The 72,089-nt window shown below is 40.3% G+C and overlaps 2 protein-coding genes across 5 annotated transcripts; one reads left to right on the forward strand and one right to left on the reverse strand.

Annotated features, from left to right (window-relative positions):
* The first annotated feature begins 9,699 nt into the window (after positions 1–9,699).
* On the forward strand, positions 9,700–39,839 carry LOC149015892 (uncharacterized). 4 transcript variants are annotated; one of them, XM_089156340.1, is made up of 5 exons: positions 9,700–10,057; positions 10,961–11,010; positions 11,100–11,274; positions 13,161–13,224; positions 39,321–39,839. In XM_089156340.1, exons 2-5 carry the CDS (start codon positions 10,974–10,976, stop codon positions 39,498–39,500), a joined length of 456 nt encoding a protein of 151 aa, XP_089012466.1. In that variant the 5' UTR covers positions 9,700–10,057; positions 10,961–10,973; the 3' UTR covers positions 39,501–39,839. The 4 variants fall into 4 exon arrangements, with proteins under 4 accessions (XP_089012466.1, XP_089012465.1, XP_089012469.1 ...); XM_089156339.1 differs by having other exon boundaries at positions 10,902–11,010; positions 39,321–39,831; XM_089156343.1 differs by having other exon boundaries at positions 11,136–11,274; positions 39,321–39,828.
* Positions 39,840–42,435: 2,596 nt separating this feature from the next.
* Positions 42,436–43,709, reverse strand: LOC149015893 (pathogenesis-related protein 5-like). Its single transcript, XM_089155537.1, has 3 exons — positions 43,176–43,709; positions 42,755–43,019; positions 42,436–42,644 (listed from the first exon to the last, which is right to left on the reverse strand). Exons 1-3 carry the CDS (start codon positions 43,663–43,665, stop codon positions 42,479–42,481), a joined length of 921 nt encoding a protein of 306 aa, XP_089011663.1. The 5' UTR covers positions 43,666–43,709; the 3' UTR covers positions 42,436–42,478.
* Positions 43,710–72,089: the final 28,380 nt, after the last annotated feature.

Below are 72,089 nucleotides of genomic sequence, written 5' to 3' on the forward strand. Positions count from 1 at the left end.
TATCTTGATAAAGAGTAGGGGTGTCAATTTGCAACTTGGATCGTTGAAATGGACCGAATCAGTCCATTATAACCCAAACCAAACTTTAACCGGCTGTGATTGGGATGAGGAGTGCTAGTCGAAATAGTTTCGGGCTGGTCGGGCCAGCCCATGTCTGGCCTACAAGCCCCAACTGATTGGCCCGAACCAATCCAAGGTTTAAAGTATCGGTATCGAGTATCGTATTAGTTAGGTGATTTTAAGAGACGTATCGTCCTGTATCGAGTATTGTATCGCTTTGGCTAATGTATTTTAGTGTAATTCAATGGAGAGACGTATCGAGATGTATCGTATGGGTTGGGTCAAATATGGATACGTATTGGCTAGTATCATATGGTATCGTGAGATACTTTAAACCTTAAACTAGCCTGAAACGAACTATAGCCCATTAAGCCTGTTAGAATGGGTAAAATGTAAAATGGTGTATATAATTTGGCATTGAGGCGAATGCAATCCTTGTTGTTCCTTTTGATTGGAGACTTTCAGCTTCAATGCTTGAGGAGCGAGATCTCTACTTTCACAATATAAAGTTAGTATCACATACTGTAATTTTTTTTTTTTTTTTTGATAATAGAAAATATTCATAAAATTAGAAACACTTACAACCATAGATATTGTTACCTTCTTCCCTTGTCGTGGAGAAGGATATATCTGCTTGTTCAAAAAAAGATTGGAGCATTGGGGATGGAAAAAACATAAAATATTACGGATTGGGTTACCTTAGCAACCTTCATTAACATAGTTATGTGATTTAGAGGCCATGTCCCAAATTTTGGTTTTGGTAGAAGATTTGGTAGCTCTTGTAAATTACTCCATATTTCTCCTATTTCAAACTCCTGAGCTGTTGCTATATCTATTCCAGCTTGAATCCCAAAAAAGTATTGCCTCTAAGATGTCTGTTGTCTGCATACTTCCAAAATCAATGGACTGTATATGTCCATTTCTATATATCCCGATGCTCCATGCTCCAATCCCTAACTACTGGTGAGGTACCCCTGCACATATATATTAAAACATTTTTATTAGTTCTTGGTATACTTGAGCACCAGTTTTTTTCTAAATCTATTCCATCATTTAGTTGTGAAAGTGGGTTGTGGGTAATGGCTTCCTCCTCTTATAACTTTAGAGCTACAATCCAAATTTGATCATGTCTTCTAGTTGCATAGTACTATAATAAGAAAAGAAAAGAATATTTTGCCAGTGTTTCTTCACAGTTGATTACAAATGCAATATTAAGTGTTTATTCATTGTTGATCTAAAGGTTCCAATGATTGCTTCTTAAATGATAAAATCATAGATACCTAGGAGGCATCTACATTCTATCAGATGTGTCAATTCTATGGTTTATGTGTCATTCTATTTCCTCTTGTACTAAAAGATACTATTTGTCCAGAAATCATTGAGATTACAAAGAGTATATTTGTTCGTCAATAGAGTTTAGATTTAAATCTCTTGTTTTGTTTTACTCTTTTTTTTTTTTTGGTAGAAATTGTTTTGTTACTTGAGCGGCAGTGGGTGGTGTTGGGAGAGGAAGAACACATTGAAGGCTGAAGAATATATTACATATTCCAAATTCTATAGTGCTTGAGAAACCATGACTTGGAGTTTTTTTTTTTTTGGTAATGAAGTCCATTTTATTGAGACTGAGCCGAAGTTACAGAGTTACATAAATTCTGCAACCAAGGAGTGGATACAGGCCATTGAGTCGTAGTCGAAACCAACAAAGCCCTCCTTGCTAAGTGGTCAGCAGCATAGTTAACCAACCTAGGGATATGACAGAAGGAACATTCCTCCATAGTAGATCTAAGGTGTAAGATATCAGAGAGGATGGGCCTAATTTCATGGGGGTGGAATTAATGACTCATTCGTGAGCAAATTAATCACCACTTGACAATCTGATTCTACTATGACTTGGTCGATTCCTTCTGCAAGTGTGTAGAGTAATCCGGAATGAATGGCCAAGGCTTCACTCATCAAAGCTGATGATGCCTGTTCCAGTTCAGAGACTGCGAAAATAGGATGGCCCAATGTGTCCCGAAGTAGAAAGCCCAAACCAACTCTTCCTGTACTTTCAATATATGAAGCATCTGAATTTAATTTGAAGTAGCCTTGAGCTGGGCAAGACCAAGATTGTTTGTATTCTAATATATTCAAGTGCCTCCTGTTGTTCAAGAGAGTTGTGGCTTGTTTTGAATCAAGGTACTCTTGTGCCTTACCCATTGCATGGGTTGCAACTTCAATGGGCTGCCACAGTTGTTGTTTGAATAGCAAAGCATTACGGGCTGTCCATAAAGCCCAGCACATATATAAGGCCTTGGTAATCATCTCTCTGTGTTGGGCCTTTGCCTGGGCTGTAGTTATAAGAAGATGTTCAAACCAATGCCTTACTTCAACTAGAGTAACACTTGGATTTCTATAACCCAGGGAGTGTGCTAACCATGCAGCTCGAGCAAAGTTGCAGTGAAAGAGAATATGAGCTATAGTTTCCTCGCCATCACCACATCGACTACATATAGGATCCACCTTGAAAGATCTTTTACGCATAGCCTCACCAGTCGCCAGTCCTCCTGCCAAAACTCTCCAAGAGAAATATTTAACTTTAGGTGTTGCTTGGGCTTTCCATATGCCTTTCCAAACTATCATTGGAATTGTAGAGCTGCTGTGAGTATTTGAAGATGAGGGCCGATTCCTTCTCTTTTCGTCCTGCTCTTTGCATAACACCAAATAGACTGTTTTAACCGAGCATCTACCATCATAGGCTCTTATCCAGTATATATAATCTGAGGAAGGAAACAGTGATAGTTTAATTTTGTTGATGGCTTCTCTATCAGATAATTGGAAATACTGGTGCAACAAGTCTTCTTTCCATCGTCTAGACTCATCATCAATTAGCTCTGCAACAGAATTAATGAGACAGTGTGGTGGTTTTGAAAATTCCACTTTGTAGTCATGTGTTGTAGGAATCCATTTATCATTCTAGACATCTATTTCTTGGCCTGTCTCTACTCTCCAGATGAGGTGACGTTTTAGGATTTGTTGGCCTTCCATAATACTTTTCCATGCCCATGAGTCTTGAGGTTTCACCATTGCTTCTAAGAAAGAGTGACTTGGGAAATAGATGGCTTTGTAAAAGCTAGCCCATAGGGAGTTAGGATTCTTCCATAACCGATGTGCCACCTTTGTAAGAAGTGTTTGATTTTGAATGAATGTATCTTTGAAACCCAATCCTCCTTCATGTTTCGGCCGACAAATCCGGTCCCATGAAACCCAATGAGTTTTTGATTTATCACCCAGTTCTCCCCAGAAGAAATTAGCTGAGACTTTCTTAATCTGGTTATGATAAAGTTTGGGAAGTTTGAAGTGAGAACATGCATATTGGGGTAGGGAAAAGATAACTGACCTAAGAAGAACATCTTTCCCTGCATGAGAGAGTAACTTCACTTTCCATGCTTCCAATCGGCGGATCACTCTATCCATCACCTCTTTAAAAGTTTGTTTTTTCGATGTCCCTATTTCAGTGGGTAAACCCAAGTATCTCGTGGGTCTTGTTGAGTATGAGATTTTTAATACTCTTGAAAACCATCTCCTGAATTTCACGTGTGTGTTGGGACTGAAGAACAAGGAAGACTTCATAAGATTGATGGCCTGCCCACTGGCTTTGCAATATAAGTCTAAGCATGCCTTCAAATTACACACAGCATCTAGCTTTACTTCAGAAAAGAGTAAGCAGTTGAGCTAAGGTAGGAGCCCTTGACTTCACCTTTATACCCTTTAGCAATTGAGCTTCCTCTGCCGTTTGAATGATAGTGCTAAGCCCTTGTGCACACAAAATAAATAAGGCTGGTGAGAGGGGATCTCCTTGCCTGATGCCTCTGGTGGGAAGAATTTGTTGTGTGATGTGGCCATTGATGAGAAGTTTGTAGGAGACTGAAGTGACACAACTCATAATAAGTGTTACCCATCTTGGTGAGAAGCCCATTTGCAAGAGCATAGCTTTAAGATATTTCCACTCGACTCGATCGTAAGCTTTCTTCATATCTAATTTCATTGCCACGAACTTCTTCTTGCCTTTTTTTTTCTTCTTAATGTAGTGGAAGACTTCGTGTGCCAAGAAGACATTATTAGAGATAAGCCGAGTAGGAATGAATGCTGATTGGAATGGAGAGATGAGTTGATCCAATAGTGGTTGCAATCTGGCAACAAATATCTTGGAGAGGAGCTTAACTGCAACATTACCTAAACTAATAGGCCTATATTGCTCAGCAGCTTCGAGACAATCATTCTTGGGTAAAAAATAGATATAAGAAGTATTTAATTCTGCATTCATAATACCCGTAAGAAAAAAATCTGAAATGAAAGCTATGAGATCAACATGAACAGAATCCCAAAGTGTTTGAAAGAATAGAGGAGGCAAACCGTCAGGGCCAGGAGCTTTGAGGGGACCCATTGAGAAAAGTGCCAATTTGATCTCCTCTGTAGAAGGGACCGTAAGCAGCTTGTCATTCATTTCATCGTGACTTGCTGGTTGGATTGTTTGGAGTACTTCATGTAAAGCCATCGGATCAATTGGTTCTGTGGTGAAAGCTGTTGTGAAGTGGTCAACCAAGATAGATTCAATACCCTTAGTTGAAGTGGTCCAATTCCCTTCTTTGTCTTTCAATTTCAAAATTCTGTTTGATTGTCTGCGCTGTAGAGTACTTGCATGAAAATAAGAAGTGTTAGCATCCCCTCCTTGAAGCCAATTAGTTCTTGATTTCTGCAACCATAATTCTTCTTCCCTTTTCAGTTCTTCCTCTAATAATTCAGATAACTGCTGGACTTCATCCATAGAGTAAGACCCATCAGCTGCAATTTGGATTTGTTCAAGACGGGTTTTGAGCTTCTTTATCTTAGTTTGAATGTGGCCGAACGTTTCTCTATTCCATATTTTCAACGTCTCTTGGCAATTTTCCATTCTTGTGAGTAGTTTAGAAGTTGGATTACCATTACAAGCCCGTTGCCATGCCTATATAGCCACACCCTTACCCTCTGGATGCCTAAACCAAACACTTTCAAATCTGAACGGGCGTCTACCTCTACACTTTCCTCCTATCGTGTCAAGAAGTATGGGACAATGGTCTGATCCGAGAAATAATCTGCTGAAAACTGCTGTTTCCGGGTATATGAAGGACCATTCACTGTTTGCCAAAGCTCTATCCAGACGAACTTTTACATTTGCAGCCCCTTTACTTTTGTTGGTCCATGTGTAGATGGTCCCATTGCAGCCTAGATCGATAAGACCTGCCCCATTAATCCAGTTCTGAAATCCCAGGCAGTCTTGTGATAAATCCACCTTACCTCTTTTTTTTTCTTTCCACAATAAGTGAGAATTAAAATCTCCAATTAGTCCCCATGGCTCAGCTCTTCCGTCACCAATATGACCCAATTTTTGCCATACTAAATTTCTTTTACTGTTGATCGGATCACCATATACAAAGGTGAGAAAATAGGGCTCTTCTTTTAGCACTTTGATTTTGGTGTCAAGAAATCTATTGGTAGCTTCTAAGATATCTATATGGATATGAGGTTTCCAAAATATTGACAGACCACCACTTTTCCCCACAGGATCAACATGAAAGCTGCCTTGCATACGCATAATTTGTTGCCATTTAGTCATCTTTGATGCCTTAGTACGTGTTTCCATGAGATACAAAATGTCTGGGTCATCAGACTTCATGAAGTGTTTCAGAGCTCTGCTTGTGGAGGGTGAGCTCAACCCTTGAACATTCCAACTTAGGATGCGGAGGGCAGCCCATGGAGGATGTCCATGTCGTCCTCCACGGTGCCCAGGGTTAAAAAATGGTTTGGATTATTTGATTGGGAAGGGTTGGATGTATTAGGAACAACATTAGGGGTTGCCCATTGCCGTTTAGCTCGTGGTTGTTTTCGAGGTGGTGGTTTAGGTTTGCAAGGTTTAGGGGATGGAGGTGGGGAAGTGATGGGGTTGATAGGAGCGGATGGTATCTGGGTGGGGTGATCAGCTGTGGGAAGTGTTTGGGAGTGGTATTGTGGAGTTGTAGGTGAGGATGTGTTAAGTGGGTTGAGAGAATGAAGAGTCTCAGGGGGTGAAAGAGTTGGTTGACTTTGTGTGTAGTAATGTTGAATGGGTAGGGCCTGAATGAAAGTGGGAGATGGGGGTGCTGAGATGGAGACTCCTGTAAGCTGGGCGAGTAAGGGTAGTAGTGCTTGAGTTAGGTCAGGACGCTGAGTAAGATGGTGTTGGATGGATATTAGGGTGGGGTCCACGGAGCTGTGTGTTGTGTGCGGTTGAAAAGAGGGAGGGTTTGTTGAATTGAGCAGATTTTGAGCAAACCGGTACGTTGGTTGAGCAGCTGGATAATAGTTTCCGTTCTGATCTGAGGGAACAAGCACTGTGGTTGCAGAATTTGATGGTCCAGAAGTAACGGTGAGATGGAATGTAGGGTTATGGAATGTTGGGGGGTGGAGTCCGATCCAGTGATTGGAATTTGGGGGATTAAAGCAGTGGAGGGGACTGCATCTGACATAGGAACAGTGACAGTACTGCCATGATAAGCTACAGACTGCAAAGGGGGTGTGGGTGTACTAACCTGCAGAGACAAGTTTTGATGTTTGGGCAGAGTTGCAGATGGTCGTTGCAAATTGGCAATGCTGGCTGTATGGGTATCTTCTCTGGCACCGATGACCCCAGTAGCCATTAGATGAGTAGCTTGCTCAATCAGACGATTGGTTGGCGGTATGCCTCGCACACTAGAGTCGAAATGGCAGCGTTGAAATTCATCACATATAACATTCGACAGGCAACCATGTTCCGATTGATGACGTTCCTTAGCGTGGAAAAGAGCAGAGCAACGGGACTCTTCATGACCCAGGTGACCGCAAAAACTACAGAACGTAGGAAGACGTTCATACTTGAGAACCACCCTATGCTGTTCACCACTACGTCTGATCATAGGAATAGAAGTGCGTATTTGTGACAAATAATGGATTGCTGTCCGGACTCTCAGGTAGTTTACCGATTCTCCAAACTGGACGCCTTGAACTTTCATTCCTCGACTAGGTTTTCCCAACTTTAATGCCATTTGCAAACCGATCTTAAGCTGCATAAGTTCAAACGGAATACCATGGAGTTGAATCCAAACTTCAATCGTGTCGAACGACCAGTCCTGAGTATCCTTCCATCGTTCTAGAACAATCAAGTTACCACCGATGGACCAAGGACCCTCTGCAAGGACGTTTTTAACGTCCATCTCTTGTTCAAAGTGGAAGATATATAGATTTTTAGTTTTTGGAATTACCTGAACTTTGCCTTTGGTGTTCCATCCGCACACTAATCCGTCGGTGACAGCCTAAGTGCGGTAACGCTTTATCTCATAGATTTTTCCAACGAGTGTGGTTACTAGAGTGAAAAGAACTTGATCTTCCGATTCATCGTCGACGTAGAAGCCGTCAGGTGGGTTTGGTGGATGTGAAAAAGGTTGAGTTGAAGTACCAGCCATTCTGTAACTACTGCAGGATAGATGTAGAAGCTATGGAATAGAAAAGGGTGGTTGAGAGAAAGCACGCCAGAGGCGGAAGAGACACTCCACAAAGGAGGAGAAAAGCACGCCGGAGGCGGAGTCGGTTTCAGAAATCACGCCGGAGGCGGAAGAGAACAGCCAGTGTTACACTTACACCCTTGCTGCAAACCAAACCTGGGATCTTGTTTCCCAAGAAAATTAAATTTGAATGTTGACTTTTAATTTAGTCAAAACCATTAACTCAAAAGTCCCAAACTGTTTTTAACCCGAATCCAAATCGCACCAAAATAAAATCAGCCCAAAATCATTATTTTCCTAATGGGCCGTGTTTGGGTTGGGTGTTTGTCAGCCCAAAACTGTTTAAGTCCAAACCGCGCCATTGTCAACCTGAAATCGCTCCAAACCGCACCATTGACACCCCTAATAAAGAGTAATAAAGTGATGCGTCCAAAATTTGCTCAACCCTTAGATCACTGATGAATGACCTACAAAACAAGGTTAGACATGCCCCGACCGTGGGGGTCGGGAGGCCACCTCCGAAGGCTAAGTCATTTAAGGAATTGATCACAAAGCTCGGCTAGTTGCCAGAGTAGAAATTTGAATACTATTATTGGGAATAAGATTCAGTTACCTTCTTTGTACGTAGGTTAGGGTTTATATAGTTTTTACCTTCCAATCTCGACCGTTAGATTCGTTCGTGCCTTATCTTGGTGGCCGTCAGATCTTTACAGTTAAGCTTCCTTTGCGGAGTAGTGGATGACTTCCCTTATTCACACGATCTCTTACCCTAGGTGCATGGCAATTACCATGTCCTACACGATCGCCAACTTCCATAAGCGATAACAACCGCTTATTGATTCGTTATCCATCCCGAATTTTCATGGGTTTGTGCCTGCCTTCTAGATGTGCGAGGTTCCTTCCTTATCACACTATCGTTTAATCTAGTTCATTCGAACCCCGTCATGGTCGGGCCGTTCTCGACCGGAGTTAAGGATTGAACTGAGGATGGGCCCGGTTCGGTCATGATTTTCCTGTATCATAAAGAAAAGGAGGAAAAAAGAGGAACATATGATATTGTTGACGTAGAAATATGGTATTTATATGAATATCTTTAAATATTTAGGTTAGTAAGATGCTCGATTATTTAAAAGAGTTTAAATATAATTTTAATTAAATTAAACTAAAATAGGGTCGCGCTAGGCTGGGCCTAGTTAGTTCAAGTGCTAAACTTGAACCCGATCCAACCCTATTAAGGCTTATTAATTTGTAACCAAGCCTACCCTTTGAGTTGAAAATATGGGGCTAGAATTGGGCTGGGCTTAGGCCGTTTAGGCCAATAGGTTTTTAGACACCCTATCATCAATAGCATCAACAATCATGAACTGGACATCACCTCCGTAGTTTCTTCCAAGAAAGCCACATCCACCAATCCTTGCCTCATCAAGCTATCATAATTTATACAAAAGTTAATTTACATTCCTTTACTAGACATTCAACAGGGAGATCCACCATTGAATGCTGACAAGGTGAACTTCTCGTGACTAAATGGTGATGAGCGTTTGAGGCAATGTTGTGGTAGAGGAATTTCAGGAAAGGGATTCATATATAATAATTTTTTTATTTTTGAATAATTGAGGTTTGCCAAAGACAACTTACAAGCACTTTGATACATCCTCAAGAAGGTAACTATTATATATAAAAGTTTAAATATAAGCCAGTAGTTTATGGAATTTGAACTAACCCCTAATTGGAGGTGTTGCTTCTTTACAACTGAACCACCGATAAAGGTTCATATAATAATGCTACTTGGGAAAGTGCGTGGATATCAATCTTATCCATCCACATGGGATTGGTTTTGTCAATGTAGAACCAGCATATGATCAATGTGAAACAGATAATTTTAGCCGTTGGATTATAATCAAGGTTTCATAATTCGCATCAAGATAATTAAAAATATTTTTTGGGGGTAAACATTCGCGTCAAGATACTAAAAGCACGGTTTAAGTGACGTTCGCATGACAGAACGCTACCATCTAAAATAAGATTTTACGTTTTTTTTCCCTTTTTTTGGACATAAAGATTTTATGTTTTCGAGACATATAAATGCTTCCGCAGCATTCTCTCTTTCCTACTGCGGAGCGAGGCAGTGGGGAGAGCAAGAGAAGAAGAAAAACGAATTTCGTTTATCCTTCTCTCGCTTGTTCTTCTCTTTCCTCTTTGCTTTTTAGAAGGTTTAGGGTTTCATCGTTGCCAAATTTGATGTTTGATAGAGTTCTAAAGCTGCAAATTTGTAGGAATTTGAAGTTCTCTTGCGTTAGATTTTGATTTAGTTGCAGAGCGGGCAATATTTGCTCTGAATTCCTTCGGTTTTGGGTACATTGATGCTTGTTGAGTGGTTCTAGATCTGAGTCTTCTTTTCTCGACGTAACATTGTGTGGTGTCTACTCGTATAGTCGTATCTACATTTTCCGAAAGTAAAGGTATGTTAACTGCATTGTTTTCATTCTCTCTCTTGAATGATTTTTTTTTCTGTTTAATGTGGTTCTTGTTACTTTTCGGTATTCAATTCGTTCGTACTCACTTTTTATTCTGGGACTTGATTTGGCTTCGTTTCCTTGTTAAGACGTTTATCTGGAACTGCGACGAATTTTGAGCTCGAGTTGGTGCAATTTTGATATTGATAATCTTTTCGGGGGGTTGATCGGTTCAGTTGAGGCATCGAGTAATCATAGAAGTTGAATTTATTACATATTTCATGAGTGCATAAATAATAGTGATTTTTGACTTAGACTTGTGATTTGTAGAAATTGATTCAGGCTATTACTCTTTTTTTTCTTCTTCTTCTTTTGGTGAATTAAATAATTAGTTCGAGCCAAATTAGCGAGAAACTAAGAGGCAACAAGTAGCATTAAAAATGGAAAAGGAGAAGAAAAAACAAGGAACAAATGGTGAAGTTTTCTATTCCTTATGATGAAGGTATTACGAGACAAATATTAATAGCTTAAAAATATTCTGGGAGATTAGAATGTTGCTTCAGTTTGAGCCCAAAAGCAGGATGCAAGCCAAATTAGTGAGAAAATTAGAGGCAACAAGTAACCTTAAACAAGGAAAAGGAATTGAAAATATGGACCAAATGGTGAGGCACAAATTAAGTCTTCGATACCTTAGAATGAAGGTACAACAGGGAAATAGTAACAAGTTACAGTTTTTTCTGGGGTGATCAGAATGTTGCTAGTTCCTTATGCTTTAGCTTCAGTTCAGATTTTTTTTTAGTTTCTCTTTTATCTTGTTTATTGTGATTTCTTCTTTGGTTTTGTGTCTTAGTCTTTTTTGTGCGGTGGCGTGCATCAGAGGCTTTACCATATCACAATCTCTCTTTCTAGATTGCTAGTGACAATGAAGGACTCAAGGAGTTTGATGGACATAACAGAAGGTTTTTATTATTTAAGTTTGATTATTTCTTATTGTTTCTGAAGTGTCTTGGAGAGACTAATCAATTCTAGAATATCTTTCTTTTGTTAGCTGTTCTGGTGATGCTGATATTATCTTGTTATTCAGTGGGGTCAAGAGCGTATGAGAAAAATCTGGTGGAACAGATGAGGGAATTGGAGAAACTAAGAACAGCTGTCATGGTGGAGAAATGTTTGAGTAAGAATGAAGGGGTCATGTGTCCCAAACCAAGTAGACGCCATATGAGGTCTGTCTATTATCATAGTTATTATCAGTAATTCATTAAGGTTAACTATATTGCCTGACTGAGGACTTTCTGTTTTCTGTAAGAATTAAGTTGCCTGATTTATGGGATCCACTTATCTATGTTTTCCTTACGTTTTCTGTTGTGGAAGATTAAGTCATTTGCTATTTATGAGGTGGAATGGCTAGGATGGGTTTTAAAGCTTTATCTTTAGTGGTTGTAGCGAACAAGTGTGTGCTTAATTCTTTGATGGTTGCTGCGAAACTGGTGCCCAGTTGCATGATGCTCAGACAGCCCCTGTGCATACTTGGATATGTGCATGTACACGTGCTCTGACTTGTGTGAGGCTGCTCTGGTGGGTCTCACTATGTTGTTAACATTGTTAGTTCCACTCAAATCCTGAATTAGTATATCTGATACTTCAGATGTCTGGGTATCTGTGAGGTGTTGGCTATATTTTGACCAGTGATCATGGGTCACGGGTTTGTCGTCTGGAAATAGCTTCCTGTGAGAGAATGGTAGGATCACATACTTTATGGCCCCACCATAGTTTGCAGTGATGGGAGCCTTGTGCACTGGGTGTGCTCTTTGTAATGTGTTTACTTTACAAAGTGTCTCTTGTTTAGTTGGATGTGGGTCTTTTCAAAGTCATATCTGTTCTGGATACTCTAAAGGAATCCTGTTAATCTGGACAAGTTCTGTGTATATATGTGATATCAACGGTTACCATCTCAAGAAATAAATCTATTCTATCTGGGTGAATACCCATCTCCATCTGGTCTTGGATATCACTGTTGCCAACTGAAGAATGGTCCCTATTTTCAAGCTGAAGAGGCTGGTGATATATCTCAATAAGTTGTGTGCCACATATGCTGATTGTCTTGGTTTCTTTTATCAGGACTCTACGTTAGGATTGGCTCTATGTCGAGAAATTGCTATATAATTTATACAGAACTGTAATGTAACTTCTTAGCCTAGGCCTGACTAATACATCTGGATCAAGTTAAGACAGCCTAGCAGGTCTTCTAGAAGGGCCAAAAGAGGCCAGAACACTGTTCACATGAACTGTGTCACTGCCCCTATATTGGTCTTGCTGGTATATTATCTGAAGATTCTGTGGAGCCCAAGATTTTTGCTGTAGCCTGTTGCTTTTGGATTATTGCCTCGTCTGGAGAAGCGGATCTGAGATTGCTTGGTCGATGAACCTGTGAGAATTTTGCTTTATTTGTTCTGATCAATCTTATCTTCTCTGGGGCTGGCAATACCCTAGATTGTTTGTTATTCCTTATTACGTAAGGCTGGCAATGGGTATCTTTCTACCCATTTTACTTGTCTTACACTGCCGTAGATTAAGGGGAATGGCAAGGATTTAATGACAAAATCCCCTAAACCCCTTCAATGTAAGAAAAACATGACTCCAGCCCAGCATATCTCATACCACCTCTACCTGTAAGTAAGTATAGTTTGTAATCTTGCCAAGTGTCATACTGAACTTTGTTGCATTGTTAATGTTTTATGTAATAACTTTTCAGTGTTCAGAAGAAGACTAGCATGAAAATATATACAAGTTGAATATACCATTCCTTTCCTCGGTAAAATGCTGTACTGAGGATGAGGACTGTCAACTGGATTGTTGTTTTCTGACAGAACTGGTCGTTGATTGCTTAGGGCTGTAGTCAATTTTAAGCGAAACAGAGAACTTCCTTTTTTATTTTACTTTGTGAGAGTTCATTATTATCTTCTTTTGGTTTTCGGGTAACCTTTTTAATAAAACTGTCGCATTTTCATCCTTCTGCTGTTTCTTTTTTTTCCTTTTATTATTATTATTATTTTTTTGGGTGGATTCTTTTATTATTACCATGTCCTAAACCAGTAATCATGGACTTCAGGCATTTTGGAGAGCAGACCGACCTTAAAGTTGGTGGAGAGCTGTCAGATATCATCATAAGCAAGGTTTGGTGAACTGCTGCCTTGTTTGTAATCTATATTGTACTCAATTCTTATGAATAGTACATGTTTTATAGTTTTATCAACTAGTCTATACTGTTATGAACTAGTCCTTTTCCCCCATACATGATTGCTTCCACTAATTTTCTGATTATGGTTAATTGAAGTTTTGAAGTGCTTGGTTTTGTTATATATGTAGTATCAATTAACAGAGGAATAAAAATATGAGAGAACTAGAGAAAGAACAGGAGGAATTGAGTAAGAGATGTGGGAGACGTCACTTGCATTGTGAGGAAATCCAATAAACTACTTATTTATTTATAGGGGAAAAAAAATAATACAGGAATTACAATTGAAATAAAACACCATGAAAGGAGTCCTATGTGGACTCACCAAACTCTCTGGAAGCTATCTCGAGATTTAGCTCCTAGTTTCCTAGTAATGCCCCTCCACTCTAACATGTATATTGCTGCAACTATATGTGGGGACTATACAAAAACTTGAATGCATTCAACAAACAGATAGAAGTTTAAGAACTAAAAGTTAACTTAATAATATTTATTCATGAGAATTGAAACAAGGAATTAAATATTAGGCATTGCAAGTTTGCCTGGGAAACCTCGTTTATAAAGAGAGAGATATTCTTCCTCAGATGTGTAGAATATGAAAGCTGTTACATTAATCTGAACAAATATGTTCATTGTTGTATACAAGTACCTGCTCCTAATCAAGGAAAAAATTTTGGTCGAAATGGAAATTTGACCTTGCAAAAGGTCAACATTTCCAGGTTTCGGTCGAAATTTTGACCGAAAATGGACATTTTTTATTTGACTCTTGGAACCTCAATTTCGGGCCTCATATGCACTCAAATTAATTTGGATTGCATACTACCTATTTCAAGCATAATAAACACTATAGAACTACTAGTTTACTAAAAAACCACTGAAAATGTAACATCCAACTTTCCAAGTATATAGTACATAAGAGAAGAAGCGAGAATGTTACAAATTACAAGTCTATTCTATTCAATGTCTCCCTCTTCCGTCTGCACCCCATACAAATGACAATACAACTCCCATGATGTTCGCCCCATATAGTTTTGGACATAGTCAACAACTGCATCTTTGTACGTGGCCTCATCTACATGCATAAGATTTCCTAATGGTGGGAAGTTGTGAATCTCCAAACAAGGAACTGGTGATGGTGGGCCTTGTGGCTATGGAATAGTGTGGAAGATCCGCTCAACAAATAAAAGAGCACCTTGGTTGTCAGGAGAAGGATAAGGTCCATACTAATAAGGTCCCAGTGGCTGACTTTGATAAGTGACAGTGGGAGGGACACCATAAGCTCCATAGGTTGCTCCATAACCATAAGGCTCCACTAGTGGTTGACTGACCTGACCCTGAATCTGATAGCTAGGAGGGACAGTGACACCATATGGTCCATAACCATAAGTCGACTCGGTAGAACCAATACTCTCCATAGCAGTTTCATATGAGGACTCTGTAGGCCTATGCCATCCGGATCCTCTGGAGGTGGAGGAGTCTCTAGCATCATCAATGCTCATCAATCTCATATATCCTACCAAGCTCTCGGCATCGGGTGGACGGTAGGACCCATATGATGGCGTGTCCTCTGTGATACAACCATGCTGTCTCCCCTTCCCCTTCTTCGAATATGTAGAGGAAACATTTTGGCCTCGAGATGCAGTTCCAGTATGGTCTGAATCCTGTGTTGCGTGGGTGAATTGGCTCTCGCCTGTGAATCTTGGTGGTCGTCCTCCCCACCCTTGACTCTCACGTCGTGGTGGTGGTGGTGGTCTGTCCCTAGGATCAACTGAATCCTGTCACGAGATCCAACACCCTCCTCATCCCCTCCATCATCACCGCCATCGTCATCATCACCGCCATTGTCATCATCACCACTATCGTCGTCATCACCGGAGGCCTGAGTCACCTCATCCTCAATGTTGGACTAGACAATCAAATCCCCACTCTGGGTGGATGCACTAGGGTGTGGCATGAAGGGACGGGCAGGCTCTGCATGTGCCCTCCCCTCCTGGGCCATGAAGTCCCCCACATCAGCCCCCATCTCCTCTGCAATCTGACTATTGGGAAGACCTCCCTCCTCATCCAGCAATCCGTCTCCACTATCCCTGATCCAGTCAACTACTGGGTTATCATCATCATCCATCTCAAATATGTCAGCCAACTCGATATTGGTGCTCTCTCTATCCATCCCCTGTCTAATATGATCCTCTCTCAGTCTCATATTATAGTGTAGGTAGACAAGGTCCTTTAGACGCTTCACACCCAATCGGTTGTGCCTCTTCGAGTGAATGAGGCTGAAGGTGCTCCAGTTTCGCTCACAACCAGTGGCAGAACATGTCTGAGAGAGCACTTTGCTTGCAATCACACTCAAGTGGTGTGAGTCACTTCCAAATTGCAACCACCACTCAACTGCAACAAACATAGACTCCAAGTCATTTTAATACTTAAATAACTAAATTAAAGTTAGAATATAATAATTAAATATATAATGAAATAAATGAATGAACTTACCCGCAGGGGTGGATTACCGTCCCGATACGGCCACAGAACGACTGAAGCTCCTAGTGGCATCCCTAAATGCCTTTATTTAATGTATAAAGAGAAAAAACAATAGCTAGTTACTAGGTTAATGACTAGTATAAAACTATAAATTGTGAATATCAAATGGTTCAAATCACTATCTCACCTCCATAAGGATGACTGCTTGTTTAGATGGATCCAGTTCAAACTTCTCCACTACAGTTTGGACGGCATCCATCAAATCTTGCCTCATCCCAAGATTGTCCTTGTAATGGTACTTGGGATTTAAATAGTATGTTGTGTAAGAAAAAAGTATGTCATAAAAGGGAATAGTTAATGCTTAATAGTGTGATAACATAATGAAAATTAAATTAAATACTAAACTTAACAACTCACAAACCTTATGCAATGGATGCTACAACATAGACTGCCATTTAAGTTTGATGATTTGGAGGACTTTATTGTTGCCGTGTGGGTGGACCTGAGCAATTTGCTGCTTCATCCTCTCTACTGCTGCAAATATGTGTGGTAGAGTAGGTTTTCTCTGCTGATCTATCATCCTCAACACATGCACCACTGGCTCAATCATCTTCACCACTATCCTCACATTGTGCTAAAAAGTCTCATCGAGTATGGTCAACTGTGCTCTCCTTCCTCCCACTGATGAAGAACCCTCCCAATTAAACCACTCCTTTGATGCAAACATGCTCCTAAGGCCAGTCTTCTTACTCTCAAAGCTCTGCAGTGCTATCCAATTATTAGCAAATTTGGTTATGCCTGGCCTCACTAACTCACCTTGACACTTGTCCCTCATCATCCTTAATGCATAGTGTGGTTATACATGAAGGTGCTAACTTGTCGGGTTTGCTCCATGGTCTTCTTCACAAGCTTGACCTTTCCGATGTCCTTCAACATGAAGTCAAGTGAGCAGCATATGGAGTCTAAAAGAGCTTATATCTTTCCATCCATCAAGGCATTAATACAAAGTTATAAAATGTACATGTAATGTAAATATATGTATTTACAAATGAAAAATAATACCATATGTTTAGATACCTGGAGTTCTCTTGCATCTTCAACCCAGCTTTCTTGTAGTTGGAGCCATTATCAGTCACAATTTGAATCACATTTTCCACTCCAACCTCATTCACCACTTGCTTTAATAATTTGTAAATGTATTTTGCATCCTTCTTCTCACCGGATGCATCTACTGACTTGAGGAACACTGTCCTCCCATCACAATTCAACATGAAATTGTCGATGGACTGTCTAGTGGGACCAGTCCAACCATCAGCCGTCACAGTCACTCCATAATGAGCCCACATGGGCTTTAATCCCTTAATTTAAGCTCTTGCTAGCAATCTCGCCAAGGCGAAAAAACGGGATGATCTCGGTCGAGATATGTGGAAATTTTGATGGGCCAACTCGAGGGCCCATCTTGGTGGGTTTTAATGTCCAAGTTAGGCTCATACGTGGTAGTTAGTCTAATTTAGACCTTCTAAACACATTGGCAGCCTTATATTTGTGAGAAAACAACCCTAAGTATGAGTTCTAAGTCGACCCTAAGTTTGAGATCGAAATGCTGCAGGATTAGGACAACAATGTTATACAACATGAGATATAGAACCTTTAACACATAAATGAAAAGCAAGTGTATCACATACATCAAATAACTTAAATATCGTTAGAATTCCATCCATATGAGTATCACAATCTTGACTCTCAAGAATAGAAGAATAATAAAATTATACAACTATTAGAAGTCCTATATAAGTCATAACTCATAAGTTTATAAGACAATCATGGAATGAGATAAAAATTCAATGAAGCCCATGCTTCAACACCAACTCTAGCAATAGCTCCACCTCCAGCTCTAGCACCAGGTCCATCAACTCTAGTAGTACCATGGTCACAACCATGTTGTTTACCGGTGGCTACACGTTGGCCCTCCAACTCCATGAGGTGGTCTACCATATATATTCCTAATCACAAGATTAGGGACAGTAGGACGCATGGGTGTATCACAGTAGCCACCGGTTAAGTGTCGATTGAACCAACGCTTGCTTCCATTGAGGGCTCTACTGTAGTAGTTGCATGTGATCCTTTGGCGTTGTGGATCTGTGGGGACTCTGCATTGCCAAGCAACATCATTGTCCTCTATGCGTGTACATAGAAATAAAAAGCCATCATATTCAATTTCAATAAATGGTAAACTACTAAAGTGAAACAATTAAATTAGTTGTACACTTGTACAGGTCTAAAGTTTGAATATTGAAACTTGATGTTTGGCTAATTGGTTGGCATCACTCAGCATTCCACATCATCTTATTTTGAGCGGTGGCTACATATGACTTCCAAGTCGAGGCGTCACTATAGTATGTCTCATATGAGTGTATGTGGTCTGATATGTCTCTATGTCAGAATGCTATAGGAATAGCACTCTGGGTAGTCTTCAATCATGGGTGGGTACCATGAAAACTACTGCTGAATATATGGGTAGGGGTTCCTGAACCAGTCAGTCAATAGCCCACCTTTAGGTGCAGGGTTTTGAGGAAGAGAAGGCCCTCCATATGAAGAGTACCCATTGTAATCGGACCTAGTGGTGTCATCCCCATATGTGTGTGTACTCCGATGACTGCCAACTTTGTTGCTGAGTACCACCGTGATTGTGATCTATGCTCATGCTCCCCATATTCAATACCAAATCCTGCATGCTCGCATCATCACTCATCTGCCGTTTGCCCGATTTGGTCTTCCTACTATAAGTTCGGGTAGCAGGGGTATTTTGCTCCATATTCTATGTTGTATGGGTGAATTGGGACTCTCTAGTGTATCTAATCGACCCTAGTGGAGGTGACCTGACTTCCACCAGCAACTAAACACCAACCTGACTGCCTCCATGACTTGAAGGCTGACGCGAAGGGATGGTATTATTGCCATCATCATCTGATCTCCCACTAGACTCATGATCATCAATTGTAGCAGGTCGACTAGGTGGCTCCACAAATGATATGGCTGGTCCTGTGGTTGCAGCTACATGCACTGCAGCCTCATCAGAAGACGTGAGCATCCATAGCATCTGGGCCTATGGTAGCAGCAATATTAGCATCCGGCTGCTCTCCTGGCTGATCCGTCATTGGTGTACGCAAATCACTAACTTAGTGATATATGACATTATCCTCATCATCCTTTGTGGGTGGCTCTTGGAATATATCTGACAACTAGATCAAGTCTCAAGTGTCATCATCCATATCATCCCATATATGCCCTACTCTCAACCTTATGTTATAATGAACATACTCCAAATCCTCGATTCTCTTTACTCCCCAATCTGTTGCATATGTTACTATGGATGAGTTAGAAGGTGCTCCAGTTCCTTTCGCAACCAGAGGATGAGCAAGTCTGTGAGAGGATCTTGATTGCTGTCCCTCAGATTTGGGGAACGAGCTCCATATAACACCCACCAGTTAGCTGCATCTCCAAATAAAAGAATACAATAGTAAGTAAAACATAACACTTAATAGTACTTGGTTACTTACCAGATCTGTATCTGTTTTATGCCTAGATGAAACTGCAGCAGGCTTGCCAAAACTTCCAAAGGCATCCCTAAACTCCCTGATTTGTACACCAATTTTTCAAGTTTTGACAAAAACTTAATACAAGTCTAATTTCTATATATGCAAGAATAAGGTGAAGAAACCATGAAATAAGTTCTCACCTCTCCATTGATGTCCCTTGCATGGGAGCATTTGGAACTAGCTTCACCACCTCTTTCACCATAGTCATCAACTTGACATTAAGCCCTAGACTATTCTTGTACTGGTATTTTTGGTTGAGGTAGTAAGCTTGTATTGCGGAAATTAAAAATTTGGTTATATTCTTAGTTGTTTACTTGTGTATAAGAATGTAGTCGACAATGTACAAATTATATAACAAAAACTTAAAGTGACTCACTAGCCAAGTGCAAAGGATGCATCAAGTGCTTTCCCATCTGTCATTAATGATCCTCGAGTAGGCTTTGTAGGATTTGGGGGCAACAACTTTGACCAATTCCTTTATTTGTTGGAGGGTAGCAAATATATGGGCCAATGTGAGCTTCTTCTCTGCATCCACCATCCTCAAAACAAACACAATAAGTTCCAAAATGCCCATTGTCCTACTAAGCACCCCCCAAAAGGAATCATCCACAATGGCTTTTTGGGCTTCTCTTCCTTCAGATGAGCTAGATCCATTCCAAGTAAACCACTCCTCACTTGCAAACATGTGCCAATGACCCACCACTTTCTTCTGAAAGCTTTTCAAAGCCATATAATTGGTGGCATATCTAGTCAATCTAGGTCTCACTAGATCACCATTACACTCTTGCCTCATCATCTTCAAGACATATCCATGGTTATAAATAAAATTACTAACCTTTCTTGCCTTTGCAACCACACCACTGATTGACTTTCTCTTCCCTAAGTCCTTCAACATGAGGTCAATGGAATGTGCTGCACATAGTGTTCAGAAGAGGTGGATCCTGCTGCTTTTCTTGTTCATCAACATTTCCCTAGCCTTCTTGAAGTTGGCACTGATGTCTGTGACAACTTGGATCACATTGCTTGCAACTACCTTGAGGACCACCTGCCTTACAACGTTGTAGGGGTGGTGAGAATCTTTCACTTTATCTGAGGCATCCATTGGCTTTAGAAACATTGTCTTTCCATTATAGTTCAGCATGAAATTAATGATGGACTGTCTAGTAGGACTAATCCATCCATTGGCTATAACAGTGACTCCATATGTCACTCATCATTCCCTCAATGTTCCAATGAAGTCCTCCCATTCCTTCACCCTTGGTAATTATTTATGCATCGAATCCCATGGGGTTGGGTCTTTAACCCTTCTACCTACCCTAGCTACTGCATTAATCATCCCCTGGTAGTATAGAGTGCTGGCTGCATTGGTTGCAATGTTGTTGTAGAGTATTAATTTGCTGACTGCCTCCTTAGCTTGCTCCTTCTTGCTTCCTTCTTTACCTCCACCAAACATTTTGGGGATGCTTCTTTGGTTGCGCCACCAGCATTCACAGCCTTGAGGCGATACTTATATTTGGATTTCTTCTTGTCGGTGGTCAATGCCTTCCCATGTTGCTAAGCAATGTCTTGTTCCCCAACCCAGTGCTACTTGCCAGTGCCACTCTCACTACTAGCCATCAAGTTGAAACACATACATACACATTCCCACATAACAATAGAATAATTTATTCATAATTAAAAACAGGTAAAAATAATTTCTAAAACAAAAACACACTTTGTTTTAAAAACATGTACATAGCATGCTCATACAAACATCTTTGCATTTTTATAACAAACTACATAACATAAACATCATTTAGGGGGAAAAAAGAGATAATTTTTATCAAAAGATTATTTATCATAATTATTTATTTAATTAATTAAGTTGAAATAAAAAAAAAAATGCAAGTGTGCCCCTCCCCAATTTTTTTTTGACTACATAAGGTTGTAGCCCTTCCAATGTTGTAGTCTAACATATAGTAGAATCACATTCATAACCTAAGTATTTTTCAATATATATATTTTTTATTTTTAATTTCTTAGAAATCATATTTTTTAAATACAAAAATTTAAAATAAGAAATTAATAACAGAAAACTAAAATTTGAGGAAATCAAAATTTGGGGAAAAATGTCGCTTTGGTTGAAGATCAACTTGAAACGGCTTGATTGATACTCCTTTGGTGTTGTAGATGTGATAAGAGTGGTTGCAATTGAAAATCCAGCGAAATGTGGGAAAAAAGGGTATTCCAGCGAGATGAGGCAAGAGAGAGCGAGAGAGTGGCAAAAGAGGTCTAGAGAAGACTTCTTTCGTATAAGATAAGGTTTAAAAAGATCTAAGTTGGACCAAAATTGGACCAAATCTTGGTCCACGCAAGATATAAGGGCGAAATCTTGAGATCTCGCGAGATCTTGCACGAGATATGGGATCTTTGAGATCTCGCAAGAGATCTTGTCTCGCTTCTCAGAAAAAGCGAGATCTCGCTGAGATCTCAAACCATGCTTTCACTTGAGAGGATCCTAAAGACAGGCCTAGACCTTGAGTTACATCAACAGGTGGTGAAATCTTATTTGGGAGCAGCCACTTCCATGCTGTCCTATGTGGAAAGGGGGGGGGGGGGTTTGGATTTATTTTGCGCTATATTAGGGGTGGGAGGGAAGGAAGAAAGGGGGAAAGAATTATATAAGGAAAAAGGAGATGAGCTGGGCACGTAGGTGATGGGAAGACCCTCGGGTATTCAAGGTTTCGTAATAGTGGTAGCCGTGGTCATGTTTTGAGATCTCATTTTTTTGAGAAGGTGAGACGAGATTTCTTGCGAGATCTCAAAATTCCCACAACTTGCTCAAGTCTCGCCACAATATCTCGGTTAGATAAAGATTTGGTCCAACCACCCCCTTTTTAACAAATCTCGAGCGAGAGAGGTCATCACTGTCTCACTCACTCACTCACTCTCTCTCTCTCTCTCTCTCTCCAAATCTTGCCATATCTTGTTGAAATTCTCAATTTTTACTTGATTTCTTTCTAATTTTAGCTGGATTTTCACTTGCATTCCATTCTTAGCACGTATACAACACTACAGAAAGGTCAATCAAGTGACACTTGGCTGGTGGCTACTGTGATACACCCATGTGCCTAGCTATCCCTAATCTTGTGAGGGAATATATAGTAGACCACCTCATGGAGTTGGAGGTGTCACATCCACCCAGCCGGTACCCTACCTGGCAATACCCGAGTGTGTGATCCACAGCCCCGAAGATCAAGTATCGAGGTAATCAACCTCCCACATAGACAATAACATAATCATGAACATAAATAATCAATGTACAAAGTATAACTAAGAGAATCAAATAAGGAAGGAATAAATCATATATCATCAGAGTACGAAAGACAATCAAAATATCTAAATCATAAAGTAAAGTGAGGCGGAAATCTCACTCTACTAACAGCGGAAAAGTAGTTCTAAAAAGAAAAGGGAAAAGGAATGAAAACTAATCCCAGTAGCAAGTACAATAAGTAACTAAATTGTTCTTAATCTTATAGACGACATCTCTATAAGTATAAATCTAAAAAATGGCGCAAGGGCGCTTCCACTCTATGTTCGGACTAAGCATCGTACACAGCATAACCACCCGCGGAATCTTCAGCGTAATTGTCGTAACCGCAATCACCTTCCTGGAGATATGTCTCTTCTCCTTGCGCTTCTTCATACGAGTAGTCATGATACTCTGAACCTGTAGAGCAATCTAACAATACATAACACAAAAGGAATGAGTTTCAAAAGAAACCCAGTAAGGCAGTTAATCCACAATAACACAAATAGCAGGATTCCAAAGTAAAGTAAGATGCAATATGATATGAAACATATGATGCAATATGATTCTAACTCTATGTATGCTGGTCTCTATTGGTAGACATGCTTTAAGTCATAGCACCGTACTTCTTTAGGAAGGTCTCATCACACAACGCCTTTTGGTAGTGGGTCCGGCATCCCTCGGGACATTCCATGGCTGGGGTTTAGGTCACCGCTTTCTCACATCACCATTGGTCTAAGTACTGGCGCATGTCAAGGTTAAAGCCTAGCCAAATGCAAGTCATCTACTTTGTCATATCAACTCAGATCCAAATACGTCCATTCCTCGCCCCTGGCGATCCTTTCCGGTATCCTTCACACTAGAGTCCTTATAGTCCTTGACTACGGACTCATCAACCCTATCGGTTATCCACATATGGTAAACGGGAAGCTCTCACGTCCTCTCACGGGTTGGTTACCGGTCTTGAGCGCCCATGAATCCCCATTGCTACCATGGGTCGTTCGGTCTCAATACCCCTCCGATTAGGGTCTGACATAACGGGACGTCCTAGCCAAACACTACTAGACAGCCCTAGATATGTCAACGAACAGTTTAGGAAGGCGTCCAAAGGGCATCTCCGGAAACATCCCATAATATTTCTGTAGGAGTCCAAGGACAGAAGTGTCAAAAGGACACCTCCCCTTTTCAAACCATACCTAATCATTCACAAACATAATTCATTCATATCACAAATATGGTAACTTCTTATATATGGAAAGAAATCAATAATCACATCCAACTTGTATGTATTTGGTAAGTAAATCATATATGAACTAATTAGCATAAACAAGTAATGCTACTGTAATCAAAGTAGTTGCATCAGTATTCAGCCAATATAAGAATCTATTTATAGAAGTAAATATGGAAACTAAATCATGCAGTCTATGTAATTAAGGTAATAACTATCCTTACCTTAATTACTTTGCAAAGGATCTTGGAGATCAAGTAAGATCTTGTCTAAACTTGGAAAAAAAGTCCTAAACAAGTATATATAACATATTAGGAAAGATACCTAGAAGGAAAGAGATCAAATCATCCAAAACAGACCAAATATGAGGTTGCTGTCCTCATTGGTCGATTGATTGGTCTACTGCCTCAGTCGACCAAGTAGGACAATGACTTACAAAATCAGAGTTTTCTGATTACAAATCCGAATTTGGTGATTCAAAAGGGCACCAAACAAAAGGGAATATGCAAGGATAATATGTTGGTATATAGAGGACTTCAAAACCCTAATAATACCAAGTCTTCAAGTTATAAATTAGGAAACAAAAACTTACCATAATTAGATCAATCATGGTTCTTGAAGAAATCATATCAAATTCATGGACGAGAAACTATAGGATGATGGATTACTAATCCGATAAAGAATTCATGAAAAACATGCATAGATCTTCTAGAAAAATAGATCTAAGAATGAAGAACATCAATCTAAATAAGGAAAGAGAATGAATATATGGTTTTCCTTAAAAAACGAGTGATGATCTTGATGAAGATCATCCACCAAGCTTTAGATCCTTAGGAAAAGAGAGGGAATGAGTAGAGTGATGGTTGCAACAGAGATGCAACATCATCTCTACTGTCCTCAAATAGAAAAGGAAAGAAAAGTAATGGAGAATCAAAGATGAAGCATAGAAGATGATGATCACATACCTTTTTGTGTAAATGCAAAAAATTTGATGAAGATCCGTCAAGAAAATCACCAAGGATGCAGAGGGGATGACTTGAGGAGAGCTCTAGTTCATTCCAAAGAGTTTAGAGGCACAAAAGACGAATTAGATTCGAAGTTGGGCTTAAATAAAGAAGCCAAGACCTAATTCAACAAAACAGGACCCTTTTGTCGATTGGTTGGTCGACTGGCCCAGTCGACCAAGCAAGACAACAATTCCAAAATAGGGAATTGAAGGCTCAGATCAAATTCAAACTTGAAGGGGTTTTGTACACACACCAAATGACTTACCTAGTATGTAGAAATGCCTTCAAACCAAGTCAGAGAATACTCCAAGTCCGTCAACTAGTTCCTTCTTCATCAGGGTGCAGTTTCCATAAATGGAACACTGTCATCAACACTCATGGATTCTAAGCTAAACACCAAGTCTTCCACTGGGATGGCCCATAGTTGACTTCTTGTCTTACTTCGGGTTGTCGGACCTACAAACAATAGAGTTTCCGGGTCAAGGTTAGGGCTGGGTTTCACAGGAGGGCCAATGTGCAGCTGCTGGTATGCGATGTGGTTGTGGTCGTGGTCATGATGCTGTTGGAGTTGGTGGACTTGGTATTGGAGCTTGAGTTGGGACTTGTTTGGATTCTTATCTCATTCCATCCTTGCCTTATGACCTTAATGAGTTATGACTTATAACGGTTGTATAATTTTATTATTCTATTATTGAGAGTCAAGATTGTGATACTCATATCGATGGAATTCTAATGATATTTAAGTTATCTGATGTATTTAACATACTTGCTTTTCATTTATATGTCTTAAAAGTTCTATATTTCATTTTATATAATCTTGCTGTCCCTAATTTTGCAGCATTTCGGTTTCAAACTTGAGGTCGATTTATAATTCATACTTAGGATTGTTCTCTCACAAATCTAAGGTCATCAGTGTGTTCAGAAAGGCCTAAATTAAGCTAACTACCAAGTTTGAGCCCAACATGGACCTTAAAAGCTTGAGATGGCCCCATAAAAATTCCCATATCTCGACCAAGATCTCGCCATCTCAATTGAGATCTTGGTTTTTTGGTCTGGCGAGAGCGAGTTCTCCAAGACTCCAACCATGGCCATGGTGATGGTGTTGTCTATAGTTGAGTCTGGTCTCTGATTGATAATACCATCTAGAGTCCAAATGCAATTAACTCTAGTTATATACATCCTGTTTTATTGATTGCTTTACATTTTAGTATTTTACTCCGTGAATTGCTTGAATCATCACTGAACAACGGAGGGACTTATCATTGAGAATACATGGTCTTGGCAGTGAATGAGCTTTGTGATGGGTTTGGAGGATCACAGATTCACAAAGGTGTATGTAGGCTGTAGGTGGATCCATATGAATTTTGGCCTGGGGGGGGGGGTGGATTTTCCAGCCCAAGCATAGACTTTGCGAGTTTACGACCAACCTTGCCAACTGAGAAGAACCCTTAAGTCTCACCACCAATCTCCCCAAACACAATGAACAAGATAAATTTCACCAGAGATTGCCATTCCAAAAATACGTAAACAGCAGCATAACAATGGCTGATTTCATTGAACAAAGAACTAACACTTATATCAGATGATTACAACCCCTTTCTACTGAATGATTCACTAACAACCAAGTGAAAAACCAGCACAATCACAAAACAATAACAAACTCCTACCAAAAGCCTTACCTGGGAGACCCCCCTCTCCCAGCAAGCTCCGCTTGCTCCCTACTCCATAACTTTTCGCATAACCTCAATTCCCTGCCATTCCCCCTTCACATAACAGAACATTCCTAACAACCTCTTACATCTCTCTCCAATCCTCTCTTGCCACATGGATTATCTCCTCTGCTTCTCTGCCAACAGCAGGGTAGTGGTTGCTGTCCAATAGAAGTTGGCTACCTGTCCCTGCTGGCTTTTGAGACTGATCCTGTTAGGACCCTAGGATGAGAGGCTTTGTGGAATGAGGGTTAGTTAGGGTTATTTGAAATAATAAATAGAGGGAAAGAGGGAAGGAAGATCATCGAATTTTGGAGAGTCTTGTGGGCAGCCATAGGCTGAGGGAACACCGTGAGGTGTGGGGGGTGACTGGCACCATAGAAACCAGTGTTATCTTGTTATTTCTTGCATTCTTGTATGAATTTTTAGGAAATATTATTAGGGTTTCATCAATTGGCATCAGAGCTGTAACGATCCAGGGAGGTGATGACACTGCCTTCGTTTTCTAGTGAAGGAGTTCATAGATGGATTTTAGAGGTTCTTCTCTTCTGCTGGGAGAACCAGATCAAGGAAGAGCAGTGGTTGGGGGTAGCGATCCAACATCTGGAAGGAGAGGCACTTGATTGGATCTATCACATGAATTGGACGGCATTTTCTTGGACGGGATTCAAAGAAACCCTGAGGTGTGAGTTTAGCGACGGGAGACAACCGACATCAAATTTGGAGATAGACAACAACCAGGTTGAGAAGTATCGAATGAAGGATGAAGTACTGCCAGCTACGGAAGTCACGCATCACCAAACGTGGAGCAAAAAGATGAAGATAGGATTGAGTGAAGATACCTACCGGACCAGAGTGGAGGAGCAATATTCTGCTATAAAATCGAGATGTAGTGAAGTGAAGAAGCATAGAAGGAGGCCAAGTACAATTGATGGCAAGTTGTAGGTGGCCAAAAATTCTATTCACAGGAAAGGAAGAAGGTGGAGTTTTAGGGTTTTTGAGGTTGGTTCGGCTCAACCCAAACCGGTCAATCAGTTTGGTTCAAACATTAAGGGCCAAGGAGCTTCTAATTCGGGCCCAATTCAGGTATGCTTAGAATCAGATTTAGAGCCCAAGAGATCCAAGTTCAAAGATTGGGCCGTACGTTTTCCTAAGAAACCCCCTTGGGCCCAGCCCATTCCATTAATCCCCAGCCCATCGTATTTCATTAACTCAATATCCAACCCATATTTGATAACCCATGATTTTAAGTGTTCATGTCTAGCCCATTTAATAGAATTATTTTGGGCCCATTACAGTTTCATAACCCAAAACCTAATCCCTACAATCAAACCAACGATCAGCCCATTACTCTTCATCCATGGGTTTAAGTATTTGGACCTTACTCCTTGTCATCATCACTCATGGGCCTGGCCCATTTCGTATACCCAAAATCCAAGCCTTTTCAGCATTACTTTAAACCCAAATAACTCAAACAGCCCAAAACCCAAACCCAAACCAAGCCTGAACCAAGAACTTGCCCGAAAATGGTCCAACAGAACCAACAAGTTGGGGAACCATCGTCTTCAACCTCTGAACTTCAGAATAGAAAGGGAGGCGGTAAGGTTGGGGCTGCAGCGACTAAGGAAAATCCATCGTCTTCCAACAGCTGCACGCAGGCTCCTTGAGATGCAGCGGTGCGATGGGGATTAATTTCGTTGCAGGCAAAAAAAAAAAAAAAAAACGCTCAAAGTCTGATTTTGAGCAGTGGGTGTGTTATTCAGCCTGGGAGGATGATTTTGATTTACTACGGTTATACGACACCATCACACGACTAAACTTCAACAATTCCATCACCTTGAGGACAAGGTGATTTTCGAGGGGCCGGTAGTGTTAGGATCCTAGGATGAGATGCCTTGTGGAATGAGGGTTAAATAGGGTTATTTGAAATAATAAATAGAGGGAAAGAGGAAAGGAAGATCATTGAATTTTGGAGAGTCTTTTGGGCAGCCGTAGGCTGAGGGAACACCGTGAGGTGTGGGGGGTGACTGGCACCATAGAAACCAGTGTTATCTTGTTATTTCTTGCATTCTTGTATGAATTTTTGGGAAATATTATTTTAGGGTTTCATCAATTATTTATGGCAAGTTCCATCCTAGTGCTGCACCTTCAAAACAAAGAGTTGCAGTTCTGGGTTTCTCTTCATCCCTGAGTTTGTACAGATCAAAGTACCTTTCAGCCCGTGCGATCCATCCCATCGGATCTTCCCCCGTGAAAATTGGCATCTCAAGATGTCTAGGAAGGAAGTCTCTCGGTTTCTCTGGTTCGATCGTACGCTTGCTGTAAACTGAAACTCCATCGGTTCTAGTCACCTCCGGCATTAAGGTATGCATCTCTGCTGATTTTCCTTGCGATAGCATGAACCTTAATTCATCTCTGAATTCGTCATTGGCCTTTTCTCCTTTCTCTATGTTTTGTGCTAGGAGTTCCACTTGACCTTGAATCTCTTTCACGATACTTTCCAATTCCTCTACCCTCTGCTCCATTCGACTCTTGACCATTCCCCTGAAATCGATGGCTCTGATGCTAATTTGTTAGGTACCTGAATGAGGCTACTTAACAAGGTGGAATAACTCAAGAAGAAAAAATGGACTTTGAATAAAAGTTGAATAAGAAACAATACATACTACCAGCAGTAGGTGATTCCTACGGCTACCCAAGAGCAATGGCTCTCACATAAACTTCTTTATATGCTGCAAACGTTCCACTTTGCTTGTGATTAATCAATGCTTCTTGGGGAGTCTTCAGTTGTGCTGAGTTAAATCGATAGATCATCGATTCTTTCAAGTTTCTCTATGATGACAATGGCTGCTGCAGTTCTCGGAAGCGTATCCATCCTAGTGCTGCACCTTCAAAACAAAGAGTTGCAGTTCTGAGTTTCTCTTCATCGCTGAGTTTGTACAGATCAAAGTACCTTTCATCCCGTGCGATCCATCCCATCGGATTTTCCCCCGTGAAAATTGGCATCTCAAGATGTCTAGGAAGGAAGTCTCTTGGTTTCTCTGGTTCGATCGTACGCTTGCTGTAATCTGGAACTCCATCGGTTCTAGTCACCTCCGGCGTTAAGGTATGCATCTCTGCTGATTTTCCTTGCGATAGCATGAACCTTAATTCATCTCTGAACTCGTCATTGGCCTTTTCTCCTTTCTCTATGTTTTGTGCTAGGAGTCCCACTTGACCTTGAATCTCTTTCACAATACTTTCCAATTCCTCTACCTTCTGCTCCATTCGACTCTTGACCATTCCCCTGGAATCCCCAGCCCATCGTAACTCAATATCCAACCCATATTTGTTAACCCATGATTTTAATTGTTCATGTCTAGCCCTTTTAATAGAATTATTTTGGGCGCATTATAGTTTCATAACCCAAAACCTAATCCCTACAATCAAACCAACGATCAGCCCATTACTATTCACCCATGGGTTTAAGTATTTGGACCTTACTCCTTTTCATCATCACTCATGGGCCTGGCCCATTTCGTATACCCAAAATCCAAGCCTTTTCAGCATTACTTTAAACCGAAATAACTCAAACGGGTCAAAACCCAAACCCAAACCAAGCCTGAACCAAGAACTTGCCCAAAAATGGTCCAACCGAACCAACAAGTTGGGGAACCATCGTCTTCAACCTCTGAACTTCAGAATAGAAAGGGAGGCGGCAAGGTTGGGGCTGCAGCGACTGAGGAAAATCCATCGTCTTCCAACAGCTGCATGTAGGCTCCTTGAGATGCAGCGGTGCGATGGGGATTAATTTCGTTGCAGGCCAAAAAAAAAAAAAAACGCTCCAAGTCTGATTTTGAGCCGTGGGTGTGTTATTCAGCCTGGGAGGATGATTTTGATTTACTACGGTTATGTGGCACCATCACACGACTAAACTTCAACAATTCCATCACCTTGAGGACAAGGTGATTTTCGAGGGGCCGGTAGTGTTAGGACCCTAGGATGAGAGGCCTTGTGGAATGAGGGTTAGTTAGGGTTATTTGAAATAATAAATAGAGGGAAAGAGGGAAGGAAGATCATCGAATTTTTGGAGAGTCTTGTGGGCAGCCGTAGGTTGAGGGAACACCGTGAGGTGTGGGGGGTGACTGGCACCATAGAAACCAGTGTTATCTTGTTATTTCTTGCATTCTTGTATGAATTTTGGGAAATATTATTAGGGTTTCATCAGATCCCCTGTAGCTGCTGAGGATGATTCTGTGTTTCTCCCTCTATTCTTGTGTTGTACACCTGAGTTATGAGGGGCTTATCACCAACCAACACATAGGGTTGTCCAACAGCCAATAACTGGAGTTAAGACTCCAAGCCTTAAGCACCATCAATGGAGCTGACTCCACTAGCTGTCAGAGACATAAAAGGAAACAAATAAGCTCTAAAGGCAGTTTGATAGATCAATAGTAACCAGTCCAAGTAACTTTCCAACTGTGGGGCTTTAAATAGGTTACTCAGCTCACAAACGAAAAGTTACAAAGGGAAATAAAAATGATGCATCTCCTATTTTGAAAAGAACCTCTAATCTCAAACTTGGTTATTTATGGAAAACAAACACCTAAAACAAAGCCAAGTAATTGACTCAAATAAGATTTCTACCTAATAGGAAGCCCATTAATTAATTATTTAAAAGACTTAATTACCCTGGCTTAAAATAAAGTTGTTCTATTTTGGTACTTGGACCTCATATCTCTGGGGCCCATGAACGTATTACAGTTCGAAACCCATGGGATCAAAGGCTCGTAACTAGTGAAACCCAACCTGACCTTAGGCTTATCCTAAGGAAAATATACCCAAGTAGGTGATGAATCTGCATCAACTGTTCCTTGCATTTCTTACCATGAATTTTAAATAATTCTTACAAAAACATGCAACATCAGTTTTTCTACAACAATTTGGGATGAGCGAATCTATAGGAGGGGTCCAATGGCGGGTGTCAACCTCAATATATAAAATATGTATGACAGTTTCTTCTGAGGGACCAACCGTTAAAACTGGTCTATAGACTCGCAAAGAGCCATCTTTTTTTGTTCTTCTACTATGAATTCAAAGTAGTAAAGTAGTAGTCGGCTAACTACTAAAGGTCTTGTTAGGAATTAAGCTTTAAACAACCAAAACAATGTTTGAACTTGAGAAAAGAAAAGAGAGAAGAAGAAGGAAGAAAAGTGAGAAGAGAGAACCACAAAAGAAGCCTGCGATTCTAGCTAAAGTAAAACTAGAATTGCAAGCTTCCTTTATTTATAGAATTAAAGTGCTTAGCATATAACTTGAGAGAAAAGAAACTTTTCTTCTAAAAAAGAAATAAAGAGTATTACTTATGGACATACTTTTTAGTATTCTAACTCCTAAAATCTATCCAAAATAGAAAGTACAGAAAATGGAAAGTTATGAAATTAGTAACTAGCAAAAATTAGAAACTATACTTTATAGAAACTCTCAAAACTTGTGTAACAAGATTCCTACACTAGAAATAGAAAGTAGAGTAGCATATCCAAAAAAGGAAGCAAGCATCAAGGCATAATACTGTTCATGTGAACAGTAAAACAACACATTACTTTAACACTTCCCTTCAAGCTGGAGCATACAAATCTCCTATGCCCAGCTTGCAACAAATAGACTGGAAATTGGGTCGAAATAAAGCTTTAGTGAAGAGATCAGCAAGCTGGTCAGTAGAGAGCTAACAAAGGAAGTTTCTATAAGTTTTTTCTTGATTGTGTCACACACAAAATGACAGTCAACCTCTATATGCTTCGACTTCTCATGGAACATTGGATTACTAGCAATGTAAGTGGCAACCTGATTGTCATAAAACATTTTCATAGGAGCAGAAGTTGTGAATCCCATCTCTTCTAATAAGGAATGAAGCCACATTAATTCAACAATAGTGTGGGCCATGGCCCTATAATCAGCTTTAGCACTAGACTGGGCAATAGTGGATTGCTTCTTACTCCTCCAAGTCACAAGATTTCTACCAAGGAAGGTACAATAACCTATAGTAAACCGGCGATTAGTGACGGATTCAGCCCAATCCACATCAGAAAAGGCGACCAAGTCCATACTTTGATATGGTCGATAGATGAGCCTTTTCCTTGGCACACTCTTGAGATATTGAAGAACTTGCATTGTTGCATCCAAATGAGCTTTCCTTGAGCTTTCCGAGGAGATTGCATAAACTGATTCAACATACCAATATAATAAGAAATATCATGACGAGTAACATTAAGATAAAATGTTTCCCAATAAGACTCCTATAAAGATGGACATTATCCAACAAATTACGATCATCTCGTCCTAACTTTAATTGAGGGTCCATGAGAATTTTGCTAAGCTTGGAAGCAAGCATGCCAGTCTCAGTCAAAAGATCTAAAACATATTTTCTTTGTTACAATCTAACTCTTTGTTTATTGTAGACTACTTCAATCCCTAAGAAATGCTGTTGATCACCCAAGTCTTTGGTTTGGAAACACTTCTGTAGGTGTGCCTTGACTATATGAATGGCTTCAACGTTATTGCCTGAAAGAATAATATGATCAACATAAACTGCCAAAATGATAACACAACCACTTTGTAGTCTAAGAAAGATAGAGCGATCATAATAACACTTGTACAAATTCAAAGGACTCCGAGTCTTGCTAAATTTCTTAAACCAAGCTCGTGGCGACTGTTTAAGGCCATAAATGACTTTATGAAGTTTGCAAACACAAATACTGTCCTCCTCCTGTCTCCTGAGCAACATACCTTGGAGGTTTCTCCATATAAACTTCTTCACGAAGATCACCATATAAGAAAGCATTTTTTTATTTTTTATGTCAAGTTGAAATAGAGGTCAATCATAATTTACAGCTAAAAAAATCAAAATACGAACAAAATTAAGTCTAGCCATAGGAGAAAAAGTTTTTAAATAGTCATATCCATATGTTTAAGTATAGCCCTTAGCCACTAAGCAGTCCTTTAACCTTTCAACGATACTGTTAGAATGATACTTAATAGTATACACTCATCGATAGCAGACCATGTCTTTTCCAGGAGGTAGGTCTACCAAGGACCATGTATTACGAGATTGTAAAGCATCCATTTCTACATCCATGGCAGCCTTCCAGCCACGGTCTTTAAGGGCCTAGGTATGAAGGGTTGGAATATGAATAGCAGATAAAGAAAGTGAAAGGCAACAAACGTGAGGAGGTAGATGAGAAATAGATACAAAATTGGAAACAAGGTAAGCAATGTCAGAGCGTAAAGTACAAGTACGAGTACCTTTCCTCAAAGCAATTGGTAAGTCATCTGAAGTCGGCGTAGGATCTCCACTAGAAGAATCCGCTGGTGGAGAGGATGAAGTGGGAACATCTGTAGAACCACTTCAGTCTTCACTAGGGCAGAGTCGCTAGTATTTACAGGAGGAGTAGTACTATCAACTTACGTCTCTGTTGGTAAACCTGTAGAGGGACACTGCAAGTGAAAGGAACCATAAAAGGAATGGAAGGAATAGGGGGAACAACATCTAAAATATGATTTTGAATAGATATAGATGGACTAGGGTAATAAGGTGTATCTTCAAAAAAGGTCACGTCCGCACTAACAAATTGTTTAATGAACAAGATCATAACAACGAAAACCTTTTTGAGTACGTGAGTACCCAAGAAAAATACATTTGACAGAATAGGGGGAATGTTTATCTAAAGGATGTGGTATATGAACAAAACAAACACAACCAAAAATATTGGGTGAAACTAAAAACGGTTCTCCATTTGGAAAAACAACTAAAAAAAGAGATTTTTCAGAAGGTAAAGTCATAGGCATTCGGTTAATTAAATGACAAGCAGTCAAAACGGCATCACACCAATAATTTTTGGGAACATTCATCTGAATCAGAAGAACTCGCGCAGCCTCCAAAAGGTGATAATTTTTGTGTTTAGCAACTGGTTTGATAAATCATTCCAAGGGAATCACAAAGGGTAGATATATCATGTTGTATATATTTTAAAGCATTATCAGACCAAAAACTTTTAATAGGAAGAGAAAATTGAGTCCGAATTTCATGAATAAAATTTTTAAATGTAGTTAAGAATTCTGTTCAATCCTTTAAAAGTTACAACCATGTAAGACGAGATAAATCATCCACAAAAGTGACATAATATTGAAAACTATGTATATTACTAACTTTACAAGGACCCCAAATATCGGAATGAACTAGAGAAAACAAAGACTCACTACGAGGGACCGAGCGTGGAGGATAGGTGGCACAATGATGCTTCCCTAACTCACACGCTTCACAATTTAATGTAGACACTGAGTTAAAATAAAGAAATAAAAGCTTTAATTTAACTAAAGACAGATGACCTAAACAACAGTGCCATTGGAGAGCATCTACACCATCGTCAGAGAGAGCCGCAACAAGGGCAACATGGTTGAGATAGTAAAGTTTGTTCCTTTCACACCCTCCACCAATCGTCTTCCTCGCGTGAAGGTCTTTGAAAACATAAGTGGGAGTAAAGGTCGCAAAGCAGTTTAATGCTTTAGTTAACTGACCAACAAATAATAAATTAAACAGAAAGTTTGCAACATGAAGGACATATGACAAAGTAAGAGAAATTGTAGGAGAAACACTTCCAGAGCCTAGAATAGGTGTGAAAGTCCCATTAGCTATGACAACGGAGTATTAGTTGTAGATTTAGAAAAAGAGTGAAAAAGTGACGACTTACCAATCATGTGAGAGGAGGCCCTTGAGTCAATGATCTAAGGGGTAGGAGTAGAAGTGAGAAGTGCTGTGTTACCTGTATGAAAAAGTGTTGCCACAAAAGTACCAGTGGAGTGGAAGCGCTAGTCTTAATATTTTGCAATCAGCAAAAGATTTGGCTAATATCATCTCTTAGAGTTTTAGACAAGTCTCTTGAAGAAGATACATAACCACTATTGTTGTTTGCTACAGTATCAGTACCACCATCGGAAACGGTATTGATTGACAAGTTGCTTTGCCCACTCTGGCTTTCCATGTTTGGCCCGACAGGCTTCTATTAAGTGTCATGTTTTACTACAGTAAGTACATAACCATGATGTCTTGTCAAAGGATTGAATACCATGATCTCCAAAAGATCTACTAATTCCTCCACGACCATATCCCCTTCCACGAAAGGTAGTAAAGGCTGAATTTTCTCCTTTAGAACTTTTTTCTGGAGAACTTCCTTTCAGTTTGATGGAAGTAATTTGAACATTGACATGATCTCCTTGAGGTCCTTTAGATTCAGCCGTAGTCATGGTTGAGTCACTTGTAATTGAAGACATTAAACTGATGTAGGTATCACTCGAATCAGCATTCCAGAACTTGAAGTAGAATGTAAAAAAATTCCTGCAAACTTAGGTCTGAACAAAGGGAAGAGGATTTCAGGATGCAGAAAAAAAAAGATAATGCAGGTAGGAAGCAAATCTGGATTTAATCCGTTCTGGAATGTGTAAAGGTAAGGTAATAAGTAGGAAGAGTAGTTCATATGAAAAACCTGATCAAACAATACATTAGACACAGCATTAGGAGGCTGCACACCAAGGAAATCTGAAAAAAAAAAAAAAGAAAAACAAAAAGAAAAAGAAGAAAAAAGGGAACTTCAAAAGAAAACACTGAGAACAATATTGTTTTGATTCAAAAAGCTCTGATGCCATGTTAGAAATTAAGCTTTAAACAACCAAAACAATGTTTGAACTTGAGAAAAGAAAAGAGAGAAGAAGGAAGAAAAGAGAGAAGAGAGAACCACAAAAGAAGCCTGCGATTCTAGCTAAAGTAAAACTAGAATTGCAAGCTTCCTTTATTTATAGAATTCAAGTGTTAGCATACAACTTGAGTGACAAGAAACTTGTCCTCTAAAAAAGAAATAAAGAGTACAATTTATGGACAGAATTTTCTAGTATTCTAACTCCTATAAATCTGTCCAAAATAGGAAATACAGAAAAAGGAAAGTTTTGAAATTAGTAACTAGCAGAAAATAGAAACTATACTTTATACAACTCCCAAAACTTGTGTAGCAAGATTCCTACACTAGAAATAAAAAGTAGAGTAGCATATCTGAAAAAGGAAGCAAGCATCAAGGCATAATATTATTCATGTTACTGTTCATGTGAACAATAAAACAGCCCATTACTTCAACAGGTCTTTTTTTTTCCTCCTTTTTTTCCGGTTGCATTTAAAGAGGGATGTCGGAGAGCCCGCCCTTTGTAAGAAAAAAGATCAAAGGAGACTGGAGCATGGATAGAACGTGAAAATCAGAGTCGTGACAAAGGGTGGGAATCACATAAGACGAAACAAGGGGTGGGTGGGGTGTAGATCACAGAATCACTTTGGCCACATAAGAAGCACTCTCAGAAATCTTACTATTCCATTTTGTTTAATCTGTGTTCTAAATGAAGGATGGAGGGAGTGCTGATCGCAGGTGATGATTCTGTCCCTCTTAAACTTTATATTTTGTCACTCGTATTACTTACAGGTGACAAGTTGGCCCCTCTTAATTTCATGTTTTGTTACCTGTTTACCTGTACTACGTACAAGTGCTTTTGGCTTCACCCTTATTATTATTATTATTATTATTATTATTTTTTTTTTTTCAGTTTATACCAATATGGGTGTTTCAAGTACTACGTGTTTATAATAAAAATTTGACTTTTGCTGCTTGATTAATGATGATTGTTAATATGACCTGTTCTTGATGGAGGGTTGGGATGATGTTAGACATGAGCAAAGTATATTCACCCTAGGTCATGAGTTCAACTCTCCTTAGGGCCCAATTATTAAATGAAAAAAAGGTATATTCACCCTAATTGCTTTCATGTTACATTTACAGGCGTAGTTCGAGATCTCCTTTTCTTGAGACCTCAAGAAGAGGTGTACGTGCGAGTTGAGTCGATATTGAAAAAATACAATATCTGGGCCAAGATCTTGGATATCGCAAGATCTTGGCTCAATCTAGTGTTTATAAATAACCCATCTTGATTGAGACGAGTTGAGATATCTTGATCTCGATCTATGTCGACGCTCCTTCCTTCTTTGCTGGTTTTTGTATTTTGGCCAACTTTTTTTGCCTAAAAGTTGGTTAAATCTCTACCTAGGCTTCATCAAGAAGTTGTTTAGCTCATCTACGACAAGATCTATTGATTTTGAAGCCACCCTTGAATTGAGGTGAATGTTCTTCCCAAACTTCATTTTTTTCGAAAACCAAAGTGCTACACTAATGGAGGTGGTGCTAGTGGACCGGAAGTTGGAGGAGTTGCTTAGTCATTTGATTTTTCTCTCGTACTCTCGTGGTGTAACTTATAAGTACATCGGCATTGTAATGTGAAATTGGGAACAACTGAACATGTTTGATGTATATGACTTTAAACCTTTATGTTTTCATTTATATCAAGTAATAGTTGTGCAAGTCATGTTTTACAAGTCTACATGTTCACTCCTTCAACATATTGGTTTCAAAGTTAAGGTCGAGTTGGAACTCATATATACACTTGTTCTTTCACAAATACAAGGCCACCATTGTGTTTAGAAGTCCTAAAATAGGCTAAGTACCAAAATTCCAGCTGAAGATTGAGCCCTAATACCTATCAAGATGGGCCCTTGAGTTGGGTCAAGTTGAGCGGGGATTTTTATCACATCTTGGTTGAGATCTCGGTTTTTTGAGCGACCGAGATCCTTGTCAAGACTGAGATCTCAAACCATGCGTACAGGTGTACCTTCTTTTCTCCTGCAAAGATCATATATTTTATAAATGGAATAGAAGTCCCCTGTACATGTACTATATATCTATTATTTATTTATTTATTTGTTTATTTATTTATTATTTTTTTTTGAGGGGGTGGGGTGGTGGTGGTGTGTGTGAACAGGTTGTAGGACTTTCTCTCTCTCTCACACGCACACACAACACAACACAACACAGCACTACCAAACCCCTGACAAGAGCATACTCAAACACAAGTCAAATGTTGGAGAAAAGATAACCCAGGAATGTACCACATGGTCAGCTTGGTTTTGGTGGACAGTCACATTAACTCATAGGTCATTTATCTTCTACTGTATTGTTGTAATTTCAATCTGGACTCGCGTTGTGGGGTGGTGAAGTAAATAGTTGCGAAATTTCAAGTCTCGATTTCTCACTTTGTAGGGTGGTGGATAAGCTATTTAGCATTAATTTCTTATGTAGTTTCAAGTTTCAAGCCTCAATGTCTGTCATGAGGGAAGGCTGAAAACAATAGGTAATACTTTTGACATGCTAAACCTTGGGGCCTCAATGATCCCAAATACCTAGATTCCATCTATGTTCAAAATAGAAAAGAAAAATGGAAAATCTGAAATTTCAATGGCTTGCTATTACAAGGTAAATGCCCAAACACATGGTGGTTCTTAGTTTTCAGTTTTGACAGGGACTAGAACTTGACCTTCATCCAATCCAGAGGGTCCTTTAGACATTCTTTTGTTTGATTTAGGTTTGTTTATTGGTGCAATATGAAATTTGTGTATGAGTTTTGTAGAAGGTGACCTCCTATTTTATTAGATGTCAGATAATTTGGTTTCTTGTTTTAGATCTAATAGTATATGAATGGAATCTTTATTGTTTTGTTTCTTGATGTCAAAACTGGTGTTGGTTAGTCAATTTTGAGGACTAGTTGCTGGGTTAAACTTCCTTTCTTCTTTGTGATTTCATTTTCCTGTTGTGGGTTGCAGGCTTCACCACCTTGCTATTCTGTCTCCCCTCCTGTTCGTGCTAGCAACCCTCTCATTCAGGATGCGCAATTTCGTGAGCAGAGGAATTCCCAGAACTCTACTCCTGCTATTCGCCTTGATGATTTTGGTAATGTTAAAGATCACACCAGGAGGACGCAAAGCATCTCGACAATGGCGTGATACTGTTTTACAGCCATCTATTGTCTCTGGAACTAATTGCTAAGCTAATTGCTACTTTGGTGATCATGTACAGGTTCTTAAAGTTTTACAGGACTGTTTGGCTATTGAAAATGCTTGTACATATGTATGCATGTTTTCTGGAATGGTCGATCATGGTCACTTTATGTATGTAACTTTGCCTCATCAATAAAGAGGGTTGGTGAATAAAATCGACAATTTCGGATTTGGACCTGATAATGCAACAATTTCACCATTTTCCGTGGTCACAAATCACTGTCAGATTTTATATTTTTTTCGCTTGTGATTGAGCAGATTGAACAAAATGGGAAAGAGTATAGATACATCTGAAACGCTTCCGATGATTGGTTTGATCAAACTCATATTTCCATTTAGTGGCCACTGCTATTTTTAGCTATTGGTCACTTTTTGTTTTTGTTTGGTAAATGATGATTTCATTCAAGCGGCAAGGCCAAGGAGGGAGGACAAGGATCCACCAACCAAGGAGTGGAACATATCAAACTCATATTTCCCTTAAGTGGCCACTGCTATTTTTAGCTATTGGTCACTTTTTGTTTTCTTTTTTGGTAAATGATGATTTTATTCAAGCGGCAAGGCCAAGGAGGGAGGAGGCCTAACCACAGGTTGATAGTCCAGATTCGGTTTGGTTGGGTCAAGGTTCATTTTGTTCACCTCAATTTTGCAAAGCATTAGGGATTTTTTTGGTTTCGACTTGATTTTGATTTGAAGTAACAGTTTTGTTATGGTTTGGATTCGATTTCTTATTATCAGGTTGTATCCGTTTTACATCTAGGCAATGCATCTTTAGGGTTTAGTTAAGTTCTGTTTGTACTTGATTGCTTCAAGTAAATTTTTTGGTTTAATTCATGTTGGTCCTTCCCTTGGGATTGATCGGTAAACAGTCGATTTTGATAGTCAATCAAGGAGGTTATTAGAAATTCTTCCTCTTTGCTAAAAAATCTTGGAACAGAATTCAAATAGTGGAACCCAAGCGTTCTTGGTAACGTCTCTTTTGTGCTAGTCCTCCATTGACGAAATTCAAATGTACCTACTGGAGACAAGTCTTTAATACTCTATGAAGGGTCTCTCCTCTCTTGGATATGATCCCTTAGTATCTCTCCTTCAGTTCTGTCTCTTCTCAGTTGTTTCCTATCCTTTCTTCTATCTTATGGATGAAGAGATCTTGTGTCGAGTGGAAAAAAGCAGTTAAGGCTTCAACTACAACGATGATGGCTCCTCCATTAGGGTTTTCAATCAATCAACAATCATTTAATTCTTTCAGGATCATTTTTCCGTTCTTTCGAATGATGGAATTTGTGTTGTGACTTTCTATTTGGAGTCGTTTAAAGTTCCAGATGTATATGATTTTCAAGCTTGGTTTTACTAAATGTTCTAGAATTTGGTTGCTAAGGCACTAGGTGAATCCTTTCAAAACAGTCTGAGTACTCTTCCAGCCAAAAACTTGCCCCTTGGCATGATCAACTACAAAAGGTAGACAACAAGAGAACTGATGGCCGGGGGAGGGGAAGCAAGCAATAGTGCGCTCTATCTTCCTCCTTCTTGCTTGCTCGCTAGCAAGCTTGATAGCTTCTTGCTCTAACCTTCCATCATACTTTCTGCCGACCGACCCCATAGGAGAAACCAGAAGAGGGTCAGGACAGGCTCCAGGGAGTACTCTCCGACGTGCAAGTCAATGACTCAAAAAATTTAATTCACCCAATAAAAGCAACAACATTATCACAGAATCACATTCTTCAATCCATTTGGAAAAAAAAACATGATCTTTGTGTGATTTGAAACCGAAATTTGAGCTGCGAATTCGGAACCAAAGTCTGTCAATACCCAAGAATTTAATGTAGGGGAAACAACCTAGGTATACTCATCATGGAAAAGATTACCTACTCTAAATCTCATGTGTAGGCCTAGAAGATCTTCAACATATTTTGATGCCCTTGAGTTTGAAGCTGAAGTTCAATCTTCCTCCTAGAACAAAATCATGAATTGATGAGAAAAAATGAAGACACTAAAGATGTATCTCATAGAACACTTTCTGATTCACACCATTAAACCTTCTTTTGTTCTGTCCTGTCCAAAGAAGTAAAAGGAATAAGAATCAGACCAATCAATCACACTTTGATGCCACTGTTCAGTCCATCTTCTTTCGCCGCAAGCTCATATCAAGAATAGATGAAGGTTATTGCAACCCAACGTTGAAAGAATACACGAAAGCTAACTAGATGAAATGGGAGAACACTCACATAACAGATGTGCAATGATTCCTTTGCTTGTATGAAAAGATTCTTGAAGCATGACTAACACCTCAAACTTGAAAACCTTGGAAAACAGAGGGTTTAAAGTGTGAGGGTTCCACAAAAGAAGCCAATCTCAACTATGAATCTTCTCTCCATTCCCTGTTAGATAACTTCCCACATCCATTTTTCTCCAGGCCAAATTAATGATTGCTTGTAACGACTTTCGTCATTCCATCCTAGTTACAAATCTTGCCGGTATAAATGTGCCAAGGTATGTTTGCCTAGCAAGTTTTTAAGTATCTCTACACCCAAGCATTGAATGACGATGATCACTACAGGAAACCCAACATATAATGGATTTATTGATTTGAATCATTGATGATAAATTAACATGTTACATGTGATCTGATAGCATTTTAGGGCTCAGAGAAAATAATAATTCAAAGAATAGTGCCATGAATTGAGTACATTCTATAGAATTTTAGTCTCTCAATGTACCAGCTAATGATCCCTCATCAGCTTTTACCTTGCTTAACCTTAAATGATATCTTACGATTTCCGAAGCTCATAAACTATTAGATTTCATATCTCCATCTCCTAGAGCTTTGAATCTTCGACGTGCTTCCTCACTTGTTCAGTATGCCATCAAAGCTATCATGAACATCTGTTTCAGAAATCTTCAGCAACAAGGAGCTTAGTTCAGATGGCTTAAAAGTAGTGAAGGACGAGAAGGAAAAGGATCGACATTGGAACAGAGAGAACATTTGAAGATGGTGCCAATCCCACAATTTTCCCAGTACCACTTTGATAGGAAGGAGGTGTTTTCTCTTGAAATACAGGTGGGGGTGTAGATATACCATTAGACCTTGTTACCCTGCACATGAGCAGCAAGAAAATGAAGATTAGATGAACATCAATAGGACTTTAGAAAAATGCTTGTATCAGAATTATGGAACTAGCAAGAAACAGAAACAGTGATCCTACCCACTGAGATCAGGGCAGAAAGTGATGGCATACTGGTAGGCCTTGCATGTGAAAGTGCTTGTGCCATCGTCGAATGCGTAGCTATAGGCCCTCGGGCAAGCTTGCTTGAAGATTGTTGAGTAGAAGGATGGCTTGCAAGTAGTTGGATTGGCATACTCTCCACTGCAGCAGTACTGATCAAGCCCAAATGCCTCACAAGCACTCTTACATCCAACCACACCTGCTGTCTCAGTTCTATCTACAACCTGCAGCTCTTTTGGGCAACCTGGTTCGAGATTTCACTGATTAGTTCATCATATGCAGCTCTCTAAAATGTGAAACTGCATCAAATTTATGGCTACTGGAATATCTACAATGAACCACCATTGGAACTCCTCGATGTTAAATTTTTAATAAGGGTAGAAGCAACATCAACCATTACCCAAATTGAGATCTGTAGCACAACCCGTTGCATTACACATGCCGTAGACACTATTTGGAATGACGACAAGTTGCAGATTGTAACCATCGACCAAGCTAACATCATAGAAATCTTTGTCATTGCCATTCCCAAGAGTGATCTCAAAGAGTGAGGCGGGTGGTTCAGCACCATTACCATCACATTCCAGCCTTCCTCCACAATCCCCCGTTTGGCATGTTCCATTCCCTGAGACATCGAAACTGCAACCAGTTCTTGCCCAGATGCGACCAGACCACCCAGGATATGCTGGAATCTCTACACTCCTGCCAGACTCTAATTCGAATCCGGTCGTCGGAAGCTGTGGAGTCCCAGAACCAGCTAGTGTACCAGGCCAGATTGTATGTGGGCAGTTATTTGATATGATGAATGAGCTAGAAAATGAGCCATGGACAAAAGATAAGAAAATGAAGATGAGCTCAATGGTTTTCAGGCTCTTCAGGGTTGATGACATTGCCGACGCTACAGGGATCCTTGTGAGCCTCTTGACGATCGGGTTTCAAGAGTTCGGGTTGGAGGAATTGAAGGAAAGATCCACAGGTAGGAACGATTGCTAAATATTGCCAAGGAAAAGGAAATTTCATATGAGACATAAGGAATTGTGTGCAGAGAATGGAACCAAGGGTCACGTTACTTAATTTCAGATCTCTCTCAGCCGTAGTCGAAGAGTTGGGGTTTAGTATTGTTTCTAAATTTGGGTGGCCTCACTGAGAAGTGATACCTTTCTTTTGTTTATTTTGCTGGGAAGAGGTTGAACTCTGAAGAGAGATATTTCCACATTGTATGATTCCTCATAGGATCAGAAGAATTGTCCTGTGAGTAGTTGAGGACCAACTTCGGGGAGACCCTGATTGAAACGATACAAGGTTCCTATACAAAAGCCATGGTTCCATGAGGCCCAACTGTTTGGGACCCATCTGTGGTGAGCTTTGGATTATGACAAGTGGCAGACCCACAAATCAACATATCCAATCAAATGGTTATAAAAGATTATTGTCCAATCTCACATCAAGACTGAAGCCACTACATCACTTCTCCACAAGGAGAACAAAATAGAACCCCAAGGGTGCCCAGTTGGTATAAAACCATCAACTCCAAGTAAGAGATCAGAATTCGAATCCCCTCAAGGTGGGGGTGTAGGCGGATTCATATTCTCTATAATTCCCTTCCCTACAATTCCCTGTAATTCCGACGGTCACTCAATTCAAACTAAATTTGATTTATATTTAAACCCAACCATATTTTCCTCTCTCCTCTCTCTTCCTGAAATTTAGGAATTATTTATAAAAATCCTTGAATCTCTGCGATCTTCGCGTCTCTCACTCTCTCGACTCTATGGCTCTCTCATCTCTTTTCATGAAATTAGAAAAAAGCCCTGAATTTGCAGCGATTCTCTCTCCTCAGCGATAACTTGTGGCTGAGTGATACCGTGTCAAAGCAACGTTTTGCCCCTGCTGAGGAAACCATCCATGGAAGGATTTTTTGATTTGATACTCTTGAGATCACCGGGAGCTTAGATGCTTTCTCTGCCTCTTTGTAAAGATCTCCAAGTGTTGGCCAAAAAGAGGAAAAAAAAAAAAATACAGATCTCCAAGTTCTGCTCTGTAGATGTAAGTTTATTGTTTTTATCATCAACAACAGATGATATGTAAATGAAAACCTCATTTGTATGACTAATTGCAAAGCTATTTGTCGCCTCATTTAAATTAATCTCCAATTCAACCTCTATCCTCGCTGCAATTCCAAGGTATTCTAAATTTTGTAAGGAGATAGAGGACAAGCCGTGAGCATGGAGGAGAGAAAACTGTTGCAAATCCAGGGCTTTTTTTCTGAATTTTGTGAAGAGAGTGGTGAGAGCCATGAGCATAGAAGGGAGAGTGAGAGACGAGAAGATTGCAAAGATTCAGGGATTTTTCTAAATTTAAGGAAGAGAGAGGAGAGAGGAAAATATGGGTGGGTTTAAATAAAAATCAGATTTAGTTTGAATTGGGTGACCGTAGGATTACTTAATGCCACGTGGCACAATCCTAGATGGGAATTCCAGGGAATTGTAGGGAAGGGAATTATAAAGGATGTGAATCCGAGTGTAGCCACGCTTATTATGTAATACCCCCATTCTTAATATATAAAATCACCCATTAAAAAAGAAGAAGATAAGAACATGGTAGTTTTACACAAAAGTTGTTCACATAATATCGTGCCACTAGGAAATTTAATTTGCTATAGCGGCTGCAGCCTACTTGCCAACAGTCAACATTTGTCACGTGTATAGAATACGAATGGAAGGTGTCAATAAAAATGGCAGGGGTTTAGTAGTAAATATATTTTTCTTATTTTACATTCAAGGGTTTTATATTTTATAAATTTACAAAATTACAAAAAAAAACCATTGACTGTACCCTACACTAATCTCCTATTTTGCAAGCTCTAGCTGGAGATTAGCCTTCTCGAGTTTGATTCTTCAGGAATCGATGATTCTCCCATACCCTAATCGGAGGTTAGACCTTGATGACTCATTTTCTTCAAAAATTGTCGGGTTTGGTGAGTTTCTCTTTCACTTTGCTGCTCAATATTTCTCAGCTTAGGTTTTTTCTGATTGATATGGAGGAAATATGATCGAACCAGGTTCATACTCAGTTTGACCCTCGACCCCGGTCGAGATGGAGGGAATCGGCTCGCTTCCGAGCGAGCCGGGTCTAGGAGATAGCTTGCTGAGGAAGAAAACTAAATCAGCCACAAACACGCCCTAATCCGACTAATGGATTAGGTTAATTACCCTGATGATGGCAGACTCAACTTGGCGGCTGTCACTTATTGCTATTGAAGGGATAATCATCGGATAACCTTGAGGTTATATCAGGAGTCCTCTACTAGTTCAAACTAGTAGAAGTCTATCGCTCAACGGATCTAACTGTTAGAATCCAACGACTATCCGAAGAAGGCTCAAATGCATCCAACGAAGAAGATTCGAAGGTACACTCTATATAAACCTTACTTACCTACGAGGTAAGGGGGGACCAGATCCATTCACACACTGGTGGACGTAAACTCTCATATGCTTACGATCTAGATCATTTGCCAGCTATTTCATTCCTTAGCTTTGTGCGTCTAGCATAGCCGTTTGTGATTAAGTTCATCGACTGACTTAGCCTTAGGAGGTGGACTCCCAACCCCAGCGGTCGGGCCACATCTGGCGCTTTCATTTTGCAGGTCATTCCAAGGAGATCTAAGGGCTGAGCAGATTTTGGACGCTATCATTTGGCGCCGCCTGTGGGAAAGACTTAGAAAGCCATGGTGACTAGATCGGCAGCAGCTGCAGCAACAGCAGTTGCACAACGTGATACTGGTGTTCAAATTCCTGGAGAAAACAATCCAGATATTCCCCAAGGAAGTTTACCACCTCTTGAAGTAGATGGTGGTCAAGGAGGGTATGATCCTCTGGAGACATTCCAAGATCAATTGAATAAGATAAAGATTCAACTTTTGGAGGTGAGTCAAGCACTTCGTGTGCTAACTAGATGAGTGGTATTACCACAAGAACCTGATCATAGCGATTCAGGGAGGCGTGTTGTGAAACCCAGCCCTGACCCTAATCCGGAAACTTTGTTATTTGTAGGTCCAGTGACCCGAAGTAAGGCAAGAAGTCATCTTTGGGCCTTTTTCTGTTGAAGACTTGATGGCTGGATTGGAATCCATGAGTGTTGATGCCAGTGTCCCTGTCACATCCTCCCAGCCGGTACCCTATCTGACATACCCGAGAGTGTGATCCACAGCCCGAAGATCAGGTATCGAGTAATCAACCTCCCACATAAACAATAACATAATCATGAACAATAATAATAAAAGTGCGGAAGATAAACCATAGATCCAAATAAGGAAAGAATGAATCATATATAAATCAGAGTACTAGATATAATTAGAGTGTCTAAATCAGATAAGTAAAGTGAGGCGAAATCCCACTCTACAACTAGCGGAAAAGTAGTTCTAAAAGAGAATAAGCAAGATAGAATCTAATCCCAATAGCAGGTACAATAGGTAACTAAATTGTTCTCAACTTTATAGACAACATCCCTATAAGTATAAATCTCATAAATGGCACAAGGGCGCTTCCACTCTATGGTCGGACTAAGCATCGTACGGAGCATAACCACTCGCGGGATCTTCAGTGTAATTGTTGTAACCGCAATCACCTTCCTGGAGATATGCCTCTTCTCCTTGCGCTTCTTCGTACGAGCCGTCATGATATTCAGAACCCGTAGAATAGTCTAACAAACATTGTACAATAAAGGAATGAGTTTCAAAGAAACTCAGTAAGGCAGTTAAATCCATAATAACATAAATGGCAGGATTTCAGAACAAACATAAATGCAATATGGTATGAAACAAACCATGAATGTATGAATCTAACTCTATATATGCTGGTCTCTATTGGCAGACAAGCTTTAAGTCATAGCACCGTACTTCTTTAGGAAAGTCTCAATCACTCATCATTAGTTGGTAATGGGTCCGGCATCCCTCGGGACATTCCATGGCTGGGGGTATAGGTCACCGCTCTCTCACATCACCATTGGTCTAAGTACTGGCGCATGTCAGGGTAAAGCCTAGCCAAATGCAAGTCTTTTACTTAGTTACATCAAGTCAGATCCAGATACGTCCATTCCTCGTCCCTGACGATCCTTTCCGGTATCCTTCACACTAGAGTCCTCATAGTCCCTGACTACGGACTCATCAACCCCATTGGTCATCCACATATGGTAAACGGGAAGCTCTCACGTCCCCTCACGGGTTGGTTACCGGTCTTGAGTGCCCATGAGCCCAAGTCTATCCATATGCAACCCTACCAATAAATGGCCCCCACAATGTGATTCCTGTCCTCTCACGGGTTGGTTACCGGTCTTGAGCGCCCATGAATCCCCATTGCTACAACGGGTCGTTCGGTCTCAATACCCCTCCGATTAGGGTCTGACATAACGGGACATCCTAGCCAAACACTACTAGACAGTCCTAGATATGTCATCCAACAGTTTAGGAAGGTGTCCAGAGGGCATCTCCGGAAACATCCCATAATATTCCCGTAGTTGTCCAAGGACAGAAGTGTCAAAAGGACACCTCTCCTTTCCAAACCATACTTAAGCATACACAAGCATCAATTCATAACATCACATATATGGTAACTTCATATATGGAAAGAAATCAATAATTACAATCACTTCGTATATAACTGGTAAGTAAATCATACATGAGTCAATTCAATATAAATAAGTAATGCCACTGATATCAAGACAGTACTACAGTAGTATAACATTATAAGAATCTAATTAAAGAAATAACTTAACAAGATTCAAATATAGAAACTAGGATATGGAATTTATGTTGTTAAAGAAGTAACCATCCTTACCTTTTATAACTTGCAAAGGAATCCTAAGAAATCAAGTTAGATCTTGACAAACTTGAGAAGAAGGTCCTAAACAAGTGTATACAACATATTAGGAAAGATCCCTAACAGAAAAGATACTAAAACATCCAAAACAGACCAATTCTCGAGTTCTTTGTACTCATTGGTCGAGTGGATTGGTCGAGTCTCGTCCAATCGAATCAATCGATCGACCAATCGCGACCAAGACGATAGCCTATAAAATCAGAGTTTTAAGATATAAAATCCGAATTTGGTGGTTCAAAAGGGTACTAATCAAGGGGTAAACTACATTAGTAGTATCCTAACATATAGGGGATCTCAAAACACTAATCAAATCAAGTCATCAAGATACAAATTAGGAAACAAAAAGTTACCATAATTAGATCAATCATGGTTCTTGAAGAATTCAAGATAGAAATCAAAGGCAAGAACAATAGGAGAATGAATCATTGATTCAGGTAAAGGTATCATGAAAAGCATACTTAGATCTTCAAGAAAATAGACCTAAGAGCATAAATCTAAATAAGGAAACAAAACCTACCATATATGTAACTATCATGATTCATGAAGAAAACATGTTATGGTAGAAGAGAAACAACTAGAGATTGATAGATCATGGATCATGAAAAGAAAACATAGCAATTGACTACTAACATGATCAATATAGTAGATCTAAGGAGATCGGAATTCAAATCAAAAGATAAACAAAGACTAGAACATGATTTGATCATGATTCCTTCAAAAGCTTGCAATGACCATGGTTAAGATCATTGCATTAGCCATTAATCCTTAGGAAGATCATGAGAGACAAGTCCAGAGATGTTTGCAACAGAGAATGCAGCATCTCCTCTACTATCTTAACTCAAAAATGAAAGAAAAACAGAGATGGAGGAGAAGAAGAGAGTGTAGACACACCTTTGATGCAAAAGGAAGAGTTTTGACGAAGATCCGTCAAGAAAAACACCAAGGATGCAAGGGAGATGACTTGCAGAGGTCTTTGGTTCGTTCTAAAGAGTTTGGAGGCAGAAAATACGAAGTTGACTCGAGATTGGACTTAAATAGAGCAAGCAAGACCTAATTGCCAAAGACAACACCCATTGGTCGAGTGGATTGGTCGACTGGTCCAGTCGACCAATCAGTCGACCAATGCAGACAGCAATTCCTAAACAGGGAATTGAAGACCCAGATCAAATCCAATCCTAAAGGGGTTTTGCACACATATCAAGTGACTTACCTAATAGGTAGAAATGCCTTCAAACCATGATAGAGAGCACTCCAAGTCCATCAACTAATCCGATCTTCATCAAGATTCCCAGTCGACCAATCAGTCGACCAATGAAGACAATAGCCTACAAAATCAAAGTTTTAAGATATAAGATCCGAATTTGGTGGTTCAAAAGGGTACTAGTCAAGGGGTAAACTACATTAGTAGTATCCTAACATATAGGGGACCTCAAAACACTAATCGAATCAAGCCTTCAAGATACAAATTAGGAAACAAAAAGTTACCAAAATTAGATCAATCATGGTTCTTGAAGAATTCAAGATAGAAATCATAGATAAGAACAATAGGAGAATGAATCATTGATTCAGATAAAGATATCATGGAAGGCATACTTAGATCTTCAAGAAAATAGACCTAAGAGCATAAATCTAAATAAGGAAACAAAACCTACCATATATGTAACTATCATGATTCATGAAGAAAGCATGGTATGGTAGAAGAGAAACAATTAGAGATTGATAGATCATGGATCATGTAAAGAAAATACAGCAATTGACTACTAACATGATCAGTATAGTAGATCTAAGAAGATCAGAATTCAAATCAAAAGATGAACAAAGACAAGATCATGATTTGATCATGATTCCTTCAAAAGCTTGCAATGATCATGGTTAAGATCATTGCATTAGCCATTAATCCTTAGGAAGATCATGAGAGACAAGTCCAGAGATGTTTGCAACAGAGAATGCAGCATCTCCTCTACTGTCTCAACTCAAAAAGGAAAGAAAAACAGAGATGGAGAAGAAGATGAGAGTGTAGACATACCTTTGATGCAAGAGGAAGAGTTTTGACGAAGATCCGTCAAGAAAAACACCAAGGATGCAAGGGAGATGACTTGCAGAGGTCTTTGGTTCGTTCCAAAGAGTTTGGAGGCAGAAAATACAAAGTAGACTCGAGATTGGACTTAAATAGAGCAAGCAAGACCTAATTGCAAAAGACAGAACCCATTGGTCGAGTGAATTGGTCGACTGGTCCAGTCGACCAATCAGTCGACCAATCAGTTCAGCAACTCCTAAATAGGGAATTGAAGACCCAGATCAAATCCAATCCTAAAGGGGTTTTGCACACATATCAAGTGACTTACCTAATAGGTAGAAATGCCTTCAAACCATGATAGAGAGCACTCCAAGTCCATCAACTAATCCGATCTTCATCAAGATTCAGTTTCCATAAATAGAACCTCATCATCAACTCTCATGGATTCAAAGCCAGACACCAAGTCCTCCACTGGGATGGCCCAAAGCTGACTTCTTACTTTACTTCGGGTCACTGGACCTACAAACAACAAGGTTTCCGGGTCAAGGTTAGGGCTGGGTTTTACATTCTCCCCCCCTTAAAGAAATTTCGTCCTCGAAATTGAAAGCGTACCTGTGCTTCCAAAGAGGTAAGGAAACTTCTCCTTCATATCTTCTTCCTTCTCCCAAGAAGCTTCTTCAGGGGTATGGTTCTTCCACCGAATCTTCACCAAAGGAATGGTGCGATTCCGCAGCTGCTTGTCCTTCTTATCCAAGATTTCGGCCGGCTCTTCATCGTAGGTCAAATCAGCACTAAGTCCTTCAGGTGCTTGCTGCAAAATGTGTTCCGGATTCTCTTTGTATTTCCGGAGCATCGAAATATGAAACACATTGTGAACTCCAGCAAGAGGCGGAGGTAATGCTAATCGATACGCAATAGGTCCAACCTTTTCCAAAATCTCAAAAGGTCCAATGAAACGAGGGCTAAGCTTTCCCTTAACATTAAATCTCATCACACCCTTCATTGGTGAAACCTTCAGAAAAACTTTCTCTCCAACTTGAAATTCCAAATCGGTCCTTCTCTTATCAGCATAAGATTTCTGTCTTGACTGGGAAGACTTAATCCTTTCTCTTATCATATCTACCATAGCACTCGTAGCTTCAATCATCTCAGGACCTAAGACTTTTCTTTCACCTGTCTCAGTCCAGTACAAAGGTGTCCTACAAGTACTGCCATACAAAGCCTTGAATGGAGCCATGCCTATTGTTGCTTGATAACTGTTGTTATAGGCAAACTCAACCAAAGCTAGGTGTTCATCCCAATTACCACCCATATCCACCACACAAGATCTGAGCATGTCCTCCAATGTCTGAATTGTCCGCTCAGATTGTCCATCAGACTGTGGATGATGAGCTGTACTCAAGTTCAATTGGGTTCCCAAGGCCTTCTGCAAACTATTCCAAAACCTTGAGGTGAACCTAGGATCACGATCAGAAACAATACTCAATGGCACACCATGCAGGCGAACCACATTATCCACGTAAAGCCTTGCTAGCTTATCCAGAGTATGAGTGATCTTCATAGGAATGAAGTGGGCTGATTTGGTCAACCTATCAACAATCACCCACACAGTGTCATTGCCTTTACTTGTCCGAGGCAAGCTAGTCACAAAGTCCATAGAGATATCCTCCCACTTCCAACTAGGAATAGGAAGAGGTTGAAGTAATCCAGATGGGGGTTGTCGAACGGCTTTCACACGTTGGCAAGTCTCACACTTGGCAACAAAATCATCAACATCAGCCTTCAAACCAATCCACCAAAAATGTTCCTTCAAGTCCTTGTACATCTTGGTGCTTCCTGGGTGTATAGTAAAGACCGATCGGTGTGCTTCCTTCAATATTTCCTTCTTAACTTCTTCGTTTGTGTGCACGCACGTCTTCCTCTAAACAATAAAGCACCATCCATGGATATACCAAAGTCGGGGTCCGACTCAGGATTCGAAGAAATCTTCTCAACTTTGATCAAAAGTTCTTGGTCAGAACTCAGTAGAGCAACAATTTTATCTCTAAGGCCAGATCTTGCCATCATGGCAGAAAGAATAAAATCAGAATTCTCAGGAACAATTTCCAAATCAAAACTCTCAATAGAAGACCACAATGGTAAACTCAAAGCATTCAAATCCAAAGTCTTCTTCTGGTTCTTCCTACTAAGAGCATCAGCAACAACGTTTGCCTTCCCCGGGGTGATACTTGAATATCACAATCATAATCGAGACTAGTTCCAACCATCTCCTTTGTCTCATGTTCAACTCCTTTTGGGTAAAGAAGTATTTCAAACTCTTATGATCCGTGAAAATGGCAATCTTCTCACCGTAGAGGTAATGTCTCCAAATCTTCAAAGCAAAGACAACAACGGCAAGTTCTAGATCGTGAGTGGGGTAATTCCGCTCATAATCTTTCAATTGCCGAGAAGCATAGGCTACGACCTTGCCATGTTGCATCAGTACGCAACCCAATCCAATCTTTGATGCATCGGTATAAACTGTCATACCACCGGAACTATCAGGTATAGTCAAAACCGGGGCACTTGTCAATCTATCTTTCAACTCTTGGAAATTCTTCTCACAGGCGTCAGACCAAACAAACTTTTCTTCTTTCCTGGTCAACTTAGTCATAGGAGCAGCCAACCGAGAAAAGTTCTCAATAAACCTTCTGTAGTAACCCGCCAATCCGAGAAAACTTCTTATTTCCGTTACCGACTTCGGTCTTTCCCAATCAGCCACAGCTTGAACTTTTTCAGGATCGACACGAATACCTTCGGCTGAAACCACATGGCCAAGGAATACTACTCTCTTAAGCCAGAAATCACACTTGCTAAATTTGGCGTACAACTTCTTTTCTTGCAACCTTTGCAAAGTGAAACTTAGATGGCTCGCATGCTCTTCTTCGCTCTTCGAATAGATCAAGATGTCGTCGATGAAAACAATCACAAACTTATCAAGCACATCGTGAAATACTCGGTTCATGAGGTCCATGAACACCGCAGGAGCATTGGTCAATCCGAAGGGCATGACCCTAAACTCGTAGTGACCATACCGTGTTCGGAAAGCTGTCTTGAAGATATCACTAAACTTCACTTTCAATTGGTGATATCAGGATCTTAAGTCAATCTTTGAGAACACAATTGCACCCTTTAACTGATCAAAGAGATCATCTATTCTGGGCAGCGGGTATCAATTCTTGATAGTCAGCTTATTCAACTCACGGTAGTCGATGCACAGGCGCATACTACCGTCTTTCTTCTTGACAAACAAGACCGGAGCTCCCCAAGGTGATACACTACGTTGCACGAAACCTCTATCAATGAGTTCATTCAACTGGTTTTGCAACTCTTTCAACTCAGTAGGAGCCATCCTATACGGAGCTTTAGATACCGGAGCGGCACTAGGGACGAGATCAATAGAAAACTCGACATCCCTGTCTGGAGGCACTCCCGATAGATCATCGGGAAGACATCAACAAAGTCACGGACAACCCCGACTTCATCGACTCTTTTCTCCACTTTACCCTTGCCTTCAGATGAAGCATCATCCACTAGGGCATAGACTTGCATCAGTGCAGACAGCACCTTCTTATAAACCCTTCTCTTCTCACCATGAAATTCTAAGACCGGACTTCCACAAATATGGAACTGAATCTTCTTTGAGGAACAAAGAAACACAGCTTTGTGGGCTGTTAACCAATCAATTCCCAAAATAACATCGAAGTCCTTCATATCAAGAAGTACAAAATTGGCTTCCAAGTTCTTCTCACCAATCAACACAGGACATTTAGATAACCCCTTATCTAGTTTCACAACGGGACCAGTAGGTGTACTAATCAATAAACAACTAGACAACTTCCCAGGGATTAGGTCAATCTTCTTGATGAATGCAGATGACATGAACGAATGAGATGCACCCGTATCAAATAAGACAAATGCAGAAATAGAAGCAACTAACAATGTACCTGAAATCACTTCATGGCTTGGATCCCGCTCAAGACCGGAAATACCGAACACTCTACCAGAGGGAGGAGTAGGAGCACTCTTCACCACTGGAGCAGGCTGCTAGACAGGCCGCTTCGGACAGGCACGAGCGAAATGGCCAGCTTGCTTGCAGTAAAAGCAAACAGGATTGCTAGGTCCAACTGGGGTAGCTGCAACAGAGGGCTTCTGAACAAAAGGCCTAGCACTTGCACTCACTGGTGGACGGTTTCCGCCATACTGTCTAAACTGGCCGGGTTGCTGAAAACCCGAGTTCTGACCTACACTCTTAGGCTGAAAGGTAGGAGTGGGGTAGGGTGTAGGTCTCACAAAACGCCGATCACTACGATCCACCAACCCAGGGTTCCTTGGCTGCCAGGGCCTTTGCACACGTGCACTTTCCTTCTCTGTTTCTTCCAACTTCTTCGAGTTCTGCACCACTTGAGCATAGCTCACTATAGGCTGAACTGAGAGGTAAGCTTTAATGGTAGGGCGCAGTCCTTTGAAGAACTTCTTCGCTTTGGCGAGATCGGCCTTCAGAGAATCTGGAGCAAAGAAATGAAGCTCCTCAAACTTCTGTTGGTACTCCAACACAGACAAGGATCCTTGTGTAAGAACCATAAACTCAGCTTCCTTCGCATCTTTCACCGCCTCGGGGAAATAATTCATACAAAAAGCCTCTTTGAACAACTCCCAAGTTACAACTCCTGCATGCAAACCTTCCAAAACAGGCCGAGTGGAGGTCCACCATGCATCAGCTTCTTGTTGCAACTTCTATTCTGCAAACAGAATCTTCTGAGCTTCCGAGCATTGCAGATGTCGGAAAGCCTTCTCCAACTCACGAAGCCACTTGTTAGGAAACAAGGGGTCCTTGGTAACTCCAGTGAAAGTGGGTACTTGCATCTTCAGAAAACTCTCCATTAGGCGAGTATGAGGAGTTCCAGCTAAACCTCCCGCATTCAGGACTGCGGCATGAGGATTCACATTAGCACCAGTTCGAGTCTCATTATGCAGAGTCATGAAACCCACCAACATCTGGTTGAACTGAGCTGCTTGCTGCTGCATCATATTGCCCATAATATTGGCAATATCACGGAAGCTTCCAACGAAGGGCACCGGGTATCTCATGGGTACCCTGATCAACGTTAGGTATCTCACCACCTCCATGAGGTATTTCACCATCTCCTTGACCACTGGATTCACCGTGCCCACTTCTCAGAGTAACCATTTTGCAAAACTGAGAACATCAAAATACCGAATTTCAAAGTTTCAACATAAACCACAAGTCCAAATGATTTGAAAACTTAAATCATGCTTAAATATATCCATATAGTCATCAAACAATAATCCATAAGGAAAAAATCACTTTTCCAAAAATTCAACAGCAAAAGAGGTCTTTGTGACCATTGGTCGAGTGATTGGTCGACTGACCCAGTCGACCAATGAGTCGACCAATCAAGACAGAATGCGAAAACTCGCATTATAAGCCTCATTTCCACATTCCAACTTCATTCTATCCTCTTTCAAAGGTGAGAGAGCTCTAGGGAAAGTCTCCAAAGGTTCTTACAAGTGTTCTTGAGGTGTTTTGGTGCTTCAACAACAACACAACAACACACAACCATCACAAACAAGGTAAATCTTTCATTCTTTCTTCCATTTTCATCTTCTCATGCTTGCATTTCAATCAAAACCATGCTTTGCTTGTATCCAATGCTAGAAATCATGCTTAGGAATGCTTAGAAACATATTCCTTAGGTTTTAAACACAATGCCATGCATAGACAACAAGTTCTAACATATTGGTGTTCATCTCGCAACGTTTTCATACCGAAATCGTTATCTTTAGAAAATTTTCGTTTTCTCACAAACCGCTTGAAATTTCCTCACGAAATCAAATGCTACATGCTCAAGATGATATTGTAGATAGGTCCATAAAATTTGATTTAACCAATTTCAACTTTTCAAAAATCCAATTTTGACCTAAATTGCAAAATCCCCAAATTTTCCTTCTTGCTGAATTTTTCGCTTTAATTCAAGTTTTCGATCGATTTCCTTCAAACAAACTTCATAGACATGAAATTCCAAGTATTGCGCACATGATAGTATGTTCAAATCAAATTTTCCCCAAATTTGAAATTTTCCGAAAAATTACGAAAATACCCTTTTGGCTCAAATCTTAAAGTAGCACTAACTGGAAATGTCTCTTGTCTCTTTCACAGATACACACTATGCAGAGGGGAGGGCGAGGATGAGGTAGAGGTCGTGGTCGCATTGTAGGGGCACTTAGTGTGAAACCCAGCCCTAACCTTGACCCGGAAACCTTGTTATTTGTAGGTCCGATGACCCGAAGTAAAGTAAGAAGTCAGCTTTGGGCCATCCCAGTAGAGGACTTGGTGTCTGGCTTTGAATCCATGAAGGTTGATGATGAGGTTCTATTTATGGAAACAGAATCCTGAGGAAGATCTAATTAGTTGATGGACTTGGAGTGCTCTCTATCTTGGTTTGAAGGCATTTCTACCTACTAGGTAAGTCACTTGACTTGTGTGCAAAACCCCTTTAGGTTTGGATTTGATCTGGGCCTTCAATTCCCTCGTTTTGGCCTTCGTTGCGGCATTGGTCGATTGGTCGATCGGCGGCAGCCGACCAATCCACTCGACCAATGGGTGCTGTCTTTGGCAATTAGGTTGATTCTTGCTCTATTTAAGTCTAACCTCGAGTCCACTTCGTATTTGCTGCCTCCAAACCCTCTCGGAATGAACCAAAGACCTCTCGCAAGTCATCTCTCTTGCATCCTTGGAGTTTTCTTGGCGGATCTTCGTCGGAACTCTTCTTTTTGCATCAAAAGGTATGTCTACTCTCTCTTTTTCTCCTCCATCTTTGTTTTTCTTTCCTTTTTGAGTTGAGACAGTAGAAGAGATGCTGCATCCTCTGTTGCAAACATCTCTGAACATGTTCTCATGATCATCCTAAGGATTTAAGGCTAGAACAATGATCTTAACCATGATCATTGCAAGCTTTTGAAGGATTCATGATCAAACCATGATTTAATCTCTGTTAATTTCCTAATCTGAATTCCCGATCTCTTTGGATCTTCTTTCATTGATCATGTTAGTGGTTAATGGTTGTGTTTTCTTTCTATGATCCATAATCCATAGAATTCTAGTTGTTCTCTTCTACCTTACTATGTGTTCTTCATGATGCATGATAGTTACATATATGGTAAGTTTTATTTCCTTATTTAGATTTATGCTTCTAAGCCCTATTCCATGAAGACCTATGCATGTTTTCATGTTTTCATTACCGAAAGCAATGATCCATCCTCCTATTGTTCTTGTCTTTGTTTTCTATTTCAAAATTCATCAAGATCCATGTTTGAGTTAATTATGGTAACTTTTGTTTCCTAATTTGGATCTTGATACCTTGATTTGATTAGTGTTTTGAGGTCCCCTATATGTTAGAATACTACTGATGTAGTCTACCCCTTGATTAGTACCCTTTTGAACCACCAAATTCGGATTTCATACCTTAAAACTCGATTTTTAAGCTATCTCGCATTGGTCGACTGATTGGTCGATGGACCACTCGACCAATCCACTCGACCAATGAGTAAAGAACTCCTAATTGGTCTATGTTGGATGTTTTGATATATTTTTCTTAGGGATCTTTCCTAATATGTTGTATATACTTGTTTAGGACCTTCTTCTCAAGTTTGCCAAGATCTTACTTGATTTCTTAGGATTCTTTCGAGTTATAAAAGGTAAGGATGGTTATTTCCTTAATTACATAGATAGCATGAATCTAGTTTCTATATTTGAATATCATTAATATGTTTCCTAAATTAGATTCTTACAATGATATACTACTGTTGCATAACTTTGATTACTGTAGCATTACTTATTCATGTTGAATTGATTCATGTATGATTTACTTACCAATGTTATACAAGTGATTGTAATATCGATTTCTTTCCATATATGAAGTTACCATATATGTGATGATATGAATTGATGCATGTGTATGCTTACGTATGGTTTGGAAAGGAGAGGTGTCCTTTCGACACTTCGTCCTTGGACTACTACGGGAATATTATGGGATGTTTCCGGAGATGCCCTCTGGACACCTTCCTAAACTGTTGGATGACATATCTAGGATTTGTCTAGTAGTGTTTGGCTAGGATGTCTGTTATGTCGACCCTAATCGGAGGGGTATTGAGACCGAACGACCCGTGGTAGCAATGGGGATTCGTGGGCGCTCAAGACCGGTAACCAACCCGTGAGAGGACAGGAATCACATTGTGGGGGCCATTTGTTGGTAGGGTTGCATATGGTTAGACTTGGGCTCACGGGCGCTTAAGACCGGTAACCAACCCGTGAGAGGACGTGAGAGCTTCCGTTTACCATATGTGGATAACCAATAGGGTTGATGAGTCCGTAGTCCGAGTTGGTCGGTGCCATAGGATACGCCGACTCTAGTGTGAAGGATACCGGAAAGGATCGTCAGGGACGAGGAATGGAAGTATCCGGATCTGACTTGATGTAACCAAGTAGAAGACTTGCATTTGGCTAGGTTTTACCCCGACATGCGCCAGCACTTATACCAAATTGTTGTGAGAGAGTGTGTTGACTTAACCCCCGCCAAGGTTTGTCCCGAGGGATGAAGGACCCATTACCAATCGGCTGCTCAAGACCGGTGAAATGATCCGTGAGAGAATCCAAGATATCTTAAATGGTTGAGGATGTGAGTGGACTTTCCTAAAGAAGTACGGTGCTATGGCTTAAAGCATGTCCGCCAATAGAGACCAGCATACATAGAGTTAGATTCATTCATTCATTGTTTGTCTCATATCATATTGCATTTATGATTGTTCCGGAATCCTGCCATTTATGTTATTATGGATTTTAATCGCCTTACCGAGTTTCTTTGAAACTCATTCCTTTATTGTACAATGTTGTTAGACTATCCTGCAGTACCGAGTACTATGACGGTCCCTATGAGGAAGCGCAAGGCGAAGAGACATATCTCCGGGAAGGTGATTGCGGTTACCACAATTACTCTGAAGATCCCGCGGGTGGTTATGCTCCGTACGATGCTTAGTCCGACCATTGAGTGGAAGCGTCCTTGTGCTATTTATGAGATCTATACCTACAAGGATGTCGTCTACAAAGTGGAGAATAATTTAGTTACCCAATGTACTTGCTATTGGGATTAGCTTTTATCTAGTTTATTCTTTCGAGCTACTTTTCCGCTGGATGTAAAGTGGGATTTTTGCTTCACTTTACTTATCTGTTTGACACTCTGATTATATCTATTATTCCGATTCGTTTATGATTCATTCTTTTATTATTGGATCTATGATTTATCTTCCGCACTCTTGTTATGGTTGTTCATGATTATGTTATTGTTTATGTGGGAGGTTGATCACTCGATACCTGATCTTCGGGCTGTGGATCACACTCTCGGGTATGCCAGATAGGGTACCGGCTGGGAGGGCGTGACACTTAGGGGCAGAGGTCAGGTTCCTTCAGAGCCTAGATAGGAGGTTCGGAGACCGGACATGTTCGACACACCTCAGGCCGAGTTTTTGTACGAGGCCTACTTCAGTTACTGTAACATCGAGTTGGGACGTCTACTTCACCTACGCCAGCTTAGAGTCTTTAGGATTCGGCAGAGATTTGACATGTTGCAGTGGACTCATCTCTTCACTGAGGATCTGCCAGTATACCCGGAGCTAGTGAGGTTGTTCTTCAGCAACCTTACCTACACAGAGGAGGCTTGAGGTCAAGGACATCCACTTAGACTTGTCCTAAGGAGCAGGGTCTTCCGGACTCAGATTCGCTTTTCCACCCGAGCACTGGCTGAGATCTTGCGGGTTCCTTACTATCCACAGCAGTGTGTGTGGATACCTGTAGGAGCAGATTTGGACAGCCATCTGATGCCGTACGAGCTACGCGAGATATGCTCTACGCTATGGGATAGTCGTCAATGCTTCACTCCGTGGACTAGCGGATGGATGACGGATTCTGCACGGATTATCGGTCGCATAGTCGGCTGAAACATTATGCCGAAGGCCGGACATCACCATCGGGTCACAGTGATGGAGGCCTTAGTCATCTACCGCATCTACATGGGCTTCGAGATCGATCTCTCCTACATCATTCAGCAGGTCATGCTTGGACTTGGTTCTGCGGCCTAGCATGCGGAACCTTTGCTATGGGAGGCTACCGACCTTGATCTTCGGGCATTTCGGGGTGAGTTTCGAGGATACACCGGTGGACACCGGTTCCACGGGGGATACGTCATCGGGACTCGGACCATTCGTCGATGAGACCGTAGCAGCTCGAGAGATCTCCGGTCCGGAGGGTGAGGATGATGAGGAGTCGGAGGATGGGGATCAGGAGTCGGAGGATGGAGGAGAGGATATCGGTCCCGATAGTGATGATCGGGCCGGAGATGATACTGAGAGATGCACGAGGCTGAGCCGGTGCATCACGAGTTTCCTTCATCACACTTCGAGGCGGGTGGCCCTTCTCATGTAGTTCCAGAGACTTCAGATCTTGGGGCACATATGAGATCGATGACTTCCATGCTAGAGAGGATGGAGGTCGGACAGAGCAGATGTATGAGAGGATGGAGTCACGACGGGATAGGATAGAGCATCGGGTGACTCAGCTAGCGGAGGAGTTCGGAGCATACGAGAGATCGGAGAAGATCACCTAGATAGACTATACCCTAGGATTTTCATTTATGCATTTCGGATGTAATCGTTGTAAAAGCTTTTGAAATTAATGAAGTTCATTTTGTTTCACTTAATTATTGTATATTATGCACCTTTCTTTTCTTTGCATTAGTGACATTTATTTAAGTATAATTATGGTATGTTATTCGAAAATGTTCTGTTATGCTTCATAGGTTAAGTTTCTAATCCAAGTGTTCTATTATTCACTTCTAAGAGTAGAGGAGTCATTTCAGATCAATGACTCAGGAATGTTCAGTTATTGTCTTCTGTGGTTAGGATTTCCTCGAACCTTGGGCTTTGATACCAATCTATCACATCCTCCCAGCCGGTACCCTATCTGACATACCCGAGAGTGTGATCCACAGCCCGAAGATCAGGTATCGAGTAATCAACCTCCCACATAAACAATAACATAATCATGAACAATAATAATAAAAGTGCGGAAGATAAACCATAGATCCAAATAAGGAAAGAATGAATCATATATAAATCAGAGTACTAGATATAATCAGAGTGTCTAAATCAGATAAGTAAAGTGAGGCGAAATCCCACTCTACAACCAGCGGAAAAGTAGTTCTAAAAGAGAATAAGCAAGATAGAATCTAATCCCAATAGCAGGTACAATAGGTAACTAAATTGTTCTCAACTTTATAGACAACATCCCTATAAGTATAAATCTCATAAATGGCACAAGGGCGCTTCCACTCTATGGTCGGACTAAGCATTGTACGGAGCATAACCACTCGCGGGATCTTCAGTGTAATTGTTGTAACCGCAATCACCTTCCTGGAGATATGCCTCTTCTCCTTGCGCTTCTTCGTACGAGCCGTCATGATATTCAGAACCTGTAGAATAGTCTAACAAACATTGTACAATAAAGGAATGAGTTTCAAAGAAACTCAGTAAGGCAGTTAAATCTATAATAACATAAATGGCAGGATTTCAGAACAAACATAAATGCAATATGGTATGAAACAAACCATGAATGTATGAATCTAACTCTATATATGCTGGTCTCTATTGGCAGACATGCTTTAAGTCATAGCACCGTACTTCTTTAGGAAAGTCTCAATCACTCATCATCAGTTGGTAATGGGTCCGGCATCCCTCGGGACATTCCATGGCTGGGGGTATAGGTCACCGCTCTCTCACATCACCATTGGTCTAAGTACTGGCGCATGTCAGGGTAAAGCCTAGCCAAATGCAAGTCTTCTACTTAGTTACATCAAGTCAGATCCAGATACGTCCATTCCTCGTCCCTGACGATCCTTTCCGGTATCCTTCACACTAGAGTCCTCATAGTCCCTGACTACGGACTCATCAACCCCATTGGTCATCCACATATGGTAAACGGGAAGCTCTCACGTCCCCTCACGGGTTGGTTACCGGTCTTGAGCGCCCATGAGCCCAAGTCTATCCATATGCAACCCTACCAATAAATGGCCCCCACAATGTGATTCCTGTCCTCTCACGGGTTGGTTACCGGTCTTGAGCGCCCATGAATCCCCATTGCTACCACGGGTTGTTCGTTCTCAATACCCCTCCGATTAGGGTCTGACATAACGGGACATCCTAGCCAAACACTACTAGACAGTCCTAGATATGTCATCCAACAGTTTAGGAAGGTGTCCAGAGGGCATCTCCGGAAACATCCCATAATATTCCCGTAGTTGTCCAAGGACAGAATTGTCAAAAGGACACCTCTCCTTTCCAAACCATACTTAAGCATACACAAGCATCAATTCATAACATCACATATATGGTAACTTCATATATGGAAAGAAATCAATAATTACAATCACTTTGTATATAACTGGTAAGTAAATCATACATGAGTCAATTCAATATAAATAAGTAATGCCACTGATATCAAGACAGTACTACAGTAGTATAACATTATAAGAATCTAATTAAAGAAATAACTTAACAAGATTCAAATATAGAAACTAGGATATGCAATTTATGTTGTTAAAGAAGTAACCATCCTAACCTTTTATAACTTGCAAAGGAATCCTAAGAAATCAAGTAAGATCTTGACAAACTTGAGAAGAAGGTCCTAAACAAGTGTATACAACATATTAGGAAAGATCCCTAACAGAAAAGATACCAAAACATCCAAAACAGACCAATTCCGGAGTTGCTTGTACTCATTGGTCGAGTGGATTGGTCGACTGGTCCAGTCGACCAATCAGTCGACCAATGCAGACAGTAAGTAGCCTATAAAATCAGAGTTTTAAGATATAAAATCCAAATTTGGTGGTTCAAAAGGGTACTAGTCAAGGGGTAAACTACATTAGTAGTATCCTAACATATAGGGGATCTCAAAACACTAATCAAATCAAGTCATCAAGATACAAATTAGGAAACAAAAAGTTACCATAATTAGATCAATCATGGTTCTTGAAGAATTCAAGATAGAAATCAAAGGCAAGAACAATAGGAGAATGAATCATTGATTCAGGTAAAGGTATCATGAAAAGCATACTTAGATCTTCAAGAAAATAGACCTAAGAGCATAAATCTAAATAAGGAAACAAAACCTACCATATATGTAACTATCATGATTCATGAAGAAAACATGTTATGGTAGAAGAGAAACAACTAGAGATTGATAGATCATGGATCATGAAAAGAAAACACAGCAATTGACTACTAACATGATCAATATAGTAGATCCAAGGAGATCAGAATTCAAATCAAAAGATAAACAAAGACTAGATCATGATTTGATCATGATTCCTTCAAAGGCTTGCAATGATCATGGTTAAGATCATTGCATTAGCCATTAATCCTTAGGAAGATCATGAGAGACAAGTCCAGAGATGTTTGCAACAGAGAATGCAGCATCTCCTCTACTGTCTTAACTCAAAAAGGAAAGAAAAACAGAGATGGAGGAGAAGAAGAGAGTGTAGACACACCTTTGATGCAAAAGGAAGAGTTTTGACGAAGATCCGTCAAGAAAAACACCAAGGATGCAAGGGAGATGACTTGCAGAGGTCTTTGGTTCGTTCCAAAGAGTTTGGAGGCAGAAAATACAAAGTAGACTAGAGATTGGACTTAAATAGAGCAAGCAAGACCTAATTGCCAAAGACAACACCCATTGGTCGAGTGGATTGGTCGACTGGTCTAGTCGACCAATCAGTCGACCAATGCAGACAACAAATCCTAAATAGGGAATTGAAGACCCAGATCAAATCCAATCCTAAAGGGGTTTTGCACACATATCAAGTGACTTACCTAATAGGTAGAAATGCCTTCAAACCATGATAGAGAACACTCCAAGTCCATCAACTAATCCGATCATCATCAAGATTCAGTTTCCATAAATAGAACTTCATCATCAACTCTCATGGATTCAAAGCCAGACACCAAGTCCTCCACTGGGATGGCCCAAAGCTGACTTCTTACTTTACTTCGGGTCACTGGACCTACAAACAACAAGGTTTCCGGGTCAAGGTTAGGGCTGGGTTTTACAGTCCCAATGGTGGAAACTGCACTCGGATGAAGATTGGATTAGTTGATGGTCTTGGAGTGGTCTCTGTATTGATTCAAAGGCATTTCTAACTCATAGGTATGTCACTCTAGAGGTGTGCAAAACCCGTTGATGTTTGGATTTGATCTGAGCCTTCAAATCCTTGTTTTGAAGTTGCTGTCTTGATTGGTCGACTTATTGGTCGATTGGACCAATCGACCAATTGATTCTGTTTTTGAAATTTGAATCCTGTCTCTTCTATTTAAGTCTAATCTCGGGAATACTCCGCCTCCTTTGCTGTCACGTCCTCCCAGCCGGTACCCTATCTGGCATACCCGAGAGTGTGATCCACAGCCCGAAGATCAGGTATCGAGTGATCAACCTCCCACATAAACAATAACATAATCATGAACAATCATAATAAAAGTGCGGAAGATAAACCATAGATCCAATAAAGAATAATGAATCATAAATGAATCAGAATAATAGATATAATCAGAGTGTCAAACAGATAAGTAAAGTGAGGCAAATATCCCACTCTACAACCAGTGGAAAAGTAGCTCTAAAAGAATAAACTAGACAAAATCTAATCCCAATAGCAAGTACAATGGGTAACTAAATTGTTCTCCACTTTATAGACAACATCCTTATAAGTGTAAATCTCATAAATGGCACAAGGACGCTTCCACTCAATGGTCGGACTAAGCATCGTACGGAGCATAACCACTCGCGGAATCTTCAGAGTAATTGTGGTAACCGCAATCACCTTCCCGGAGATATGCCTCTTCGCCTTGCGCTTCTTCATAGGGACCGTCATAGTACTCAAGACTGCAGGATAGTCTAACAAACATTGTACAATAAAGGAATGAGTTTCAAAGAAACTCGAAGAAGGCGATTAAAATCCATAATAACACAAATGGCAGGATTCCAGAACAATCATAAATGCAATATGATATGAGACAAGCAATGAATGAATGAAACTAACTCTATGTATGCTGGTTTCTATTGGCAGACATGCTTTAAGTCATAGCACCGTACTTCTTTAGGAAGGTCCACTCACATCCTCAACCATTTAAGATATCTTGGATTCTCTCACGGATCATTTCACCGGTCTTGAGCAGCCGATTGGTAATGGGTCCTTCATCCCTCGGGACAAACCATGGCGGGGGGTTAAGTCAACACACTCTCTCACAACCATTTGGTATAAGTACTGGCGCATGTCGGGGTAAAACCTAGCCAAATGCAAGTCTTCTACTTAGTTACATCAAGTCAGATCCAGATACTTCCATTCCTCGTCCCTGACGATCCTTTCCGGTATCCTTCACACTAGAGTCCTCATAATCCCTGACTACGGACTCATCAACCCTATTGGTTATCCACATATGGTAAACGGGAAGCTCTCACGTCCTCTCACGGGTTGGTTACCGGTCTTAAGCGCCCGTGAGCCCAAGTCTAACCATATGCAACCCTACCAATAAATGGCCCCCACAATGTGATTCCTGTCCTCTCACGGGTTGGTTACCGGTCTTGAGCGCCCATGAATCCCCATTGCTACCACGGGTCGTTCGGTCTCAATACCCCTCCGATTAGGGTCTGACATAACAGGACATTCTAGCCAAACACTACTAGACAATCCTAGATATGTCATCCAACAGTTTAGGAAGGTGTCCAGAGGGCATCTCCGGAAACATCCCATAATATTCCCGTAGTAGTCCAAGGACAGAAGTGTCAAAAGGACACCTCTCCTTTCCAAACCATACTTAAGCATACACATGCATCAATTCATATCATCACATATATGGTAACTTCATATATGGAAAGAAATCAATAATTACAATCACTTGTATAACATTGATAAGTAAATCATACATGAATCAATTCAATATGAATAAGTAATGCTACTGTAATCAAAGTTATGCAACAGTAGTATATCATTGTAAGAATCTAATTTAGGAAACATATCAATGATATTCAAATATAGAAACTAGATTCATGCTATCTATGTAATTAAGGAAATAACCATCCTTACCTTTTATAACTCGCAAAGGATCCTAAGAAATCAAGTAAGATCTTGGCAAACTTGAGAAGAAGGTCCTAAACAAGTGTATACAACATATTAGGAAAGATCCCTAACAGAAAAGATACCAAAACATCCAACACAGACCAATTCCGGAGTTGCTGTACTCATTGGTCGAGTGGATTGGTCGACTGGTCCAGTCGACCAATCAGTCGACCAATGCAGACAGTAGCCTAAAAAAAACAGAGTTTTAAGATATGAAATCCGAATTTGGTGGTTCAAAAGGGTACTAATCAAGGGGTAAACTACATCAGTAGTATTCTAACATATAGGGGACTTCAAAACACCAATCCAAACAAGACATCAAGATCCAAATTAGGAAACAAAAAGTTACCATAATTAGATCAACCATGGATCTTGATGAATTCGAAATAGAAATCAAAGACAAGAACAATAGGAGGATGGATCATTGCTTCAGGTAAAGGTTTCATGAAAACATACTTAGATCTTCAAGGAACAAGGCTTAGAAGCATAAATCTAAATAAGGAAATAAAACCTACCACATATGTAACTACCATGCTTCATGAAGAACACATAGTATGGTAGAAGAGAACAATTAGAGATTGATAGATCATAGATCATGGAAAGAAAACACAGTAATTAACTACTAACATGATCAACATAGATGATCCAAAGAGATCAGAATTCAAATCAGATGTTTAACAAGATTAGATCATGGTTTGATCATGATTCCTTCAAAAGCTTGCAATGATCATGGTTAAGATCATTGTTCTAGCCTCAAATCCTTAGGATGATCATGAGAACATGTTCGGGAGATGTTTGCAACAGAGAATGCAGCATCTCTTCTACTGTCTCAACTCAAAAAGGAAAGAAAAACAAAGATGGAGGAGAAGAAGAGAGAGTAGACATACCTTTTGATGCAAAAAGAAGAGTTTCGACGAAGATCCGTCAAGAAAACACCAAGGATGCAAGGGAGATGACTTGCAGAGGTCTTTGGTTCGTTCCAGAGAGTTTGGAGGCAGCAAATACGAAGTGGACTCGAGATTGGACTTAAATAGAGCAAGAACAACCTAATTGCCAAAGACAACACTCATTGGTCGAGTGGATTGGTCGACTGGCCCAGTCGACCAATCAGTCGACCAATGCTGACAGCAAGACCAAAACAGGGAATTGAAGGCCCAGATAAATCCAATCCTAAAGGGGTTTTGCACACAAGTCAAATGACTTACCTAATAGGTAGAAATGCCTTCAAACCAAGATAGAGAGCACTCCAAGTCCATCAACTAATCAGATCTTCATCAAGATTCAGTTTCCATAAATAGAACTTCATCATCAACTTTCATGGATTCAAAGCCAGACACCAAGTCCTCCACTGGGATGGCCCAAAGCTGACTTCTTACTTTACTTTGGGTCACTGGACCTGCAAATAACAAGGTTTCCGGGTCAAGGTTAGGGTTGGGTTTTACATCTGCCTCCTAAGCCTCTGGAACGAGTTGGAACCCTAATCTAACCCATTCCCTTGCATTCTTTGGTGATCTCTCGCAAAGACTTGAAGAATTCTTCATCCTCCTACAGCAAAGGTGTGATTTCACTCACTCTCTCTTCTACCTTTGATTTTCTTTCTTTAATTCTGTTCTTCGTTGAGACTAGGAAGAAGATGATGCACTCTTGCAACCATCTATTCCATGATCTCATCATGGTTTTTAAGATCCATGATCATCATTATGATCTTAACCTCAGCCAATGGAATCTTCGAAACCCTAACCCTAATCCTTTGAAACCCTAACCTGTGAGATCGTCTGGAGAGCTTTTGGTAACCTCCCTTGTGAAGGAAAATCTTCTTGGGTAATATTGAGTTAACCTAAACTTCATCATTGAATGACCCTTCTTGTTATTTTTGGCTAACAATTTATCTCCCTTCATCCAGAGCTCTCAATTATTTTCCGAGGGAACCAAAAAGGGTGAAACCCTAATTCTTGGGTAAGATCAAGAACCTCTAGTTTAATCATGGTAACCCAATCAATGTGTTTTCTTTACTATATCTGTAATCCTCATATCCTAATTCTTGAATCTTTGATTATAATATTTTTCTCTCATAATCTATGTTTAACATAGTAGGTTAACCTTTGTGTTCCTAGGTTATAATATGGGAACTTGATTTGATTTATGATTTGATATCCTCTATACTCTAGAATACTACCATGATAATTCCCCTCTGATTTGTACCCTTTTGAACCATCGAATTCGGTTCTTGATTCTCAAAATTCGGATTCTTGCAGGCCACTGTCGCATTGGTCGACTCATTGGTCGACTGGTCCAGCAGACCAATCAATCGACCAATGAGTACAACAACCTCAATCTTGGTCTATTTCGATTGATTTATGATCTTTTCCTTTATGCATCTTTCCTAACATGTTGTGTGCACTTGTTTAGGACTGTCTTCTCAGGTTTAGTCAAGATCATACTTGATTCTTTAAGATCCTATCCAAGTTAGAAGGTAAGGACAGTTAATTCCTTAACTACATAGATTGCTTGTTCTCTGGTTTCTACTTTATGAAACTATAAGATTACCTACTGTTATTGTATTTTAATTCTGATCTCCTACTGTGGGAACAGTAGAACTTGTTTATATTGTCTTTTTATTATTCATGATATATGAGTTACTGATTATTGCCTAATCTGATTTCTGCTTTTACATTCTCTTGTATATGATGAACTGCTGGTTGTGTATGTCATGACTGTTCTGAGAATGTGTTTGCTTAAGTTTGGACACCGGAGGGAATAGTATGGGATGTTCTCTGAAGATGCCCATCGACGCTTTCCCGAATCAATGGTTGTCATACCTAGGGATGTCTAGCAGTGTTTGGCTAGGATATACCCCTGTTATATCAGACCCGATTCGGAAGGGTATTGAGACTGAATGACCCGTGGTAGCAATGGGGATTCATGGGCGCTCAAGACCGGTGAGTTATATCCGTGAGAGGACGGGAATCACATTGTGGGGACCATTTATTGGAGGGTTGCATATGGCTAGACTTGGGCTCATGGGCGCTCGAGACCGGTGAGTTATATCCGTGAGAGGACATGAGAGTTTCCCGTTTACCATACGTGGATAACCAATAGGGTTGATGAGTCCGGTGAGTAATATCCGTGACTCTAGTGTGAAGGATACCGGAAAGGATCCCGAGAGGGGAGGAATGGAAGTATCTGGAATTGACTTGATGTAACTGACTAGATGACTTGCATTGGGCTAGGCTTTTCCTTGACATGCGCCGGTACTTATGCCAAATGGTTGTGAGAGAGTGTGTTGACTTAACCCCCTACCATGGTTTGTTCGAGAGGGATGCCCGGACCCACTACCAACAGGAGCCGTATGCGTGACCTACCCAAAGAAGTATGGTGCTATGACTTAAAGCATGTCTACCATAGAGACCAGCATACATAGAGTTAGATGCATTCACACTTTATCTGTTTCATAATACATTGCATCATGTTACGTTTTGCCACATGTTAGCTATGATGTTATGGATTAACTACCTTACTGAGTTTCTTCGAAACTCATTCCTTTTTGTATATTCTTTGTTTAGATTATCCTACATGTACTGATTATTATGATGAGCAGTACAGTGAAGCGCAAGCCAATGAAGCGTATTACACGCAAGGTGCTGGTGACAATCAAGATTACTCTGATGATCCCTCGGCGGATCAAGCTGCGTACTACTTTTGAAAACAGCATAGAGTTAGAACGGATTCATTGGATTGACGAAGTCCATACTTACGAAGACGTTATCTATAAACTAGAAGACGCTATCTATAAACTAGAAGACGCTTGATCTTAGTTTATTTCCTAGTACATTTGTTTCAGTTGTAATTCCTTTTGACTTTCATACTACGTTCCGTTATATTGGTGAAGTGAGTTTTCGCCTCACTTTACTCTTTTTGATATCATTGGATATCTGGTATCTTTTCTGGCACTCGATTATACTGATTATTCATTATTGTTTTGAACCTTTGTTTATAATATTAAACCTTTATTCCTGTTTATGATTATGTTATTGTATATGTGGGAGGATGATTTCCTCGATACTTGATCTTCGGGGCTGTGGATCACACTCTCGGGTATGCCAGTTAGGGTACCGGCTGGGAGGATGTGACACGTGTATTACCACGGGATCAAAGATTGATTGAAGATCGGAATATCGGTCAGAACTTTCGCGAAGGTGACCGAGGGCCTAGGAGAGTCGACGATCTACCTAGGCGGGACGATCGGTTTGACAGACCACAGGAAAGTACAACCGATTCAAATACAAGGTTGGATACAGGAGTAAAGACTCACTCACCAATTGTTAGACGAACCGTTCGTGATGATCGAGCAGTTCACGATGAGCGGAATGTTCATGACGAACGGGCCATTTGTGATGATCGAATAGCTTGTGATGATCGTGTTGTTTGAGGTCGTGATCGTATTACAGAAGATCATTCGACTCATATTGGTCAGGAATTGGCCAATATCAATCAGAAACTGGGACAATTGGCTAGAGGAAGGATAACTGATGATATTTATTCAGTTATTCGAAAAACCCCCTTTGCCGAACCAATTGCGGGATATCAGTTTCCCCACAACTTCCGTTTGCCAACTTTTTCTACATTCGATGGCTCTGGAGATCATACGGCCCACATCGGCTATTATCAGCAGACTATGGCAGTTGCAGGTAATTCTGACAAAATTCTCTGCAAGGTTTTTGGTTCATCTTTAACCGGAGCAGCACAAAAGTGGTTTTTGAACCTCCCGTCTGGAAGGATCGTAAATTTTGATGAGTTGGCACGTAAATTCATAGGGCGATTCCAGAGTGGAATCCAAGTCAAGAAGACAGAAGAAACCTTGTTTACTATCAGACAAGGAAAGAGCGAATCGATCAGAGAGTATCTGAAAAGATTCAATAGAGTAACAGTGGAGATAGAGAATCTGGATGAGCAAGTAGCTAAAACTGCTCTATTCACGGGACTCACTAACCGAAGACTCCTAGAGTTATTACTACAGGATATGCCTACAACTTATGCTAAGTTGGTACAGAGATGCCAAAAGCAGGCTGAAGTCATGGAGATCTTAGATGCACGCCAAGGAGACAATAAAGCCTCCACCAAAGAACAAAAGGCTCCTGAGCCAAGCAGAA

Source organism: Hakea prostrata, chromosome 5 (genome assembly GCF_041222555.1).
Source record: "Hakea prostrata isolate BN-2017 chromosome 5, UWA_Hpros_2, whole genome shotgun sequence".
NCBI classification, from domain to species: domain Eukaryota; kingdom Viridiplantae; phylum Streptophyta; class Magnoliopsida; order Proteales; family Proteaceae; genus Hakea; species Hakea prostrata.

What these genes read in the sequence shown, in the direction of transcription:
- LOC149015893 (XM_089155537.1), bottom strand. Translation starts at nt 43,665, where the DNA reads ATGTCATCAACCCTGAAGAGCCTGAAAACCATTGAGCTCATCTTCATT. An exon ending in TGCTACAGATCTCAATTTGG is followed by an intron (nt 43,020 to 43,175) that starts GTAATGGTTGAT and finishes ATCTCGAACCAG; the next exon opens with GTTGCCCAAAAGAGCTGCAG. An exon ending in TTCTGCCCTGATCTCAGTGG is followed by an intron (nt 42,645 to 42,754) that starts GTAGGATCACTG and finishes GCTCATGTGCAG; the next exon opens with GGTAACAAGGTCTAATGGTA.
- LOC149015892 (XM_089156340.1), top strand. Translation starts at nt 10,974, where the DNA reads ATGAAGGACTCAAGGAGTTTGATGGACATAACAGAAG. An exon ending in TTTGATGGACATAACAGAAG is followed by an intron (nt 11,011 to 11,099) that starts GTTTTTATTATT and finishes TTCTTTTGTTAG; the next exon opens with CTGTTCTGGTGATGCTGATA. An exon ending in CCAAGTAGACGCCATATGAG is followed by an intron (nt 11,275 to 13,160) that starts GTCTGTCTATTA and finishes CATGGACTTCAG; the next exon opens with GCATTTTGGAGAGCAGACCG.